The 72,089-nt window shown below is 41.7% G+C and overlaps 1 protein-coding gene and 1 long non-coding RNA gene across 5 annotated transcripts; one reads left to right on the forward strand and one right to left on the reverse strand.

The window, feature by feature from the left end:
• Nucleotides 1–1,465: 1,465 nt before the first annotated feature.
• On the reverse strand, nucleotides 1,466–36,070 carry LOC143722595 (uncharacterized). Of its 4 annotated transcripts, XR_013196937.1 has the most exons (5): nucleotides 2,589–2,679; nucleotides 2,212–2,400; nucleotides 1,979–2,067; nucleotides 1,809–1,874; nucleotides 1,466–1,603 (listed from the first exon to the last, which is right to left on the reverse strand). It is a non-coding gene; the product is annotated as an uncharacterized LOC143722595 (long non-coding RNA). The 4 variants fall into 4 exon arrangements; XR_013196935.1 differs by lacking the exons at nucleotides 2,212–2,400; nucleotides 2,589–2,679 and adding an exon at nucleotides 35,922–36,070; XR_013196936.1 differs by lacking the exon at nucleotides 2,589–2,679 and having other exon boundaries at nucleotides 2,212–2,503.
• LOC143722541 (uncharacterized) lies at nucleotides 31,121–32,955 on the forward strand. The gene is made up of 2 exons (XM_077213923.1): nucleotides 31,121–31,198; nucleotides 31,955–32,955. Exons 1-2 carry the CDS (start codon nucleotides 31,144–31,146, stop codon nucleotides 32,953–32,955), a joined length of 1,056 nt encoding a protein of 351 aa, XP_077070038.1. The 5' UTR covers nucleotides 31,121–31,143.
• Nucleotides 36,071–72,089: the final 36,019 nt, after the last annotated feature.

Genomic DNA, 72,089 nt, shown 5'->3' on the forward strand with positions numbered 1-72,089 from the left:
AGAAGCCAGATTAATGTCCTTACCTTGAATGATATTGGTTCTGACATTAGGAGACACAGTGGCGGCGGCTGGTGAAACAAATCGCCTACCGAATGGTTGAGCTGGTGAAGCCGTAGCGAGATCAAAAACTGGAGTTGCGAGAGGAGCAGGAACATCCAGAAATGGATTTTGGTTCGTTGCAGGAAGGGTTTGCTGATGAGATGAAGGCACGCTCAGAGGATCGCTGGATCCGGCAGAAGAAGGACCGGCCTGAGGAATGGCTGAGAGGTTTATGACGGGGCTCGGGCTGATGAGAGGATTAACGAAAGTATTTTCAAACTTCGCCATCTTTGATTCTAATCCTTTGACGGTTTGTGAGAGGGTTTGTACTGCTTGGATGAGGAGATCGTTTGGGTCCGTACGTTCAGCGGTGTCAACGGGAGAAGAAGCCCGGGCTTGCTGCGAGGATCTTTTTGCTGGAGGGGTTGAGGAAGATTTCGCTGTTCTCTTCCGGCCTGCTTGTTTTGGCTGAGTTGACGGGGTACTAGTAGAAGAAGATTGATCCGTTGGATTAGGAGGATTGCCCAGAGTATTCTGGGGCAAGAGAACCAGATCCTCCCTGGACAAGTCGTGGTTAAAGGGAATACCAGCTGCTTCGAGGGAGTTAGTTATGATGTCCGAAGACAAGAGTGTCCATAGAGAGTCACGGCGCTGAATGCGTGTACTGCGCCGTGCAGAAGTAGACGGTGGCTGAACGAATTCGTCGTCAGATTCGGAATAGTCACATACGATTTGAGTTACCTGAGACATGGCGGTACGCAACTGATCGCGTGCAAGTGAATGGCAGCGTCAGCATCTGCGAACTCAGACAAGTGTAAGTACCAATCTTTTATACTGTGACTGTTAACGCCTGATTGCATGGGAATGAGGAATACATGACGCGTTGATTGAGTCTTCCTGACAGAACTTAAGCTAAAGCTTTCATTTCTTTCTGTGGTTATAGAAATATTTCATTTTTACAACCAAATTAAGAATTCACTTATTAGTTAATGCCTGTTATAGCAAATGACTTTGAAATCAAATAATAGAACAACAGAATGGAATTTATGTAAACCTTAAATTAAAGAACCAATATGGTGAAATTCGAAAAATTAGAATACCGTGCAAAAGTTCATTTATTTCAGTAATTCAACTAAAAGCTGATACTAATATATAATATAGACTCATTACATGCAAAGTGAGATATTTCAAGCCTATATGTGTTATAAATTTGAAGATTATGGCTTACAGCTATGTTGAATTACTGAAATAAATGAATTTTTGCACAATATTCTAATACATAAAAAACAGTTAATCTCTCACTTCCCCTTCTGTACAGGTTTTATGAATTTAAAATATCAAAATATCATCATAGTTCAAAATGGAATGGAATCAGCATATGCAGTCACTAAATGATATGTCCAGATATCAGAAGGCAAAACTCAAGAATGATTCAAGCATGAATTTATTTATATATACACATGTATTTATTTATATTATACGAAAGAACAAAATTATTTGTGCTAGAACAAAAGCACCAAAAAGATCCCCTTTTCCACCAGTTGCTGCAAGAATGGCTTCAACTCTGTGAGAGAGAGAGAGAGAGAGAGAGAGAGAGAGAGAGAGAGAGAGAGAGAGAAATTTGTTTAACATGTTCAACTGAAATATACGTTTCTGATTTAACACTTATGAAATGTTGGAGTTATAGAGAGAGAAAGTCAAATAGAATATTCATGTTACTGACGTATAATTCCAAACTCCAAATGTGTAAATGTAAGAGCAACACCCACCAATTGAATGGTCTCCCTTCTTTCCTCAATTGTTTGTCAATTTGTCGGTTAAAATCTTCCACTTCACTGAAATAGTTATCAGAGAACAGTCACTGTTGTGTTAACAGAAATATCAGTAAAGAAAGGGTGCACTGGGCATTGTGCAAAAATAATTAATAATCTACTCTGACCTGCAATGATAATCCGGACCAGAAAGGAAGACCTCCTCAGCCTCCTGTAAGGAGATATCCCGGAGGACAGCCAGGGCATTTATGATGGCCTATGAAAAACGTTAATATAAATATACAATAATATCACTACTGAACAGCAAGCCATTATATAGCAGTGCTAGCATGCAGTTTATACAGTACATTTTGTAAGCACAGGAGCAGGACACACAAACACATTATATGGTTCGGCATACCTCTGGAAAAAGAACATCACAGATGAACTGCACTTCATCTGTGACGCTCAATTGTGTTGGTATCTTATCCAGCAATCCTCTCAGATATGAGAACAAGATGTCCTGTTATTCCTCGCTGTCGAGGTAGACAGGCACCCGGGAAGAAGTTACCTTATGTAACCACTTAGATGGCTTCCCGTTGAGTACACCCTAGGGTCAAACCATGGTACAAAAACAATTATTTAAGGAATTGATACATTGAAGATAAAGATACAATAATTTGCAGCATAGTTTTAAAAATATGTTAATGTTTTCCCTAATTAAAACATTGGCCCTTGGAGAATCTTTACTATGTGTTAGTCTTTAAAGATGAATAAACGTGAACATTGTTCAAGTACCACCAAATGCTCCTCAGATCCCTGTAACTTTACAATAAAGTCCACCAGTCTCTTTTCTTCAGCTGTGCGGGCATTGACAGCTTCAATGTGGGCTGGGAATTTCTCAGAGATAGCTTTCTGTCTTGGCACTCAGTAGACAGGCTGAAGAGTTCCTTGGACCAAGCTTCTGGCCTCATCAGTCCAGAAGGCAAACCGCTGACCATGCCTTTCAAACATTAAGAAGATTAATCTAAAGCACTGCATAGGCAAAAGCATACACAAATGTCTGATTGAGTGGAAGGTAGCTCCAGTCTGTTTGTACACCAAAATTAATGCAATACCTATAAACAATTGTGACCATGGTACCATATAGTTGCAGCTGCATACAGAGTGAGGAAACTATTGTAAACATTACCTATTTACCTTACCTACATGAAGCTAAATGGATGATAGTCATTATTCATATCTAGTGAACATGGCGATTTTAATAAATAAGCCAAGGCACAAAATTAACAATAGACTGTAAATGAAAACATAACAAATGTAATAAAAAAACAGCACAAGGTATTAAAACCAGCAAAAGTTACAGAAATGAATATACATTGTTTAGTGGTGTCATACACTTCTATTTTGAAGCGCTCCATCAGAAGGAGACACCACCACTTTCGAATGGAAGGCATGTCCATCTGAAAGATGTGTGACAGTGATGAGGAGAATCTTTAGTTTATAATGTATCCATTTTCTTCATGAAGAAGAGTGTGCACTCAGACAACATGTAAAGTGAGAAATTTCCTTTTACATTTTTTTTTTAAATCAACTAACCTCCTCGAAGTCAAACCCCACACCTGTCACAATGCAAAGGGTATACTGAAATATAAAAGACGGAAAAAATTATTCACAATGTTGACAGAAACTTGTACAGACTTGCCAAATAAACTGGCCTTACCATAAGCATGAAAATCCCACAGTCATTTCCACAGATCTGGTGTGGCAATCTCTAAAAGCAACAAAAAAGGTAACATACATGTCAAATCGATGAAAGCATTACCATCTCAGTTACATTATGACATCTATGATATGCAGAATATGGGATATAATAATATTTGTTTGGAGTAGCTAAATATGCATTTATTAATCACCGCAATATCATGCCCAGTCTTTTCAGTCCAGCTCCCAGGATAAATTTTTTGTGCAAGATTTCTACAGAAAAAAAATAAAAGGATAAGAACGTAGCCAAAATATATCAGTACAGGCTATAATAACGTAGCCAAAATATATCAGTACAGGCTATAAGAACATAGCCAAAATATATCAGTTCAGGCTATAAGAACATAGCCGAAATATATCAGTTCAGGCTATAAGAACATATCCGAAATATATCAGTTCAGGCTATAAGAACATAGCCGAAATATATCAGTTCAGGCTATAAGAACGTAGCCGAAATATATCAGTTCAGGCTATTAGAACGTAGGCGAAATATATCAGTTCAGGCTATAAGAACATAGCCGAAATATATCAGTTCAGGCTATAAGAACGTAGCCGAAATATATCAGTTCAGGCTATTAGAACGTAGGCGAAATATATCAGTTCAGGCTATAAAAACGTAGCCGAAATATATCAGTTCAGCTATAAGAACGTAGCCGAAATATATCAGTTCAGCTATAAGAACGTAGCCGAAATATATCAGTTCAGGCTATAAGAACGTAGCCGAAATATATCAGTTCAGGCTATAAGAACATAGCCGAAATATATCAGTTCAGGCTATAAGAACGTAGCCGAAATATATCAGTTCAGGCTATAAGAACGTAGCCGAAATATATCAGTTCAGGCTATAAGAACATAGCCGAAATATATCAGTTCAGGCTATAAGAACGTAGCCGAAATATATCAGTTCAGGCTATAAGAACGTAGCCGAAATATATCAGTTCAGGCTATAAGAACGTAGCTGAAATATATCAGTTCAGGCTATAAGAACATAGCCGAAATATATCAGTTCAGACTATAAGAATGTAGCCGAAATATATCAGTACAGGCTATAAGAACATAGCCAAAGTATAAATTGCTATATGAACATGTCAAACAGTATGCCTCATTTGTGAACCTAAAAATGGCTCTGTAATCAGCATCACCAAATCCAGACTCATGCAATGTGTAATGTGAGTCTAAAAAGAACATCTCTCTCATGAGTGGCTTCATGACCTATAATGTGGTATTTGGTAAAAGATACACAACATTGTACAAGTCGTTAGAAAAAAAAATGGAATTCACAATTTGAATTTACATGATTTAACAATAACCACTACATGTTGTACAATCTAGTATGTTGGAACAGTACCAATCCCTTACACAGAGAACAAAGTGATCTGGCCCAATTGAGTCTGTCCATGCCGGAAACACCAACAAGTCTTTCATGTCAACATCCTCCTAACATTAATCAAATGTCTTGTCATTATGCAGATCTAAATTTTTGGAACCACATACATATTGTTCTTTTTGCATACTTACTGGAGAGTTGACAACCACGTTATTTGGTGTATGCTTCCATGTAGGAACTACGTACATGTTCTCTATATATATGTCTTTTCCCTAAAGTAAAAAAATTAAGTAAATATAAACTTTTTACTTTATAATATATTAATATAACTACTTTGAGAGTAGACAATAATATGAAAGAATATAGTAACTGATAAATATGTTTAATTTAGGCTTTGGTCTTGTGTATATATAATACATATATAGAAGTTACATATGTGTTGCTGAGCTGCTTCATGGATCAATTTAAAGCAGGCAGTCCCAATCTACAAACAAACAACCAAATAAAATATAAAAGACTATCATTAAACATTAAAAAACTAATACAAACAGGGCTTTCCCCCTCCTATTTTGAACAAACTTCCCACTACTCACCTGGGAATCCATGTATCTTTGTAACCCTAGGCTCCAAAACTCTTCACGGGTGAGACATGTGGGCCCTTCTTTTATAATAATTTCTGCTCCAGGCCGTCTCGTGTCCAGAACATAGCTGAGCTGAAAATTACTATTATTAGTACAAGAGCAAAATACATGGCATTCTTTGTTAAAAGCTTCTAAAATTATTCAGTCAAGAGCATTTTTTTCTTTCTTAACATCAATTACAGAGTGGGTAACATGAACAATGTGGGGTGTAACCTGTACAGATCATAGATCAAATATCGGTTACACCCATAACTAACGGTCGGATAATAGCGTGAGACTTGCCAAACATATCACATTTTAATAATTAGCTTACCAATTTGTCCTGGATAGAATTCAATTCTTTTCCCCAGGGTTTACTCAGTCCTGAGAAGTCGAGGGACGCTGGACCGGGCGCAGCAGGGGACGCTGGACTGGGCGCCGAGGGGGACGCTGGACTGGGCGCCGAGGGGGACGATGGCTTGGGGACTGACTCTGCTGAAACTAAAACAGAAAATGACTATAAGTGTTCCTATAAACCCATAAAATAAGCATTCTGTCATACAGAAAAACAAAATGAAGAACTTGACAATAGAAGAGCAGAATAAGTCCCTCATTACTCACCAGTTGCTGCAGTATCAAAAGAGAAGGTTTGAGAATTCACAGCCATGGCTGCACCTAAAACACACATAAACAAACATCCTCACCTTAATAAAAACACACACATATATAAATATATAATATTCACAATCATATCATTACCACTAAGACTTAAGAATGAGGGTGGAATACATACCCAGCACTGTCTGACCATTGGAATTTAACACTATGTCCACTCCCATGCCCAGTCTCCTCTTCATGTTCTCTATGGTTCTGGAGTTTTTGTTGATGTTATTGTGATGCAAGATGTTTCGCATCAGAAAGATGTGTGAGGAGGGAGTCATCATATTGAGAAAGTGGTTATTTTTTCTCATTCCAGAGAAGAGCTGTTCAGCACACTGGCTATTGAGCCAACCACACAACTCCGGGACCAGTTCCACCTTGCGCAAGGTATCCCTGGCGTCCTTAGAATTAGCCTCATGGAAACGATCATATAGGGCATAATGATCAGATGATCCTGTTATAGGGTGGCCAATTACATCTGGCACTGACTTTTCTGTGAGTAGCCACGGTAAGTTCACTTTTATCTGCCCAGAATTTGCAAGCTGAATGTTTTCCTCTGTAGGCTCTAGCAGCCTGCCCCCATGAGGATGGAAGGTTTCAGGTTTTCTAATGTTAGTGTGTGTTGCCAACCCTCTGGCAAAGTCATACAATGAAATATTTGGAAAATGTTTCATTGAAAACAAAAGGTCTGTGAAGTCCCATGGGCTCTCAGCTCTGATGTTAAATTTTACCCCATAGACCACAGCACAAGGACAGGTGACCACAGCCCATCCACCTGTTGAAGGAAAACACAAATCACAGGCCCATTTGAAAGAACCGTAAACAAAGAACTGCTGGTAAAGTTTGAAAAGTTTTTTCTCTGTAATACAACATAACATACCAGATGCTACCCAGATCTGTGAAAACACCTTGTCGTAACTGGCTTTGTTTTTCATTTCTTGCTGCAGTCGTCCAACCAAGTCCATTCGCGAGCCCTTGGGGTCGATGCCACACTCCCTACATAAGGAACGCACTGCCTCTATCTATAATGAACATTAGCATATTTGAATAATTAACGCATAGTATGATTCAGTAATACACATATTAACTGACATAGCTCACAGTAAATGATTTAATGAGTCAAATACCTTGAGTTTTAGAAGCTCATCTGTTAGCCGGTCCTCTGTGAGGGTAAACTCAGATTCCTCCTTCACACTATAAGGAGAACGCACCTTCTGAAATTCTGTATTGAGAAGATGATTCCCGCTTCTTGTGTGAGGACCAATCCATGGAGCCCAGTTATGGTAGCTCGGACGAACCACAAAGGGGTTTGCCTTATTGTCTTTGAATAAGAAATTGTTAATAGAATATTTTATCATAATTCCATAGTAAAGAAAGCAAACACTAATATGTGATACCAGCTGTATCAGGGAATCATACTCACTTGGAACTAAGCCACGACTGATCATTTCCAGAGAAACACGCTCCCAGAAATCTTCAGCATTCACCTTTCCATCAAAATCCTCTGGTGGTTCCTCAATGCTGCTCACTAAAAAACAAGACTTTACTAAACACAAGTCTTACCCAAGTTGGACATGCAATGTACATGACATAACAAACGAGTAAAAAAAAAAAAAAAGAAATGTGTGGACTTACCAGGCATACTAAAAACACCGTTCTTATGAAGGTCCATTACAACGGACACTGGATGGTAACCACACGTTACGCATGCAAAAGTGTAGGTGTGGTTGGACAGTGCCTCAAAACTCAAGTAGGCATGCAGGATCCTTGTTTTTGAAGGACAGGCTTTACCCAAGGTCCTCTCCAAGACCTCAATTGCACTTCCTACAGCCTGGTGAGTCTGCCAAATAGAGGTCATATTATGTAGACTTTACAATACATATTCATGACAAATTCTTTGTTGTTGTTGTTTTATAGGACAAATTCAATACAACATGGTTCTTTACCTGGAGACTGTTGCGCAGAAAATGGCACAAGTGTATCGACAGAAGTATGTGGTCGTCAAAATTATAGATACCATTACACCACTCCTGATATCGATATACCATGCCACATCTGTAGCACTGTTTCCTGTACATTGATATTCCTACCAAAAGCAAGTGCCAGTAAAGAGGTTACCAATTTTTTTTGTCACAGCTTTAACGTACAACCCTAATACATTAAACACTAAAATGAGTGCATGGAGATGTTAATAAGCCTATGTAAGGAACTCAGCTTTTTGGAAATATTAATAATCAGGGGTTAAATTGGGATTTATTATGTGGGGGTGCTCTCCCTAGGGGGGTCCGGGGGCATGCCCCCCCGGGAATTTTTTTTTGAAAAATAAACCATTAAATAGCACTTTCTGGAGAGTTTTGTGCAAAGAAATGGAGAAATTGAGTATTACATGATATGTGAAAAACTGCAAGGTTAAGAGCATTTACTTTGCAACAGGTATTAGGACATTTAGCATTTACATTACTGCTAATCAGTCATCACTTGATTACACGTTGTAATACCTTGTTATGATATAGTGACCCATACAATGTGCCAAACATAATGTGCCACATGGAGAGACAGTGCAGCATATGACAGTAGCAACAGCTGAGAAGATTTGGGTCTGTGGTGACCAGGTCCACCTCATACAAACTTCCTTCTCCCATTCTCTCTCTTTACTACGACAACGCACACACACACACACACACATTAGCAATTCTCTTGGCGGTTTGCTGATAATCCGGTATCTGAAGTAAAATGCTCAAAACATCTCCTGAGAAAAATCACATGGTCAACCTAGTCCTGGTTATTTAATTTTGATTTAGTCTTATTTTTCTTACCTTGTCATTCAAGGCCAGGGCACTTTTTTGACATTTCTGGAACATCCACATCCCGCGCAACCACGGTCTCCCAGGAACATTCATTATTGCTGCGTACATTTATCCGTGTCAGATGCGCATGCGCGAGCGGTGCGCGATCATGGTCGACTGACAACGAGATTAAGCAGCTGAACAAAAATACGGCCGTGTTCCGATTTTTCTCATCTCAGCTCCGCCGAGACAAAATAGACATGCCATTTCAAAAATCTTTCATTTATTGTCAGAAATATGTTTTCAAAAGCATCACTTTCATCAAATTGTATGTGACATAATTTCCAGTAGGCAACTGACTGCAAACGAGCAGGCTTATGTGCCGGGGCTGAGCCCCGGAGAGCCCCGGCCCAATTTAACCACTGTTAATAATCAATAATATCTTGTTATTATTAATTATAAATATTTGGGTCAGTTAATTGGATTGACTTGATGTGGCTGAATTAATATTACAATCAATTAATCAGTTCTTCCAACGAACTCTTTTGATTATTAATTTATTCTAATAAAGGGTATCTTACATGGCCACCGAAGAATAATTATTTCTTGGCTTGTACAGTACTTTGAGCCAGTAGCAAAAACCGTGATCGTAAAGTGACTTGTATTGCAAACAAAACAGAACCAAATACATATTATGTACAAGTTTTATTAACTAAATATAGATATTTATATGAATATAAATAAACTAAACAACATACACAGATGAATACATAAATAGGTTAGTGATAGGATGAAATTGGAAACCGGAAGAGGGTCTATGAGAAGAACCATCAGAATTTCATTTTCACATTTCATTGAATTGAATACTTGCATTTGTAATGGGAACAATTCTTGAAGTTGTTGAAAATTGGAGTCGTTGATGGTTCCGGCAGTGTCAAGTGGAAGTTGGTTGAGCGTTCTCTTTCTCCAGGAACGCATGACTGGTTTGGTGAAGGCCTGGGACTCTGTTGAGGCCACGCCGAGCACCCAGGAGAAGTGAGGAAGTCGGAAGGATGGGTGATTGGAGTCGTTGTTGGTTGGAGTCTTTGTTCCTAAACTCTTGAGATTGTCCTTGGTTCTTTGTGAGAGAGTCATCTCTCTCCTGCCTGAGCCCATATCTGGTTGGAATCGAGGCCTGCTGGGCCCTGGGGCCCCCGTGGAAGGGGAAGGGGGTTCCCCAGTAACACCAGAACAGTGTTCCGGCTGGATGAAAGAACTAAGAGAGGGAGGTCACATGTGGACTGTCTCTAATGGCTCGTTTCCACTGAGCGGTACGGTACGGTACAGTTCGGTACGGTACGCAATTATTTGCGTTTCCACTGTCAAAAGTTGTGAATGGTACCAAAAAGCCGAACCGTACCGTACCACTTTTTGGGTACCCTTCCGTTGGGGTACCTAGCACAGTGGTACGGTACTAAAGGGTGGAGCTAGACTCACTGCAAAACGCTGATTGGTTGACAGAGATCGTCGTCGATTGCGCGAGGGGAATGGCAACATAAGAAGCGCCATTTTTTAATATACAGTTGGAATATAATACTACGGTTATTCTTTCACGAAATGTAGTTTTAAGGGTTTTTGAGGCGAGAATGTAGTTGTTTAAAGCTCAAATCTGCGGTTTATTTATAATGATTTATGATAATTTGATCCATTCTAGGCGATCACCGGGCGCTCGGCGCTCATGTTCCCCACCTGGAACAGCCTTTCCTCGGCTAGTCGTTCTGACGTTTGCCGCTGACTCTGTAGCAGCTAGTGGTAATTCGTCTTGTGTATATCTAACGGGTGATCTTTGGTCTCGTGAATCGATAATTCGTTCCCTGGCCAATCGTTTTGGCTGCGGGCTAAGTGAAGTTTCATATATTTAGGCTATAACTTTTCCGTTGTAAAGTTAACGTTAGACTAGCGCTGAATTTGTATATTTGACTGAATTGTTTGCTTTATTTCTTATTGTATAGCTTCTTGTAACGTTACCTTTTACTTATACTTTTATAATGGCTATTATTGATAGAACTGAAATTTAACAAAAAGAAATAGGGTTGAGTTTTGTCATTTTTTATTACAAGATTATCACTGTAATGTTGTTTATTGCAACATTTGTACAAATGCACATATTGCCTGGAATATGTTTAATATTTTTTTAAATTTAAACGAAAAGATGCAGGGTTGTGTTTTATATTTCGTTTTGTTATAAATAGGCTAACGTTAAACATGTATATAATCAGGTCTATACATTGCCTGAACCACATTTGTGTGCCTATAATGTTTAAAATTTATTTAAATGAAAACGAAAAGAGGCAGAGTGGTGTTTTATAACATATTTCGTTTTATTGTTGCCTAAAATGTACATGCAGAGCGAGCTGAGTGACGCTTTCAAGAACGCGCTGTTCCATGTGGTGAATTACCGGACTCGCGTCCTCGGGAGTCCTTCTGCTGAGAACTTTACATACTTGGTATTGAGAAATGCCTAATGTCGGCGCTTGTCTTCTTGTGACAAACATGACGAGAAGCAAGGACAAGATCTGCTGTATGCCATCCACTGGTGTTTACTTTGTCGCTTTCTTCTTCGCGCGAAAATCACGTTGATCGCTTCTTTCCGGCAAACACCACGCCTATAAAGTAGGGTACTGTTGGCGGTGGAAACGCTAGCTGGATCATGGTTTACTGACCCGACCCGACCCGAACCGTACTGTACCGTACCGTACTGCTCAGTGGAAACGAGCCATAATAAGGCCTGGAGAAGATCCTCCCCTAAGGGTTGAACTCGACCAATCAGAAAGGGGACATGTCTGAGAGGGAAAGTGGCTCTTAGTTGATTTACGGATCTTTGTCCCATAATATGATTATACCTTCATTAATGCTAAAATAGCTATAACACATCCACACTGCATTCTAGAAGAAGGTGATGTACATCAAAGTGTGAGTCATTAAATGAGGATTATTTAGGTAGGAGGCATTATACAGGTGAGGTTACATTGATCGTTAGTTGGTTGTATACCAGGATACATACCATAATATATACCTAATAGTACACGAGACAGTAAACCATTTACACTGTTTCTTTCACAGTTTTATGCATGTTCATTTATAGATCAGTTAGTCTATGATTAACGCAGCAAAGTCTGTTTTAAAGAGGGTTTCTGTTTCATAGTCTCTCTCTTGAGTATGTGGCCACATTCCTCGGAGGTCGTAAAATCTCCTTATCATGCCCTGTAACATGACACTGTTTCTTTCACTTGTGTTTGTTCATTTGGGCTGTGTGAGGAGTTTCATAAACCTTTGTATATAATGAATAAATAGTATGTGTCTGATTGGTCCATACCCTACAGATCCCCCCTCTCGATCGTTGTTGTCCCCCCTCAAGGACAACCACGAGCGAAGTTGGAAGTGCAGAGAGATCGGACACACACTTGTCATAGAAGGCTGGAAGGCCATGGTGGCCTCTGGTTGCTCGTGTCTTCTGGAGCGGTGGTCGTTCCACGGCTGGTGATGTGGACAGTAGCCAAGTCCAGGTCTCTGCAGCAGGTGTTGAGGCAGCAGGTGTTGGGACATTCTGAAGTTCATTAGTTTTGGGGCAGGTGTTTCCTTGTGGTTGCAGGAAGTGGTTAGGCCTCTATGTAGCATAGAGAGGTTTTCAAGCTGACATGGTGCTGGTGGCCGGAGGTCAGAAGGTGGTTGTTAGCCTCTCAGTCACGAGAGGTCTGAAGGATTGAAGTGTTGTTCTGTCCTTATGGTGGTGCCGACGCAAGCTTGCCTAAGCTGGGGTGGGCAAGGAGTCGGAAGCTTGTACCTTACAGGACTCCTCGGGTGAGTCCTGTGCAGGGAGCTATTTTGCGTGTGTCAGCGGCTCCAGTAACTCTGAGGCAGGTGCGTCCAGCTGTCCTTGCGGAGCCTCAGATTGACACCTGTGTGAAGGGTATGGAAGAGGATGCTGTCGTTGACAGCCGTGGTCTTCCTGTGGTGTTTGCAGGTTGAGGGTGCTGTCCTCCATGGCTTCTCCAAAGGGCTTGGCTGGTACCTGGGTTGTTGCCATGGTGACAGTTCTGTGCTGGTCCTGGGCATGCTCAGTCCAGCTGCATTGAATCTGGTTCGAACCTCAGTGTCTAGCTGGTCTGTAAGGCTTTGGGCACAGGTCCGCTCCTTGTGGGACGCTGTGATCTATTATGTGAGGTTGTTTACCTTCTGTTTTATACCCATAAGGTGGGGTAAGGAGATGAGAATCTTGATCACCCCGGTGTGGCTGTAACTCTGGCTTGGGTCATGGGTCGTTTGTCCTCTTCTCTCATGGTGCAGTTCCGTTGGCTCCGGTGCAGTTGGATGTCAGCAGCCATGGGTGGAACAGTGTTCCTCGCGATGGCTTGTCAGTCTTTTCGTTCTCCTAACCGGTTAAGGTCAGGTTAAGCAGAGGATCTGCAACATTTTGGCACACCTGTGGTGAGAGACTAATGCATGACCCTAGAAAGTTCAGAGCCACGGTTTAATGGGTTCGCTAGATATGTAGCATAAAGCTAGGTATTTCATGTGTAGCTAGCTAGTGAAGTGTGTATTGTATCCTTATCATCTTAGCTGTGAATGTTAGGAGGCTAAGACTTGTGTGGTTCCGAGAGTATTTCCTGGAAAGGGCATAGCCGAGATGAAATAAATGACTTAAGATGGTTCTTATGACTAAAATATTTCTCTGGACTTAACTGGTGGTTCACTACGGCTTGACGAAGTGAAGAATAGGAGGAAAAAGGACAGCTTCCCTATTCAAATTATGCTTATTATCAATCCTCAGGACTATAGTTATGTCCTAGTAATCGTTGAAGTTACTTGTGTTGCAGGGTCATAAAAATTAGTGCACTTGTTGAAAATAAACAAAATCACAAATAAAGGTGTCTCTGGTTCCTTTCTGGGCCCTATGGGAAATGGAACCACATTTGAACAAGAGAAGAAATGGAAATAAATCATATACATGACAGTATAGACAAGTGAATAGCTGACTGCTATTATTATCGAAGTAAAATAAAAATAAAAAGGACTTAAGTAAGTGATCAAAACAGCCGGAATGATCTGAAATTGAGAGTAATCAATAGCACTAGTGACTAACCTTTAGATTTGCCTGGACCAACACTCCATAGTGGGTCACAGCTGTTGCGTGTTTAAGACCACACCGTGTGTGTCCCTCCAAAGGTTTAGTCAACATGCTGATGAAAATTCTCATAACTATAAGAATTCTTCTCTAGCTACACAGCTTACATGTAATTAAACTTGGGTTTAATTGACAGGGCATCTGCAAATTTAGCCTACAGCGCTCAGCAAGGACTATGCCTAAACTAGTGAAGGTGAAATTCAGCTGAGAAGAATTGAAAGTAAGGAAAGAGAAAAATTAGAAACCCTAAATGGGGTTAAAGAAAGTATTTTAGAATACTTTGCGCTGTATACATAAAAGCTGTAATTAAGGCTTCAAGTAAATGATGCTAACCGCTAACTGTAGAAGTTATTATGTAGCTTAGCCTAAGCTGGATGGATGCTAGGTTAGCTTAGCTTAGCCTAAGCTGGATGGACGCTAGGTTAAGTTAGCTTAGCCACCTAGGCTGGTTTGTTTACAAGATGACGTCACGAGTTAGCACTTCCTGTGACAAGTCGTTGTCATGGGAACCAGTGCATGTCAGAACAATTCAACAGTCCATGAAAAATGTCCACACATTTTAAATGAGTTATGCATGTTTAAACGGGTTAAAAGGGGGCGCCTATACTTTAAGTCTTTCAAGAACTTGATGTTACATTCAGTAAAATGCAAATGTGGTTTGGCATTTGCAAATTTTACTCATGGAACTCTTCTCTTTACTGTACGCAACTTATTCTATTTGTTTACAGAGTAAGGAAATAGATTTGCTGTAAGTCAAAGCTTGTCTAAGCCTATATAGTTACGTCCATCTCGTGCATAAATACTGACTTTTCAGCGAGTAAACAGTTTTGATCGCTACGTAGCTCTCTGCTTGTAGATGCAGCCAAAATTTAGGTGAATTTACATCAACCTAACAATAATTTGTAAGGTCTTTACTTTGTAGAAAGGGGAGCATCACCCAAGTCTACGTGTATATAACACTGTACTGAGATTCCTTCGTCAGAAACAGATTAAGCAATACTGCAATTTGGATTCCTTCAACCAAAGCAGACTAATAAATACCGGTACAGTTTGCATGCCGCTGAGATGAGATTCCTTTGTCAAACAGACTTACGCTTTAATGCTGAAATTACCGATACCAGTTAAGACCCCTTTTTTTTTTATTATTATTATTATTTTAAGTAGAGATGTCAATTCCAGCTATCGTTTTATCTGCATTTAGACAAGCCAGCAGCTAGTGATCAAAATGTGTATCGCATATCATGTCCCGTTTGGATCGGAATGATCAAATAAGCACTTTTTTAGGATAACAGTAGTTACGAAGGGGCTCTAGGTCATGCTAGTTTTCCCAGCTTAGGTGGTTTGTTTACTATCTTGCATTAGGGTGACGAATGCCCTATTTGGAGTTTGTATTTCCTGTAACAAGTCATTGTCATGGAAACTAATGTGCAGCAGTGTATATTTCAACCAGCGGGTGGCACAATGTCTGTATGTTTCAAAAAGCAGTGCATAGTCTGTTGGCACGTGAGGCTTACACATACATTCAAGATTTTCTTTAAATCAGTAAAATTCAAATTTTACTAATGCGAACTCTTGCTTCCTTTTGAGCACACATTTTCATCTACTTTAAAAGTTTTATGTCCTAAGCTGACTAGGAACTTTGTAGCAGAGTCGTGCATTGTGGTCATGCCGTGTGTCTTCTGGGTTTTGAAGTTCAGAGTCAAAAGGTTCTTGAAGCTGGTGTCTTCTTCCATCACAGGTTTGTTGCACGCTCCGAGGTAGCTCGCTTGATGTCTGTGGTAGTAGCACAGGGACTTTCAGGGTTACCCTGGTTGGTGTCTGGGACCGCGCCCAGTCTACATTCAGACTCTTAAGTCTGAGAATCCTGTTGTGATGGCTTGTTCCAGCTGCTGGTAGTTAGACTGGATGTTTTCTGGCTGCCGAGCCAGAAAGCGTCGCAACTCTGGGCTGGATGTGATCCAGGTCAGATTGAGTCTAGCAAGCTCTGGTGTAAATGCAGGGATATGTCTGGCCGTTCGGTTGAGGTCTTTGAGTGCCATTACACGCGTCGTTTCAAGATTCTTCTGAATCAATCCTTTTCCTTCCACGGCTGCAGAAGCTTTAAGGAAATTGTCTGATGACATGTTAAGCAGAGGGGTTTGTTTCCCCCCCCCCCCCCCCCCTTTTTGTGCAGGGCTGGGGAAGCCTACGCTGCTGATGCGAAGTTCAGCAGGGTACATCTTTCTCGTGGGGTCCATTTGCAGTTGGTTGGACTGTTTCAGTTCTATTTGGACCACATCGAGCTGGACTATAATGTTGCAGCATCGCTGAGTCAGTGTTGGGACTTCAGCTCTGGCTGCAAGCCGATGGCTTCAGCGTCTCTCTCTTTGAGTTCAACCAGTTCCTCTCTCGTCTGTTGGCAGGTGCTCAGCAGCTGTCAGAGCCGCTTGAAAACTGGTGATCTCTTTCAGTTGCTCCACGCTGTCAGGGTCTCTGCATCTGTCCTGTGCCTTCTCCCGTTAAGCAGGGTTCGTTCTCTGTGGAGTCCTGTGGCTGGCAGCATTAGTTCATTTACCTCCTGTTTGAGGCCTGCGGGAGCATGGCCAAGGAGAAGATAATGCTGGTCAGCTCTTGGTGGCTCAGGCTGGGTGTCAGACGTCTGCTTTCGTTGTTGCCTAACTGTTCCTTCCTCTGCCGTGACAGGTCGTTGCCTGCCTCAGGCTGAAGGATGTCCATGACACTGCTCTGCCGGGTCTTCAGGTGGTCCTGGTGGCAGGGCCGGGTGTCTGAGGCCTACTGGCACACTTTTGGGAACACGAGAGAGAAATGGCAAAGGCAAATGCAAGTTTCTACAGAGGTGGTGAGCTATCTGTGTGGGAGAATGGCTATGTGGAGCAGCTACAATTAAGTGTTGGTGAGCACACACAACAACAAAAAAAAAGTTTTGAGTATCTTAGTTGACTGCTTTAAGCAGCATCGACTGATGACTGGGCTCTTACATGTCATAACCTATTACTCAAAATGCTGATGGTTCTTCTCACATGTTGTGCTACGAGAGTAACAGATAGAGAAAAACCAAAATAAAACAATAGGATGAAACCAGAAAAGAAGAGGAAGAAAGGAGTGTTTTACCTATTTAGGTTTAGCTAGGAGACATAGGTAAACAGGAGTCACTTATGGGTTATGCTGCTGTTAGACTAAGCTACCAGGGACACATCAGACATCTCAAGGTCCAAAAGAAGAAGAAGAAACAATGGGAAGTGTTTCCAGTTCTGTCTGGGGCCTACTGTGCGTTTGTGTTTAGCCGTACTTCATGTATTTAGCTTGGTGCTAAGGAGTGAGGATGGGTAAAACACAGACAGGAAGTAGGATATTAATGACCTGTGTAACTCACTATGGAAACAACAGTCGCTAGATATTGTAATCCTATAGAGAGAGAGAAGATGAGGATAGTGACTAGTGATCTAAAATAAGGTAAAGGTAAAGTTAGAACGTCCTTATAGCTCTAAGAAAACTAAAAGGAAAGGGAAGCGTATCAAGTAATTTAATTAAATTTCAAATTTAGTTGAGCCCTTTTTTTTTCTTTAGCTGAATATAAGAATTCAGGCTGAAACCAAAGTAAATAACTAAATTGAAATAAAATCAAAAAAATTATGTAAACATTGTGTGTTCTCATAGCTCTGGTAACTATGGGGGAACTTGAATAAGCAAATTGATTTAATTAAATTCCCAATTTAATTAAATTCAACTTAACTGAATAGGAAATTCAGGCTCAACAGGTGTAAATACACAAAATAAAAGAGGGGTAGATTTAAGTAAAAATAAAAGAAACACAAATAAAAACCCAAAGTACCAGGGTGAATCATTCGTCTCAAATCATTCGGAGTGTGTAATGTGTATCACTGCTAAGGTCACGTGATTTTATTAAACTGGGCTTCGTTACGCGTCATAGCTGTTTCTAAATTGTTTTAAATTTCAACGGTTCGTGAACCAGTGTGTATCTGGTCTCTATGTGATCTCGTATCACTTTATACATTCGTACACATTTAATGACGCATTTGATAAAGGGTCTGATTGCATTTCAAGTCAAGCTTTCATAAAACGAGCCCTACAGTTTACTAAGATATTGTGCCTTGAAAGACACCTCATATTAAACGATATTAGGTAGCTCGCGGATTGCCATTACCTGATTACACCTTTTTATAAAACCTTTGCGATTGGTTTGTAAAAGGTGTTCCGTTGATTTGAGATTCCGCTACACTTCCACTGTTTTGACCAGCAGGGGTCGCCAGCGAGGGCGCTTCAAACAAAGAATCATTTGTGACGCAGTTGACTCCTTTGATTCAAAGCCTCGAAGAGCTTTGACTCTCATTACTCGTGTTCAAATCACTCAGTTCAAATCATGCAAAATCTATAGTCTTTGGTTTAAGGTTACACTTTACGCTCTAAGGTGTCTACGTTTTTAGGCGGTGCTAAAACTATCACTCGAGGTTGAGGGTTTTACTTGTAAGTTAGGATTGAGGGAGCTATTGGCTACAACCGTCGCTTGTTTACACGAGGGTCTGTGAGATTGGTGCTGTTGTCAGAAAAACTAGATAGGAACGCCTGCTCGCGTTCCGGACGCAATGCACACCAACAACACAGATCGTTCGGAGCAGCGATCGAGCTGTGCTGACAGTTTGCACTGAGTCTCTCGCTTAGACACGACGTTGCGTGTGAGTGACTCTTTTTAACAAATCAAAACAGCACCGTTCTTTCACAGACAATGGCAAATTACTAGTTAGCTGATTGTTCTAATACGAATTTGACGCGATTGTTTCATATGAGCGCTTCAGCGGTTTAATATGAATACAATGACGTAACGCATAATAAGGCCTTAATCGTCGATTGAGGAACATCGCTCAGATCACATTCAAAAATGCTGAAAATGGAGATTTCTTCGTCAATATCAGGTTAATTTGTTCTGGTACCATTTATGCGCGCGGCTAATCTGAGATTTCTTCGTCAGAGAAGGCTCATGCTCGATTTATATCTGAAATTAGGCTTTCTTCGCTAATATCAGGAGTTTCTTATCGTACGATTTAAATATGCATTATAGCATTTGTGAACTTTTTGCCATTCGTAGGAAGGCATATTCAAGCTATAGTTTTGCTGATTTACCCAGAAACTTGTACGTGCATGTATGAGATGTTAATAAAAACTTATGGGACAACATATGATTGATTACTGTCTGCTTGCATACAATGTTTAATACGATGCCTGCATTCTCCACCATATATGTAAGGAACTCAGCTTTTTGGAAATATTAATAATCAATAATATCTTGTTATTATTAATTATAAATATTTGGGTCAGTTAATTGGATTAACTTGATGTGGCTGAATTAATATTACAATCAATTAATCAGTTCTTCCAACGAACTCTTTTGATTATTAATTTATTCTAATAAAGGGTATCTTACATGGCCACCGAAGAATAATTATTTCTTCGCCTGTACAGTACTTTGAGCCAGTAGCAAAAACCGTGATCGTAAAGTGACTTGTATTGCAAACAAAACAGAACCAAATACATATTATGTACAAGTTTTATTAACTAAATATAGATATTTATATGAATATAAATAAACTAAACAACATACACACATGAATACATAAATAGGTTAGTGATAGGATGAAATTGGAAACCGGAAGAGGGTCTATGAGAAGAACCATCAGAATTTCATTTTCACATTTCATTGAATTGAATACTTGCATTTGTAATGGGAACAATTCTTGAAGTTGTTGAAAATTGAAGTCGTTGATGGTTCCGGCAGTGTCAAGTGGAAGTTGGTTGAGCGTTCTCTTTCTCCAGGAACGCATGACTGATTTGGTGAAGGCCTGGGACTCTGTTGAGGCCACGCCGAGCACCCAGGAGAAGTGAGGAAGTCGGAAGGATGGGTGATTGGAGTCGTTGTTGGTTGGAGTCTTTGTTCCAAAACTCTTGAGATTGTCCTTGGTTCTTTGTGAGAGAGTCATCTCTCTCCTGCCTGAGCCCATATCTGGTTGGATTGAGGCCTGCTGGGCCCTGGGGCCCCCGTGGAGGGGGAGGGGGTTCCCCAGAATCACCAGAACAGTGTTGCGGCTGGATGAAAGAACTAAGAGAGGGAGGTCACATGTGGACTGTCACTAATAAGGCCTGGAGAAGATCCTCCCCTAAGGGTTGAACTCGACCAATCAGAAAGGGGACATGTCTGAGAGGGAAAGTGGCTCTTAGTTGATTTATGGATCTTTGTCCCTAGGAAGATTATACCTTCATTAATGCTAAAATAGCTATAACACATCCACACTGCATTCTAGAAGAAGGTGATGTACATCAAAGTGTGAGTCATTAAATGAGGATTATTTAGGTAGGAGGCATTATACAGGTGAGGTTACATTGATTGTTAGTTGGTTGTATACCAGGATACATACCATAATATATACCTAATAGTACACGAGACAGTAAACCATTTACACTGTTTCTTTCACAGTTTTATGCATGTTCATTTATAGATCAGTTAGTCTATGATTAACGCAGCAAAGTCTGTTTTAAAGAGGGTTTCTGTTTCATAGTCTCTCTCTTGAGTATGTGGCCACATTCCTCGGAGGTTGTAAAATCTCCTTATCATGCCCTGTAACATGACACTGTTTCTTTCGCTTGTGTTTGTTCATTTGGGCTGTGTGAGGAGTTTCATAAACCTTTGTATATAATGAATAAATAGTATGTGTCTGATTGGTCCATACCCTACACCTACAAGTGGAGAGGAAGACCCTGACAATCATGGTCATCAACACTTAACAGTACATGTAAACAGGAATTAAATGTTGAATTAATGATAAATTTAAAGACAACATAACAAACCTTCTATGAAATTGGTCATCGTCAGGATTTTAGCTTTTGATGTGATGATCAATGGTTCACTTAAGGGAATTACCTCAGAACATTCTGTGCAAAAGGCTTCAGATGGTGTGAAGCTCAGAGGAAAATTACAGTTTTACACATCTGAAGGGATGACTGCAGGTAGTTTCTTTTTATCAAAGATGTACCTAACCATCCGAGACAGATTCTGGCCTTCGGGTGGGTACTGGGCTCCTTCCTCTGCCTCAAAACCTTCCACATTGGTGGGAAAATGTTGTGCAATACTATCCTTTTCCACACTTCTGGTTTTCCGGAAGAGTGCCCTGTCCACTTCAAATAGGTGCCACTTTGCAACATTTTTGTGAAGGCATGACTGCCTTGGTTTAGCACAAGGACAATGCCAAGAAATTGTTTTGGCATCATAGGTAACCATGACTCGACCAAGCCTGCTGTAGTAGGAAATGGTGGGCTCGAACATAGAAATGTATTTTTTATGGCTGGGCCCACAAACGGTCACTAGGCAGGAGAGAGAGACTCCTGCGTCAATTGCCTCTCTCTCTGGCGTGCCAAACATCTCTCCTTCTTATCCTTTCCAAACCACCTATCATCAACCATGGTCTGTAAACCTTGCTCTGTCAGTAAGGAAATCTCCCTTCCGGCTGGTGGGCAGTATGCAAGTGATCGAAGGTGATGGCACTCATAGGAACGGATGTTTGATCTTTCTGCAAATTCTGTATTAATTCTGCAGATATCAAGTTCACATGTTGTTCTTTGTTCTGAGCCCCACGTCTTTCTGATGATATGGATAGGAGTGTTGGGTGCTGAAAATGCTTTGGCTACCGCATAGACACCATTTCTATAATCCACACACTGTGATTTAAGGTGGTTCAGAGCGCTAATGTCCGTTTTTATTGGTGTATGTCGTCTCAGAATGTGTAGCCTTACATTTCGTCTGTTAAGTAACAGTCCACAATGAGGACACATGACTGTGTATGTCTTCTTTTGAATTTTTGGTGGGGGTGGTGCAAAGGAGCCAGGATCAGAGTTAAGTGAGTTAGAAACTAAAGAAATCACTCTCTTTCTTTGTATTTGTGGGGGTGGGAATGGTATAAAGGAGCCAGGATCAGAGGAAAGGGGGGTAGAGACTGGAGCCTTGGTAACTACAGTAGCTGGGGGACAGGGTGTCGGGCATGCAGCTACAGAGAGAGCTGGAGATAGGGTAGGTGCTGCAAGTACTTCTGTCTTAGAGCATTTGGAGACATGGCTTATGCATTGTTCCTTGCGTATTACTGTCTGGCTTCAGTACAGACAGTGAAAATGGGCTGTGGTCCTGCACAGTTTGTTGCATTTTGAGATGAAGTAACCTGCAAAATTATAGCAACTAAGTTATCAACAGTGCAGAGTGAACACAGTAAGTTTAACAAAACACAGAAATAGATAAATAAACGTAACAACATTGTCATCACTTCAGTGTAGGGCTATGTGATTTTTACATTGACTAGTTAAACATTTAAAGAAAACGAAATCGAATCGGTCAATCATTCTGAAAAGGAAAAATCAAGATTTATTTTTTTTGCAATATTAGCCCTGCCCTACTTCAGTGGTTTCTACTTCAAGAAACTACAGCTCATCTGGTTTGTCTTCGTTTTGAGATGCAAGTACATATTTAGTTTATGCAAACATATTTGTGATTTAAAACCACAAAAATGTATCAATATCTAGAGAAATGCTCCCACCATACCTGCATGCTCCACTGCATGACTTATATGGTTCTTAAGATGAATAGAAAATGAGAATTTCTCTTTAGTCATAAAACTGCAGCAGGGACATTCGAACCACCCATCCAGGCAGTATTGATCTGCATCAGGCTTGAACTGAAAATGTGTAGGATGCTGTAAAACATGACAATGACAATTAGGGGTGTCCATGGTTAACCGATTAACCGTTAAAAATTGCGTAACCGAGTGAAACATTTTGCTCGGTTAAGTGGCGTCAATGGCGCGCATTGAATTTAGTTGTAATACATTTTTGCACCACCAGAGACCGCCGGAGCACTCTCAGACATTTGTAATGTCCACAAGAAGAAGTAGTCATGACCAGTTTTCTAATATGATGCGGGCAAAGAAAAGCACAGCGTGGGAGCACTTTAAAATCGAGAATGACGGGGCAAAATGCAAGTATTGCAATGCAGTGCTTAGATATACTTCAAGTACAACCTCGTTGTTGTACCATCTCAACAGCCAACACCCGGGCATCATTAGAGAGGCGGCCGCGGAGCCTGCGAGTACCTTCGCCCAGCCTACCATCCCCACGATGCTAACGCAAAACATGTGCAGTGGTGCTAAAGCCGAATCCATAACACAGGGGATTTGCAGAATGATTGAAAAGGACATGATGCCAATTAGAATGGTGGAGGGCGAAGGCTTTAAAGAACTGATGAATATTGTTCAACCCCGCTACAGCATTCCCTCGCGTTCGGCAATCACACGCCGCATTGAAAAACGATATAAGGCAAAAAGAGATTCGCTCAAAGAAGATCTACAGTCACCTGATGTAGTTGCCATCACTACGGATTGCTGGACTGCTCTAAACACGGAAAGTTACATAACTATTACGAGCCATTACATTGACGAAGATTGGGTTTTAAAATCATTCGTCCTTTTAACTGAAGCCCTGCCCGTTCGCCATACAGCTGATAACCTAGCAGAGAACTTAAGGGAGTCAGTGGAAAAGTGGGCTCTTACGGGACGAGTGATTGCCTGTGTGCACGACAACGCAAAAAACATTGTGGCTGCTAACAGAGGCGTTGATTGGCATTCTGTGTCATGCTTTGCGCATACGCTTCAGCTAGCTATAAATGATGGTTTTTCTCTTTTTTTGAACCGCGTCATCTCCGCTGCAGCAAAGCTTGTGAGCCATTTCAACCACAGCTCAGTGGCAACAAAAGCGCTTGAAAGAAAACAACAACAAATGAAACTGCCACCCCACAAATTAATACAGTCCTGTAAAACCAGGTGGAACAGCGTCTGTGACATGTTTGAGCGCCTATTGGAACAGCGGTGGCCAGTTACTGCGGTGCTGTCAGATCGCACTGTAACGAAAGTTCAAGATGCACGGATTTTGGAGTTAAAGGACGCGCACTGGCAGCTTATTGAAGATGTTGTGCCAACTCTAAAAGCGCTCAAGTGTGCAACTACAGTTATGTCTGCAGAAAGGGAATTGTCCATCTCAAACACCTATCCCATCACCTTTGGACTAATAAATGCACACCTACAAAGCGAAGGCGACGCGCACAGGGTTCTGGTGGAGTTTAAAACTAAAGTCCGAAACTCCCTGTCTGAAAGAATGAAGGTAGGTACCAGACGATTATTGATAATTTCACTAAGTTAAAGTTTGCATGTAGTAAAGTCTAAATACGTGTGTGCAGGTTACTGAGCCAGAGATGTTGTCATCCCCAGCGATGATTGCGTGCATGTTGGACACGCGCCATAAGCATCTCGGGTTCTTCTCTCCAGAAAAAAAGAGCGCTGGCAAATGCAAAACTCTGTAGCCTTGCAGCAAATGCCGTTACGCAAAGTGTAGAACACGGGCAAGAGGAGGCGGCCGCGGCCCCAGTACAAAGTGCCAAAGACAGCGCACCCACGGCGATGGCACTCATACTTGGCGAAAACTACTTTTCATCAGCCCTCACCAGTTGTGAAACAGAAGTCAAAAACTTTCTTAGCGACAGTCCCATTGGCCGAGAAATGAGCCCCGTGGACTGGTGGAAACTAAACGCCAGTCGATTTCCCAGATTGGCCAACCTTGCTAAACAGTATTTGTGCATACCTGGCACATCTGTACCTTCAGAGAGGGTGTTTTCGGCAGCTGGACTTACAGTAAATAGACTGCGCACCAGTCTCACTCCCGATCACGTTGACAGGTTAATATTTCTTAATAAAAACTAAGCAATTCGAATACAAGGATTTCTGTAGAGCAGCCTGATTTAATTTGGTGCCTAATTTGGGTAATTTATTCCCTGAAAATGCAGACAAGCATATTTGGTCATTTTATTTTTTGGGATTTTTATTTAAAAAAAGAAAAATGTGGGTCTATGCTCTTGTGTTTTAATTATTTCCATCAATTTTGTATTTAATTTGCCCTTTGTTGCAGTGTAAGCTATAGGCACAAAACTCACCTTGTTACTGTTAAAAATGGGTGTAGATAAATGTTGTTGTTGTACACATTTATTTGACTGTTTCTTTGCACAAAGTTTCTAAAAAAAGTGTGCTATAATATGACTGCATTAAATTCTAGGGCCTTGTTCACAGGCCGCGAACGCAAAAGTCGCGAACGCTAAAGTCAGTGACCTACTTTAACTGCTCTGTCCTTACCACTGCGTTTTATTTCTATAAATTAATTTCGTTTCATAATAATAATAATAATAATAAAACTTTATTACAGACTCACCGGTCCAAATAAAAACAAACAAGACACAATACAATACAATATAATAAAAACAAATACAACTTCAGAGGAGACAACTATACCAATGCTTCCATAACTTGGACTTATACCGTGTAGTGCTAAACTTGATATTGGTCAATGCCACAATTATATAATTCTCTGAGTTATTCAGCCGACATATAAATTTGTACATAACATTTCTCAATGTGGCTTGCAGAGTATTAATACCTGCAGCCACAAACATCTCACTGGCACTACACCAGCGTGGTCTTCTCAGCAGAATTCTCAGTGCGTCGTTGTAAGCTCCCTGAAGTTTATGCAAGCTAGCTTTGCTAAAACTAGACCACAAGTGGGCATTGTGGATAGGAGTGCAGTAAGCTCTGAACAAAGCAACTTTCACACTATCTGTGCACCCACCAAACTTACGAGCCAAACTATTCGCCTGAGCATATATAGAGCGGCATTGCCTATAGACGTCAAGGTCATCCTTCAACTGGTCTGTAATGAGATGCCCAAGATACTTATATTTGCTCAAAACTATCAAGGTATTACCTGCCAATTTAAAAGGAGGAAACATTTGACATTTATCCTCCTTTGTTCTACAAATCATCACCGCACTCTTGTCTGTATTAAATTTTATGTCATGAACAGTTCCATATTCAGAGCAAACATTAAGAAGCTGTTGCAGACCAGCACTGCTAGGACTGAAGACCACAAGGTCATCTGCATACATAATAGGATTCACTAGGGTGTTACCTATCATACACCCAGTGTTACACAAATTCAAGCAGACAGAGAGCTCATCAACATACAAGTTAAAAAGAATAGGGGAGAGGATTCCACCTTGTCTGACCCCGTTCCTGACCCCAAAAGGGGCAAAAACACAGTGGCCCCATTTTATAAACATAGACTGGTTGGCATTCCAGTAGGACAGAATTCTCACAATACATTTAGATACACCACTCTTACTCATTTTGTCAAATAACTTGTAATGATTGACGCGGTCAAAAGCTTTTGAAGCATCAATAAAACTCATTAAAACTGAGGAGTTCTTATCTCTATACGTATTAACAATTTCCTTTAAGGAATATATGGCCATATCTGTGCCATTTTTTGGTTTAAAACCAAATTGGTTGTCTGTAGAGGGGATAATGTCCACAATTCTGCTCAACAGGATGCTTTCAAAAACTTTAGACAATACACTGGCAAGGGCTATTGGTCTGTAGTTATCAGAGCAACCAACCTTACCAGACTTATCCTTGATCACCGGCACAAGCAAGACAGATATCATTGTATCCGGTAGGAAGCCATGAATTAAAAAAGAATTAAAACAAATACCAAGAAGGGGGGCTAACCTCATGCTGGCATATTTAATGTGCTCAGCAGTGATGTGATCCAACCCACTTGCTTTATTATCTGCTAACTTATTTATTGTGCATGATACCTCGTGAAAAAATTGCCTTAAAATCAACACACTCCATATTGTCAGACATATAAATATCACTTTTAACACAATTAAACAAGGTCCTGTAGTGCTGTCTCCACATCTCAGCAATATTCTCAACACCTGAGATACCATCTACAGTGCACGGGGGTGGTATACTACATTTGTTAAGACCCTTTACCTCCTTCCAAAATTCAATAGTGTGGTTATCCATTACCTTCTCGGCCATAGATTCTGCCCTCATAGCTTGCTCATTTTTATCAATAAATCTAACAGCATATTTATTCGCTGCATTAGCATTTTTCTTTTGTTCAAACAGCGGGCCTTGCCTTGGTCTACCAGCCAACACCCATGATTTAAACGCTAACTTAGCTTCCTCATGATATCCGGCCACATACTTATTCCAGCCAGGCCTCATTTTACCCCTTTTGTTTTTCCGTTTAAAATAGGGTCTACTGCTTTCATACAGGGCTCTCACAACATGATCATATAGTGAGGAGATTTCCTCCCTGTGCTTCCAGACATTACAGGTAGGATCACTACACCTAATTGCATCACTGGGAAGACTGATTTTACTCAGCAATCTATTTGTATCAGCATAATAGCCAGCAATATCCTCCCTTGAAAGGGCAGACCAATCCAAAAATTCAGTATTACAATCAGAACTATCACAAGAGAGCATTGGAATATCCTCAACATTTATCAATATAAGCACAGGCATATGATCATAGGTGGCTGCCCCATACAAAATGTCCATACCCACTATAGATGAGTGTGCATCATCTGTGCTAATACAGTGATCCAACCACGAGGCTGTATGCCAAGCCTCACTTATATAAGTATAAGTTTTTGAGGGTAGAAACTCTTGACTTGATAGCTTTAAACTATTATCCTGACAAAACTGGATCATATGATTAGCAAACAGTGAATTACTGTCCGCAATGTCAGCATTCATATCCCCAATTACATAAATACAAGAAGTATTACTACACTGAATAAAAGAATAGATAAAAGCAAGCCTATTAAGATATTCGGCTTCATTCTGAATACATTCATATGGTGTATAAACATTAAGTATGATGAGCTCCCTGCCACTGTAACTGAGCTGAACACCAATACACCAGTCTACATCAAGCCTAAGGACATTGACAAGTAAGTCAAGTCTCTTATTCCAAAGAATGGCCACACCCCCAGGTATTCTACCCCTGATTATTCTCGAGCTAAGATCAGTTGTTGATTCCCCTGCACCGTGAAAATTGACATCAAGAATATTTAATTTTGCCAAGTCTTGCTTTGCCAGAAACGTCTCTTGTAAGCATAAAATGTCACAATTTTCCAAGAGATTGTCAATAACCAAACGACGAGCCCTGTCACCTGCGCCCTGGCCCAGACGCAGGCCTCGACAATTGTAGGACAAAACACGAAGAGGACCAGTCATATGAGTGAACTAGTAAGTGCTCACAGCACCAGTAGACCCACTTCTCAACTCGGCAGACAAAACAGCGTTAGTCAAGACAGCCGTAACTCCGGTAGCACCCACCCGGCGCGGCTCATAATATCGGCGGACAAATGCCCCGTCCGGCCAGAGCTCCGGATTGTACATTTCTCTGACCTCTTGACACTCCGCAGAAACTTTAAAAGAGCTATATCTGCCGTTGACATTACCGATCCGGTTGCATGACACCACACGTCCAAGCTTTTCACCAAGATAACCGGAGAGAGCTTCCGGATCCAGATCAGGAGCGAACTTAGAAGCAAACACACTCACCAGCTTGGTCTTGGCAGTTCTGATGTTACCTGCAGCTCCAGTCCCAACAACAGACGTGCCTGATTTCTTCTTCTTCGGCCCCGAGATGACTGTACGCACCCCGGGTTTGGCACCAGCGTGCGCTGGGCCATGTTGTCCTCCCTTTTTAACAATCTGGCTCCACTTGGCCGAGCCAGGTAGAGCAGTTAAGCCTGCCGGGATTTCCGTGGATGGAGCCCCTTCCAGGCCATGAACTGGATCACCAGACTCAGCCCCCATTCCATCACGCAACGCCAGTCCATCCGTTGAGACACGTCTGAGTGCCGAGTCGTCCGGGCCGGCAGCACCTCCACCCAAGGCCATAGCCACCTCCTGACCACCCCCAGAAACCAGGTCAGATGCTTCCAAAGCACCCACTCGCCGATTAATATCCTTAGTAACTTCCCGCAGATCCTCAGACAGGTTCACCTGCAGCTGCATTACGCGCTTCAGGGCGCATACCTCAGATGCCAGCTGCTCCACTTTCCCAAGTAGACACGAGACATCCATGTTGGAAAAGGTTACCGGAGGCAGCTCTTCCAAATAGTGGGAGACAAATCTGGGTATATTCTCACCACACTCATTCAACACTTTGAGGCAGCTTTTTATGTTGTTAATGTTCTTCTGCTATCCTTTATGGGCAACGTTGCGCTGCGTGGTAGTGCAGAGATCAAACAAAACTTTCTTGGAAGACTCTATCCACTCTGAGTCAAATGTGTTTGTAGCCAGCAAAACAATCTCATCTTGATTCATTGTCTTCATTTTAACAGCAAGAAAGTTAAGCAACTCATCCTCAACAATGATCTTGCCATCCATAGTTCTATATATATCTGGTTTTAAACGCGGACGGCTGAGAATTCGAGCCGCCGCACTCAGACCCACAGAATCCGCCATTTTTTTAACCTATTAACCACTAAAATTGCCCTGCTGGCAAACAAACTGTTTTCAAACAAACAAATGTGGTCCAACCAGTTATTAAAGGTGTTAAAAATGAACTACCTCTTTCTCGTGTGTCTGTATCTCGGGGTTGCGGCGCGCACACTATGGTTAACCGAGTATTAACCGCTAAGGGCCTCGGTTAACGGTTAATGAAAAACTTGAGAACGTGCAGCCCTAATGACAATAATTATGTGATCTTTCCATTAATCTAGAATAGCTAGAAGGATACATAGATAATTTGCCACATACACAGAGTTATCAAGTAAGATGTAGTGAAATGATTCGGTTGCTCAACCAAGTTACTTTGCAAGGGTTGTAAGTGATAAGTGATCAGACCAAAACGTTTTAACCTAGCTATCGTAAAGTTGTTAATTCCATTTCAGACAAACCTTTGGCCCGACAGTTAACAGTACGCTAACTTGATTAGGATACAAACCAAAGTTTATTTTTACTTACCGACATGGCAAACAATCACTTGCTTTCAAAATTGTAGTACTCCTGTAAAGTAGTATAATATAGTTAGGAAAGACTGATGATGTGATGGCTGGCTTGCCGTCACTGTATTTACTATGAATCAATAATAAAACGTATCCATATTACAACAGTTTATCATCACATTACATTATCTAAACATGTATAACTTCTTTGCATAGCAATGACTGAACAACTTCAAACTTTTTCAATAGGCAGTATTTACAACTGACAGTGTGACAATCAAATCTCATTTTCTTTACAATCAGAATAAGATTTACAGGATGTAATGTCACACATAAGCATTGCAATAATATATTTTTCATATTTACCCTTAATCCAAATAACAGCATGAAATTGGTGATATAATAATGCAGTTAGTATATTATAATAGTAATAGTATACGAAACAAAATTCTCAGTTGAGAATCTAACGTAGTTACTGATACAAAATTCACTCAGCCAAATGTAACACACAACTCAGTTAAGAGACATCACAGGGGAGTTAAATGACCAAATATGTAAGTTGAAGATAATTCATAGCTCTAAAACAACATCATCAAACCTTATTGATTCGAATTACATCGATATTTTGACAATTTATTACATATCGCGGGCTTTCGCGCTAATAGACCTTTTACGCACTTGACCGGATTTTTTGACCGGAAATACGTCAATGAAGTGTATTAGAACTTCCTGTTATCGTAGCGGCAGATACGAAAAATGGCAGAGTCGAAGAGTCGCAGTTTCTGTTGTGTTCCAGGCTATTCGTCTTCCACCCAAAAACAGCCCTACCTTTCATTTCATTCTTTTCCCGTGGATCCAAACCTGAAACCCAAATGGATACAGGCGATCCGAAGAGAGGAAGGGAACAGTTTTGATATAAAAAGAGGTAGCACCTATGTCTGCAGCCGGCACTTCGCTCCGGATGATTACATTGGTGGCTGCGTCGTTCGTCGCCTGAAGAGTGGTGTTGTCCCGAGCCTATTCCCTTGGAACAATTATACTGCTCCTTTGAGAAGGGAGTCAGTATATGACAGAACCTTCAAACGTCAGTCTGTCCAGCTATGCTGTGAAGGTGAAGATAGCACCATGGTGGCTAAGGCAGTAAGGATGGATCACGACTACGTGACACACCCACCTGCAGGTAAGATTGTTCATAATGTGTTTAGTAAGTTAACGCTAGTCAACTATGTGTACCGTTAATGGATAAATGCATTCGTGTGATAAATGCATTAAAACGTTAAAACTTAACCCGTGTGTATCAATTAAAAAAAAGTTACACATGGGTACATAGAGGACAAAAATGTCTGTGTCAAAAAACTACTTGGGAGCACAGACTTATGTTTGGTCTCATTTTAAAGAAGACCCGTGGCAGATTATTGCTGAAATAAAAAAATTTAATAAGTAAATTAAAAAAAAAAGTTATATAGGTTTAAGTTCATGAACATTATTTTATATAAAATATATATTTAATGAAACGAGTATAACCCTAAAACGGCTAGAAAATCAAAGCCATAAATCTAAATAAGTTGTGTTCCAAATGTGAGATTGGTATCTCAAAAAATGAGTGTTAGTATTTTGTTTGGGTGCAGTAACAGATTTTCCCCATTGGATGCCAGCAAAACTCCACTGGTGCACACAGTAATTGGATTTGTTATTTGCAGTTGAGTTTTTCTCTCTTAACATTACAAACACGTATTTTTATTTAACTAATGTTAGTCTACATCTGTAACTGTAACATAGTCTCATGCTGTCTAGCTGTAGGGGGCATGCTCTGAATGACATTATTTCTGCAGTGATGTCATTTAAGAGTTGACATGACATGATTACTGTTCTGTGTTGTGTTGAAAGGTAGCATAAATATGTTAAGACTGTTTTTTAAAATGATTTATCTTTATAGGTGCTCTGGACGAGGCTTTGGATTACATCCATGACTTAGAAGCCATGTTGCAAAACACTGACCTACCACCTCCTACTCTCTTCAGCCGATACTGTTCATCAGACGACCAAATTCGTTTCTACACCAAATTTCCATCCGAGAGGGTTTTTACAATTTTTTGGGAGTCGATTGCACCATCTGCCCTTAGACTGGTGTACTGGACCAAAGCAAAGAGGGCAGGGGAGGAAGGCTGCCAAGATCCCAGCCCACCACGCATCATGCCATTAATAGATGAGTTCTTGATGTATTCCATGCGGGTTGCTGTTGGCATGAAGGAGCAGCTCATTGCTGACATGTTTAATGTGAGCATTGCCAGGGTCAGCAGGGTTACCATCACCTGGGCCAATTATCTTTTTATGATGCTGAGCTCACTTCCCATCTGGATAAGCAGGGAAAAGGTTAAGTCCACTATGCCCCTTAAATTCCAGAGGTACTGTCCCAATGTCAGAGTGATACTGGACTGCACAGAAATTGCCCTGGAGACAGCCTCATCCCTGACCTTCCATTCAGAAACATTTTCGAGCTACAAAAACAGGACGACATTGAAAGGCCTGATTGGAGTTGCTCCCAATGGCTTGGTGACATTTGTCTCACCCCTGTACACCGGGTGCATCTCAGATAAGGAGATCACCAGGATCAGTGGAGTCCTTCCCTTGCTGGAGCCAGGAGATGACATCATGGCGGACAAAGGGTTCCTCATTCAAGACCTCCTTGCTGACGTTGGAGCTAAGCTCATCATTCCACCTTTTAAGCGTTCAGCTCAATTCAGCAAAGAGGAAACAGAACTAACCCAAGCCATTGCCCGCCTCAGAATTATAGTGGAGAGAGTGATCGGTAGGGTAAAGTCCTTTCACATCTGGGACTCTCCTGTGCCGCTCACACTGATTGGCAGTGTGAATCACATCTGGCTTAACTGCTGTGTTTTAGCAAACTATCAAGGACCTTATTGTTTTGAAGAGTGAATGAATTAATGTTTTGTATGTAAATGTATAATGTGTAAATAATTTAGTGTTCCCACATTCTTAAACATCAAATTAAATATAATTGTAATATTCGTAATATTTTTCTGTTGAAATGTGACTGATTTCACTAAAACATTAGATGAACAATTAAAACAATTTTGGTCAAAATGATGCATCCTTTAATTTTTTGGTATGTGTAACATCAACTGATTAATAACAACTTATTTAATAAATAACATCAAACATTTACAATAAAAAAATGACATTAGTTCATCAACAGTAAGACAGAAGGCAAAACTGATTGGTAAAGAACAAGATTAGTGGAAATAACATCAAGTATTTACAATAAAAAAATAACAGTTCATCAACAGTAAGACAGAAGGCAAAAATGATAGGTAAAGACAAGATTAGTGGAATTCAAGGTATGCATTCATGTATGTGCCATAATAATATACATCTAATTTCTCTTTCATTTCCGCTATGAAGGAGTCATCACGCCAAATTCTTTCCACAGTTAAATTTGATAGGGTATCGGTAACAAAGTCACACCATGTCAGTCCTGTGATTGCCAGTTGGCCCTGAACCTGCCAGTAGTATTTATGTGAACGCCTCAAAGTGGCGTGGCCTTCCTGCACCTTGAGGTGAGCAACCGTAGATGGATCATTTTTTGTGCTGCTCTTCACCTCAACCAGGCCAAAAGGAGGCGACTCTGAAGGGTCATACACCCGACCGTCTGGACTGGCCCCGAGATGTGGTGCGTCAGGGTGAATGACGAATCCTGCTGGTAGCACATTAACTCGCATAGTTTCAGCGTAGTTTGCCAGCACTTCATGCTCCACCAGTAGACCACGCTTCATTGCAGCTGTTTGCTTTGTGGAGCCTCTGATCATTTGAATAGCTGCAGACTCCTCCTCTGCACGACACGCCCTACTACAACAAGCTTCCCAAAAACGACTGGCAGTCAGCCTTGGTCGCCGTAGCTGTGTCCACGCAGGACATTTGGACTGCTGCTGAGTTTCTTTGGCTATCTTGCTGGACAGCTGCGGTGACACTTCTAGAGACTGGAGATGCATCAACTGATGTAAGGTCGGGACGAAATGCAACCTGGGAAAAGTGTGCTGCATCAGAGGAAAGGACGGAAATTCTGGAGCCATGTGGTGTAGGATGAGGTCACTGGACTTCTTGGGTGGACAGTGATAGGACATGGGAGATCCACGAGGGACAGACCCAAATCTAGATGGCGTCAGCTCCATCTCAGAAACCCCATCCAATACAACAGCCATGAGAGACTGGGGCTGCACCTGGCTTAATTTACTTCCAGATGCCATCATATATGGATCTGGCAGTGGTCCTAGACAAAAGAGCAAAGAGATACACAAGATTATTGGTCACACAAAAGAAAATTTAGACATGAGTGCTTAACTACATTTACATTTTATTTATTGTATCCGCGGTAACCATAATGATGTTAGTCATAACATTTAAAAAAAAAAATAACTTACTCTCACAAAGCAACAATCAACCAGTTAACAAGTTAATCACCTGTATATGCCTTGTAGAATGTGGACCTCAGACCGTTCTGACCCACTGTTTTGGGCTTTTGCACCACCAGCTCACTAACAGGTTCAGGATGGATTCCCTTAAAAGTAAAAGACAAAAAACAGTTACAGTCTGTACTGTAGTCACTTCTGGTGGTGTTTTTATAATAATTTACAGTTGTTATAGATACGCATCAGTTCTTAAATCATATGACATGTTTATCACAAACCAACCTGTGTTCTTGGTCTGTGCCATCTCTGCAAGCCACTAGTGCAGGCCAAGGGGGGTGGAACAGCCTGCAGACCCAGCTGTGAATAATGTGCGGTCTGGTACAGGATAGCAACTACGTGATTGCAGAATCCTTTACCAGCCGCACAACTGCAGGAGAAAGCTTTCAGGTTGGCAGTGGCACTTTCTGCCTCCAGTGAGATCTAGACACAATAACAAATTAAATAGGTTACACTGAAGTCATACTTACGCAGTCACATCAATGTTCACAATAACATGACACTATAACTTTCAGTAAAGAAATAGTAAGTGAAGAAAGTGCCGCAACCGCAGCAAGAAGAGTGAACGCAAGAACGGGCAACTTTCTGAACTTTTGCCAACCGGCATTCTGTCTATAGTCAAACCTCCAGTTTGTGAGGCTCCTCGCTCTTCCTCATTGACCTGAAGCATCTACCTCTCACTACAACCTGTCCCTGAAGTATATTTGATACTACCGCATGCAACAAGAAAATATTACGTGTTATCTCACATAGAAATACACAACTTTACTTCTTAAGTCAGTAACATTTCACATTTACCTAGTAAGTTACAACTTCACCAAATTACTTCTTGTTATGCCATCTCACTTAAACATACACACAACATATTCACTGCGATGTGTTATACCTTATATTACAAATTCACAACACCTAAGATTTACCATTACTTACTTTACAGTTAACGTTAACAGAGATATAACCGGTGATATGGTTAAAGCTAGCTACAGCAATTTCTTCGTTTCTTACCTTGGTAATTGTGGATAAACTCTTCATGGAATAATTTATATCCCTTGTCCAACTTGTTCCCTTTAGTGGACGAATGTATCTCCACACTCTTCACCACATCGGCGCTGGTGAACTTCGGAAGACTAGTCAGGCTAGTCGAAAACACTCTAACGTTAGCTGCCATTTCTCCGTCAACAAAGCTTACACCGGAAATGGGTTTACGCTTCCTTGACGTATTTCCGTTTTTTGCGTAAAAGGTCTATTGCGGAGCAGGCATGCTAGTCAAGTGATCAGCCGCACCGCACTGACCTCATTACAAACTATTATTAAAGTGATAAGAGCTGCTTTCAACAGGTAACAACTCATTCGTATTATGTTGAACAGTGTTTATGTTAAAACCGCAAGTGTGTTTTGTGCATTTTGTTTCGCAGTTACCTTCGTCTTCTAGTCTTCTCTTATCGATGCTTCTTCCTGTTTTTAAATGTTACCGTTAATGAGAATGTGTCCAATTTGGGCATGGGCGTGGTGGCTTCTGACGTCACACTTGGATGTGGCCGGGTTGGATGTCCACCGCAGGCTCTAGCGAGAGGCTACTCCCGCGAGGGGCTGCTGGCAGTTCCTTTTATGTTTATTTTCGGTAGCCAGCAGTCGTCCGCGAGGGGCTGCTGGCGGTATTTTGGTTTGTTTATTTTATTTTAAATAAAGTATGTTAAATGTTCGCCGGTTCCTGCCTCCTTCTTCCCTGAACATTGCTACAATATTATTAAATTATTTATAAATAAATAAAAACAAGTAAGCCTAATTAAGCGCTCTGATTAATAGAACTACTACAAAGTACACTGATTTTTTGTGGACGTAGTTTGGTACAATTTTGTACAACAAATTTGTTGCATAATTGTTGCAGACAACTTTACAAAATTAAATTCAGAGGAAATGGAGATGTTATATTTGAGAGGGACATTTTTACAATTTGTGAATGCTGATAAAATAAATAAATAGGGAGAACAAGTCAACGACTAGCTGCCACACATGAAAACTGGCCATTGTCACGGTTTATAAATTCACTGTTTCCTTTTTGTCTCGTGTTTCTGTTGTTATATGTGTGGGTGTGTGGGAATGGGCGTTGCCACTCCATTCACTGATCAGCGATCCAGCTGAGCGTACTCAACTCACCAGCTGCAGCCCATTCACTCGCCTACTTAATCTCACCACATTCTCCTCTCATTGTGTGATGTCTCTCGTTCGTGTTGGTCCTGGTCTTGTCGGAGTTTCAGTTCGTGTCCTGTTCCTGTCTTCGTGTTCCTTGGATTACTTCACCACTCGGCACTCATCACCTCACCACTCAACAACCGGACACCTGATCATCACCACTCAACAACCGGACGCCTGATCATCTAGTCCCTGCGTCACCAGTGTTCTTGTGTTTTCTGACCTTTCAATAAATATATATAGAGTTACTTGCATCCTTGCTTCCTCGTTTTTGATCGTGATAGAACAATCTGACCAACTATGGAAGCAGCAGGTGAATCTACTCCACTGGAGGAGTTCGTGCATTCCAGCATTCAACGGATGGATCATCAAGAGAAAAACTTGAATGAGACGGCTCGCGCCGTTCAAGCGCTGGTGACGCAGGTGTCCGAGCTCACCCAGCAAGTACAACTGCTACGAGTTCCCACTGCGCCACCCACACCAGCCGTTCCTCGCATCCCACCTGAAAATGCACCCCAGTCAGAGCCCCGCCTACCAGTTCCTCAGACATATGATGGTGAGCCTAACTTTTGTAGAGCATTTCTCACTCGTTGCTCAATGCACTTTTCTCTACAGCCCCGGACTTTTCTTCAGGAGAGAACCAAAGTGGCTTTTGTGCTAACGCTTCTGACTGGGAGAGCGGCACTCTGGGGAACGGCGGTGTGGGAGAACCAAGATCCATGCTGCGCCTCGTTCCAAACACTCGCCGCCGAAATGAGAAGAGTGTTCGATAGAGCGGTCGCCGGGAGAGAAGCGGCTCGGATGCTTGCGGAACTCAAACAAGGCGAGAAGTCGGTATCGGATTACTCTATTGAGTTCAGAACCCTGGCGGCAGAGTGTCACTGGAACGAGGAGGCGCAGTGGGACATGTTCCTGCATGGGCTGGCTGACCGCGTTCAAAGGGAGATCTACGCCCTGGACCTACCCACCTCTCTAAATGAGCTGATAGATCTAGCCCTTCGAGTGGATGCGAGACTGACCAGGGTGGAACGCAGAACACTGTCTAGCCGGAGCTTGGGAGGGACCGAGAGTCAGCGGTCCAGCGGCGGGGACGCGGTCAGCCCCGTCTACGATCACGAGCCCATGCAGGTCGGGCGAGCTCGGCTTTCCCGGGAGGAGAAGGAAAGGCGGAGATCCCAAGGACTCTGCCTTTACTGCGGGGCAGCAGGACATTTCGCCTACAACTGCCCAGTAAAAGGCCAAGCCCGACAGTAAGTATGAGGCTACTGTCGGGTGGGATCTCCGCTGAAAAGACCTCATCTACATCTACGCTCCTCCCGGTAAGACTAAGATGGTCAGGCCACAATCACGACTGTCATGCACTGGTGGACTCTGGGGCAGAAGGTAACTTCATGGACCATTCATTTTCTCAAAGATTTCATATCCCCCTTTTACCCCTCACCAGTAGGATAGCTGTGCACGCACTCAACGGCCAAGATCTTCCCACCATCGCTCTCATCACCGAACCAGTCACACTCATCACGTCTGGCAACCACGCTGAGACTCTTTCATTTTACATACTGGACTCTCCACTCACACCCATTGTTCTTGGACACCCCTGGCTCATCACACACAACCCCAAAATTGACTGGCAGCAGAGATCAGTGGTGGAGTGGAGTAATAAATGTCATGAGTCTTGTCTTGTCTCTGCCTGTTCGTCTGTTGCTGTCTCTAAGTTTCAGGAGGAGGCAGTGGACTTATCTAACGTGCCCGCGGAGTACCTAGACCTGAAGGAAGTGTTCAGTAAGTCTCGTGCTGCTTCTCTTCCTCCGCATCGTCCCTATGACTGTGCCATAGATTTACTGTCAGGTAAGTCTCCGCCTAAAGGCAAGTTATATTCACTTTCTGTTCCAGAGAGGGAGGCTATGGAGAAATATATTTCTGATTCTCTAGCATCAGGGTTCATCCGCCATTCCTCTTCTCCAGCGGGGGCGGGGTTCTTTTTCGTGGGGAAAAAAGACGGGTCTCTGCGACCTTGTATTGACTACCGAGGGTTGAACAGCATCACGGTAAAGAATACTTATCCTTTGCCGTTGATGTCTTCAGCTTTCGAGAGGTTGCAGGGAGCGTCTATCTTCACTAAATTGGATTTGCGTAACGCTTATCATTTGGTTCGCATTAGGAAGGGGGATGAATGGAAGACTGCGTTTAACACCCCCAGGGGGCACTTTGAATACTTGGTCATGCCTTTCGGGCTGTCCAACTCCCCAGCAGTCTTCCAGGCACTTGTCAACGACGTGCTGCGAGATATGGTTGACCAGTTCATATATGTTTACCTGGATGACATATTGATATTTTCATCTTCTCTCCAGGAACACGTTCAGCACGTCCGACGAGTGCTTCAAAGGTTGCTGGAGAATGGGCTTTTTGTCAAGGCGGAGAAATGCGTTTTTCATGCACAGTCTGTTCCGTTCCTAGGATACATCGTGTCGTCTGAGGGAATTCGCATGGATCCTGAGAAGGTTAAGGCTGTGGTGGATTGGCCAAGTCCAGATTCTCGTAAGGCCCTACAGAGGTTTCTGGGATTTGCCAATTTTTACCGGCGTTTTATTCGCAATTTCAGCCAACTAGCCACACCTCTGACCGCCTTGACCTCCCCCAGAACTACGTTCAGGTGGTCAGACGCTGCTGAAGCAGCGTTTGCCAAACTGAAGGCCCGCTTTGTTTCGGCCCCCATCCTCATTACCCCTGATACATCACGTCAGTTCGTGGTGGAGGTCGACGCGTCAGAGGTGGGGGTAGGTGCAGTGATATCCCAGCGTTCTCCCACAGACGACAGGGTTCATCCGTGCGCGTTTTTGTCTCATCGATTATCCCCTGCCGAACGCAATTATGACATTGGTAACAGAGAGTTGTTGGCAGTCAAGTTAGCGTTGGAGGAATGGCGTCACTGGTTAGAAGGGTCGGGGGTACCTTTTATCGTCTGGACCGACCATAAGAATTTGGAATATATTAGAACCGCTAAAAGATTGAACTCCAGGCAGGCTCGATGGGCACTTTTTTTCGGACGTTTTGATTTTACTCTCTCGTACCGCCCGGGTTCTAAGAACATCAAACCCGATTCTTTGTCACGCATTTTTGACCGTTCCGAACGCCCGTCTACTCCCGAGTGTATTTTGCCTGAGACTCTAGTTGTCTCCACACTTGTATGGGAGGTCGAATCGAAGGTCATAACGGCCTTAGAAGGGGTAACGCCTCCGCCCGGGTGCCCACCGAATCGTTTATTTGTGCCGGAGGGATTACGGTCTGACGTTATTCAGTGGGGTCATTGTTCCAACGTGGCTTGTCATCCAGGAGTTAACCGCACTAGTTTTTTAGTCAAGCAACGGTTCTGGTGGCCTCTTATGGCTCGTGACATTCACAGTTTTGTTTTGGCTTGCTCGGTTTGTGCCACTGGTAAGACCTCCAATCGACCCCCAGATGGGTTACTTCAACCGCTGCCTGTCCCTTCGAGACCCTGGTCCCATATCGCTCTAGATTTTATTACCGCCCTCCCACCCTCCCAGGGTAACACGGTTGTTTTAACTGTGGTGGACCGGTTCTCGAAGGCGGCTCACTTTATTCCCTTACCCAAATTACCCTCAGCTAAGGAGACCGCGTTGACAGTCGTAGATCACGTCTTTCGTATACATGGCCTCCCGACAGACGTGGTCTCCGACAGGGGACCCCAGTTTGTGTCCAAATTTTGGCGAGAGTTTTGTAGGTTACTGGGAGCGACTGTTAGTCTGTCCTCAGGGTTCCATCCCCAGAGCAATGGTCAAACCGAGAGAGCCAACCAGGATTTGGAAAGGGTGTTGCGATGTTTGGTTTCCAAGAATCCTTCCTCATGGAGCCAACAACTGTCCATGGTGGAGTACGCCCACAACACGCTACCAGTGTCATTCACGGGTCTGTCTCCGTTTGAGTGTAGCGTAGGGTACCAGCCACCAATTTTTGCCAGTCTGGAATCCGAGGTCGCGGTTCCCTCCGCTCACGCTTTCGTCCAGAGGTGTCACCGCACTTGGACTAGAGCCCGGGAGACTCTACTCCAGGTGGGGGCGCGCACCAAGGCTAAGGCCGATCGCCACCGGTCAAAGCCTCCCGTATACGTCGTTGGCCAAAAGGTGTGGCTTTCTACCAGGAACATTCCTCTCCGCTCCGTTTCTAATAAACTAGCTCCCAAATTCATTGGCCCGTTTACTGTCGCCAAAATCATTAGTCCGGTGGCAGTCCGCCTCAACTTGCCTCCAGTGTACAGGAGGATTCATTCCGTCTTTCATGTATCCAAAATTAAGCCCGTATTTCATTCTCGCATTAACCCGCCAGTCCCGGTTCCTCCTCCGCCGCGACTCAGAGAAGGGGAACCAACTTATTCGGTAAATCGTATTCTGGACTCTAGGCGAAGGGGACGCGGATTCCAGTACTTGGTGGACTGGGAAGGTTACGGTCCGGAGGAGAGAAGTTGGGTACCTGCTAGAGACATCCTGGATCACTCCATTATTGATGATTACAATCGACAGGTAAGGGAGTCTGGGAACGCCAAGAGGCGTTCCTAGGAGGAGGGGTACTGTCACGGTTTATAAATTCACTGTTTCCTTTTTGTCTCGTGTTTCTGTTGTTATATGTGTGGGTGTGTGGGAATGGGCGTTGCCACTCCATTCACTGATCAGCGATCCAGCTGAGCGTACTCAACTCACCAGCTGCAGCCCATTCACTCGCCTACTTAATCTCACCACATTCTCCTCTCATTGTCAGATCGTTGTGTGATGTCTCTCGTTCGTGTTGGTCCTGGTCTTGTCGGAGTTTCAGTTCGTGTCCTGTTCCTGTCTTCGTGTTCCTTGGATTACTTCACCACTCGGCACTCATCACCTCACCACTCAACAACCGGACACCTGATCATCACCACTCAACAACCGGACGCCTGATCATCTAGTCCCTGCGTCACCAGTGTTCTTGTGTTTTCTGACCTTTCAATAAATATATATAGAGTTACTTGCATCCTTGCTTCCTCGTTTTTGATCGTGATAGCCATATGTTGGCTCATAAAAAAGTCTTTCATATCTTCCTCCTTTTCAACAACCCTTTTCTTACTCTCAACCCAAGGGCGCTCTATCGCTTGCACTGCAATGCTATTCAGCATTAATGTCCTCATTATCCCGTTTGGGGAGTAAAAAGCAGACCACCGCTTGATAGACAAATAAAGAACTAAAGTGCAGCTTCCACTTCTTTAATGTGCACGCCGCAATATTGGCAGCACTGTCAACCTTGTTACTCAGTATATGTCACTCAAACAGTCTGTGAGTAACCACTGTCTCCATGTCTGCATTGATCCTGGAAGCTTGTGAATTCGAGAAAATTAATCACTGGGAATTTCAATCAGATTAACAATGTGTTAGTAATAGATGTGTAAGTAATAGATTGTTCCGCACAAAAAAATATATAAATATTTATAGCGTTATGCAAAAAAAGCTATAGGCAGATGGATTGACATTTCAGCTCTTCATGAATGGACAGCGACTCTTAAGTAGCACTTTAATCTCATAGTCGCACATTCATGTCAAATTCACCTTCTGATAAGTGCATTTTTGGTAAATGCACGATAAAAAAGTTGTGAACGATCACACAATCAAGCTCTTAAAAGCTAAGATACATTGTTATTGGGAATGCGGGCCAGTGCAGATAATTCACACCCCACAGCATTTCCAATCTCTGCCCAAACAGAAAGCCATCATCATATCTTTACTTTTGCAATCGTGCTTAATTACACCGTCTGTAAGGGCAATGAGCTTGTGACTCTTCCAGCTTCATGAAGGGAAAGTGGAAATGAGCATCTTGAAATAAACGGCCAGAGAGATTTGCAGCAAGCAAATCTGGAAATGCTTAAATGAGTTTATATGGGCAACTAATGTGGGCACTGGATGTAAGGTAGGCAATTATAATTTAAGAATAATTTAATGCTAACTTGCTCATAAGCAGTTCAACACAACTTTCTATGTACACTTAATAGGGAAAATTAGATAGGTTGACAAACAAGTTTTCATAAAGATCTCAGTAACTACAGGGTAACTAACTCTGTCCTCCATTTTTTTTAAGCCCCATGTTTTGCGATAGGTGTTTACTAAGAATGTAAGGATAATGCAACCACATGAAGAAGCAAAAGTCTAAAATATAAATTATATTCAATATAATCAAGGCAGAACAAGTTGTCACAATTTCATTTGGGCAAGTTGTCACATGTCATTTATGTGTTACAGTGTTAAATATAAATGTTAAATATAAATCAAAATGGTACTTAATGTATTTTATAATTTTTATGGGAATATATAATATTTATAACATTATATAATATTTATATATTGAATATAATTTAAATAATTTAAATATTTATAATATAAATGTTACCTTTTTAATTTTCGATGTTTTTTTGTTTCATAATTGTTTTATGAATTTTTCAGTAAAACTATAAAATAGTCTACAATAATATATATTTTTAACACAGATATGTTGTTTATTGTGAGATTTTACTCATATTTCCTCCTATATTTAAAATAAATAAATAAAAACATTATTCAGTTTGAAGCTATGAATTAAAGTCACTTTTAGTGATATTAGTAGCCTGCCTCGAGCAATAGATTCGGTTTATGGCAGTTTATGTATTTCAATAAAGTTTGTCAGGTCAGATGTCATTTTGTGCATTTCGAATGTACTGTGTGTGTGTGTGTGTGTGTGTGTGTGTGTGTGTGTGTGTGTGTGTGTGTGTGTGTGTGTGTGTGTGTGTGTGTGTGTGTGTGTGTGTGTGTGTGTGTGTGCTCACTAGACTACTGTACTTCTGTTACACACACTAGTCAAATCAAAATGCACCCTGGCTTTGCTTGAGCACTAATTCCTTTGGGATTGTGATGCTTGGCAGCAAACTCTCCCAGCTGGCATCCCCGAAAGGTTAAAAAGACAGAAAGAGGGGAAAGGATATGACTGAATAAATAACAAATTCTTGACCAAAAGATGACAACCGAAGTGTGTTGCTGTATAAAATTCCATAGGATTTTTATTTCTATTTTGAAAGCTAAAGAGAACTAAGTGAGCATAGGTTACATTTTCCAAAAGATACTGTTGGTGAAGGATGATGATATAAAATTACTTTATCTAGATTTCCCCTGTTCGTTTTCATTACTGACAACTTAGATTAGTTATGAGACATAGGCTCAATATGTACACTGCATTCAGTTATTATTTGGCTAACATTCTAATTAATATTTTAATTGTTTATCATGCCACGTGCACATCTTATTTTATTATTGGAGATTAAATTTGCCATCATGATTTATTGTATAGAATTTTTTTCTGTGGGCAATTTGATTACTTTGGGCAACAACCTGAAAGTGTACGAAAACAACACTAAACACAACATAATGTGACATAATGCCCCCTCCCGGGCACAACCTTGTGACCAGTAGGCGCCGTAACAGAAGTGGTGAGGGAGGGAGGGATGGAGGGGGCATTGGAGGTGGTCGAGACGATGCCGCATGCAAGGAGCCATAAGATGCTGAAGGGATGGCAGAAGCAGGCGACCTAGGCGGCCGCGATGGAGCTGCAGCAACGACCCCCCGAGAAGGAAGCGGGGACCCTGAGGGCTGAGGACGAGCTGGTGTGACCAAGGACGAAGGTGATGACTGAGGGAAGTCCCACAAGTCCACATGATTGACCTACAGGTAAGTTTATGGGGTAAAGGGGATCCATGTCTCCACTCTTTTGAAAAATGTCTGTAGTCTAGCCGGTACTCACTCTCAGTGGCGGGAGGGTTTTTTGGGGCTCGCTTCCATTCCCTCGAACTCCACAAGGACTTCCACGGCGATGGATGGTGTTTGCCGGCTCACACCCCGGGTCAGACTCTCCGAGATGCTCCGGCTCCAGGCTGTCGGCTGTCCTCTTTATCGGGTTCTGGCTCACACGTCGCGGCAGACAGAAGCTTCCAGTCTGCTGGGGGCTCAGGCATAAGATCTGTCAATCGGGTTGATGACGGGTTAGGCTCTGGCGGCTGTATGGATCGGGGATAGAGACTGTCCAGACACCTGATGACAGCCTCCTTCCAGCAAAGTCCTTTGGTGTCTGGAAGGTCTACGGGATGTTGATAGTTAACCCTGATCCAACACAGTGATTTCAGCGTCTCGACGTCGTAAGAGGTACAGACGCGAGATGGCAAAACTCCATGGTGAAGTCCATGATGGTATTGTGGCATTGCTTCTGGCAGAAGCAATGCTTCTTGCAGCAATCCTTGCTGCAAAATCTATTTTTTAAGGTTCGGTCTTCTGTAACGCGTGCGTGTAGACAGCAGAGGTGGAAAGTAACAAATTACATTTACTTGCGTTACGTAATTGAGTCGTTTTTTGTGTACTTCTACTTTAAGTCGTTTTTAAAATCTGTTATTTTACTTTTCCTTAAGTACGTTTTGTTTGAAGTATTGTACTCCGCTACATTTGAAATCATATCCGTTACTGAGTAAGAAATAATACAAGGGAGAAAAAAAAAAAAAATCACACTCCGGATACAGCATTGATTGAAGGGCGGGAGAACAAACACGCAAAAAAGGTGACGCAGTCCCAGCTGAAGCTGAAAGCGAAGCGCCCTCGAATTTTTATGAAGCGAATTATGGCCAGTATGGAAATACTTTGGATGTAGAAAAAAGTGTGGTTGTCCTCGAGGATAGATATCCAATTTGCAAAAAATGTGGACACAAAGTGGCTGCAAAAGGAGGATACATAGACCATCCTTCTTGCAGATAAAGGTATGTCCCGATTATAACGTAAGGCCGAATGATTTACGTGATGCAGAGGGAATCCCGTAATCCAGTCATGAAAATGGAATTTACATAACGCAGAAAATGTCATAAAAAAAATTATGGATGGATGAATACATGGAAAGTAGAACTGTGCAATAAATCCAATCGCGAAATAATCAGTGAATATTTAAGGCAAAAATACTGCTATGTAAATATATAACCTGCTTGTTCTGCCTTTCTGTGAATCTGTGTGAATGAGCTGCTCCACTTTGTCTACTACATAGGCTACTCAAGTACGTGTGGTGTTTTCAGCGTCTCACAAACAATTTGAAAACATGATGAATACATGAACATTTCCAGAGCTGCTCTGAGAGAACGCCTAATGAGCATTTTCATCATTTGAGAAAAAACATTGTCAAATAGGTTACACTTTGAAACAGGTCTTCACTACAACCCATCAAAATAAAAGTTTGGTATAACTAGGAGAAATTATGACAGAAATATATTACTATTGTAGGCTCAAAATAATAATAATAACAACAACAACAATAATAATACAATGTATTTAAACATTAATTAAGGCATATTTTTTTTGTCCATGGTTTAATTTAGTAAATCTGTTTTTTGCAGCTCTTCCCCAAAAAATAAAAGGACACAAGTTTAAATTTTCATTTGATTGCCACCGTTTTTGAAAATATATTTGGAGTAAATCATAAAAATAAACATTAATTTTATGAATAAAATATATTTCATAGGACTATATTATTCTTAAAAAATGTAATAAATTATTAATGTTGAAAATGAGTTGTTAATTTAATTAATTATCAATTATTGAATTTAATAGATTAGACATGTTCTATTGAAATTATAATAAACAAAACAAACAAATGGTTTCAAGTTTGTTATAATAAAAGCATTTGTTCAACCCCCCCAAAAAACTGTTTTCTTTAATTTAACTCATTTTAACCAGAGGTGGAAAGTAACGAATTACATTTACTCGCGTTATGTAATTGAGTCGTTTTTTGTGTACTTCTACTTTAAGTAGGCTAGTTTTTTAAATCTGTTATTTTACTTTTACTTAAGTACGTTTTGTTTGAAGTATTGTACTTCGCTACATTTGAAATCATATCCGTTACTGAGTAAAAAATAATAATACAAGGGATAAAAATAAATAAATCACACTCCGGATACAGCATTGATTGAAGGGCGGGAGAACAAACACGCAAAAAAGGTGACGAAGACCCAGCTGAAGCTGAAAGCGAAGCGCCCTCGAATTTTTATGAAGCGAATTATGGCCAGTAGGCTATGGAAATACTTTGGATGTAAAAAAATGTGGTTGTCCTCGAGGATAGATATCCAATTTGCAAAAAATGTGGACACAAAGTGGCTGCAAAAGGAGGATACATAGGACACCATCCCTCCTGCAGATAAAGGTATGTCCCGATTATAACTCAAGGCCGAATGATTTACGTGATGCAGAGGGAATCCCGGAATCCAGTCATGAAAATGGAATTTACACGCAGAAGACGTCACGTAAAACACGCAAAATGATGGATGGATGAATACATGGAAAGTAGAACTGTGCAATAAATGCAATCGCGACATTGTCTGTGAATATTTAAGCGCAAAAATACTGCTATGTAAATATATAACCTGCTTGCTCTGCGTTTCTGTGAATCGGTGTGAATGAGCTGTGAATGACTATGTCTACTACATAGTCAAGTACGCGTGGTGTTTTCAGCGTCTCACAAACAATTTGAGAGCCATTCCACCGAAAGGGTGACATTTCGGTCCTCAGGACATTAAATGTATAAAATTGCATGAAATTTAACTCTAAAAGTCATTTTATTATTAAGCAAAATGTCCTGCACATTAAGCTAACTACAAATTTAAAATGAATAATTAAAAATTAATAAAAACTTCATAGAACACTAAAAAATAGCATTTTCTGCATGTCCCCACTCTCTATCTCTAAAATTTACCATGAAATATGATGATTAAAATCCTTCAGAAATCTTAATTTGTTTGCATTGTTGTGTGACTTTTTATCCAATCTATGCTTTAAAATGTTTTTTTTTTCATGAGAAAAAAAATATTGTATCTAATATTTTAGATAAAATACCAATTTTAGTCGTGTCCCCGGGTTTTCACTCAGTCCTGTTATCCTAACACATCCCCCCCTCTGAAAAATTTGGAATATTCCACAAGACACATTTTCAACAGGAAGTTGCATCATCTGGATCTTCCGAAGGCAATGGGAAGACCATCGTAAGTCCTCTCATTTTAATTTCTGTATATTTGATGAAATTGTAACTATGACTGAGAAGGTAAATCTCAACATACTGTCCTGTTACCTAAATTATTTCTTAGATTTTATTTGTTTATTTTAAAAATATGAACTTTTGGTAAGTCACTAGAAATTGCTCAGTGTCCTCATGCTGTTAGCACGTATTCTATGTGACCATATGGCATGTATTTGATAACTTTTTGCTTAAAAACTCAATCCTGTTACTTTCAGTCCTGTTGCTTATATGAATAAATAACAGGAGTGAGTTAAAGTAACAGGAGTAGAGTCCTCTGTTTTGTTGATTTAATACTGTAAATATTAGTTTATATAATACTATTCACCTGAATTATGAGTTTTAAGGTTGCAATTACTTATATTGTAGACATTAGCATTAGTTTTATAATGTCAACATCATACTTCCAGGAAGCCAGTCCACCACGAGGTAACTTAAACGTTGTGTCTTTGTCTTATATTTTGTAGAAAATGGAGAAAACCCATACTATGCAGGTGCCAGAAACACCCACCTATGGCATATTGCAATGGAAGGAGCGAAACACACGCGCAACCCTCTCTTTTCCCCCTTTTTTGTCTTAATTTCCCTCTTTCTCCCTCCATCTCTCTTCTCTCTCTCCTTCTTTCTCTTTCCACCTCCTTCTCTGTGAAGTACTTCTAGCACATAGTACATGACTTCAACACAGAAATCTTATGCACAAACAGTTATGTAGACTCTCTCCAATACACACACATATGGACGCTGTTCCTGTTACTGCTCTATGTTCCTGTTACAATGTGTTCATTCCTGTTACAAAGTGTTCATTCCTGTTACTATTTTTTTCTTCTAAAAAAATAAAGTTAAACCAGTGTTTATCAGTTTTGTTTGGTCCATCATTTATACAATAGTTTAATAAATTAAATTATTAAAACAATTATAAACTTGAGGGTTCGGTCTTCTTTAAAATGAAAAAATGGCTTTGTGTTTTTTATTAAAATACACCTTGCCTTAATATATAGTGATTTTTTTTCACAAATATCAATTATTTGAACATATAACCAACAATTTCTTGAAAATAAACACTTTCTTGTGGGGAAAACAAAGGAATTAATTGACATCCTTTTAAACATGCTTTTTAAATGGCACATGAGTTTCGGTAACAGGACTGAGAAAATGAGTCCATCTTCTGCTTAAACCTTGTAAAAAAAAAAAAAAAAAAAAAAAGTTGCCTGAGGTTGACCAATACACATTTTGAATAGTTAAATATGTGTAGTATTAGATTCAGTGTTGAAAGAGATAAAAAAAAAATCAAGTTTAATTTGGAGAGTTACAACAAGCAAATGTCATCCATTCGGTGGAATGGCTCTTAAGTACATGATGAATACATGAACATTTCCAGAGCTGCTCTGAGAGAACGCCTAATGAGCATTTTCATCATTTTATTTGAGAAAAATCATTGTCAAATAGGCTTAGACTTTGAAACAGGTCTTCACTACAACCCGTCAAAATAAAAGTTTGGTTTAACTAGGAGAAATTATGACAGAAATATATTACTGTTGTAGGCGTACAATAGAACGTACTTCTCAAAATAATAATAATAACAACAACAATAATAATACAATTTAAACATGAAGGCATTTGTTGTCCATGGTTTAATTTAGTAAATCTGTTTTTTGCAGCTCTTCCCCAAAAAATAAAAGGACACAAGTTTAAATTTCCATTTGATCGCCACAGTTTTTGATAATATATTTGGATTAAATCATAAAAAGAAACATTTATTTTCTGAATAAAATACATTTCATAGGACTATATTATTCTTAAAAAATGTAATAAATTATTAATGTCAAAAATGAGTTGTTAATCTAATTCATTATCAATTATTGAACTGAATTGATTAGACATGTTCTATTGAAATTTTAATAAACAAAACAAACAAATGGTTTCAAGTTTGTTATAATAAAAGCATTTGTTCAACCCCAAAAAAAACTGTTTTATTTAAATTATCTGTCATTTTAACTGATGATAATAATAAAAACCATAATTTAATAATACCGTTTATTTAATAATTGATTAATACTGTAAACCGTGATATTTTCTGAGACGTTATCATACTGTAAAAATCTCATACCATTAAAACCCTTCACGGAAGAGCCCCCCCACCCCACCCACTGTTCACCCCCACCCCGCTGTTAAAAAAGTAACTCAGTAACTTTTACTTGAGTAAATTTTAAATGAGCTACTTTTTACTTTTACTTGAGTAGATTTTTAGACCGGTAATTTTACTTGTACTTAAGTAAAATTTATTGAAGTAGTAGTACTTTTACTTGAGTAGAATATTTTATTAGTCTTTCCACCTCTGATTTTAACTGATGCTAATAATAATAACCATAATTTAATAATACCCTTTATTTAATAATTGATTAATACTGTAAACCGTGATATTTTCTGAGAAATTATCATACTGTAAAAATCTCATACCATTACAACCCTACACGGGAGAGTCCCCCCACCCCACCCCAGCCACTGTTCACCCAACTCCCACTGTTAAAAAAGTAACTCAGTAACTTTTATTTGAGTAAATTTTAAATGAGCTACTTTTTACTTTTACTTGAGTAGATTTTTAGACCGGTAATTTTACTTGTACTTAAATAAAATTTCATTGAAGTAGTAGTACTTTTACTCGAGTAGAATATTTTATTACTATAGCTCCCCCCAGTAATTTCACGAGCACAAGGATTCTCTGATGACAGGCGATTTATTGACTGGTTCACCATGAGGATAACCATCCAACTCAAGATGCCGTGAGAACTAAATATACAAAATAAAGTTACAATAAAGAATATAAAAGGACATAAATAAATCAAATAAATAAATGTTGTCTTTGTAAACTTTCTGAACAGAGTAAAATTCACTTTAACAGCAAACTATAGTCTTTGTATAGATATCACTCTTTTCCACACAGCAACACAATCCACATTATCACATACAATATAAATGACAAACTTACTTCATTGGCTGCTTATTACCAAAGGAGAACTTAAAGGGGGGGTGACATGCTGTTTCATGCATAGTGAGTTTTTCACACTGTTAAAGAGTTGGATTCCCATGCTAAACATGGACAAAGTTTCAAAAATGAAGTTGTAAGTTTGATGGAGTAATTCTGTTCCAAAAATACTCCTTCCGGTTTGTCACAAGTTTCGGAAAGTTTTTTTTCGAATACGGGCCTGTGTGACGTCAGAGTCGCCGGAATTTCCTTATACGGGTCTTAAGGGCACTTCTCCCGGAAGGGCGCGCGCGCATCTGTAGCCTAGTGCGTGCGAGAGTACGCCTATGCCCATCAGAGCGCTGGGCTCGGCTGCGCTGCAATTAAAAAAATGGCACCAAAAAAGTGTGTTTTTGGTTGCCAGGGCAAAACAACATTGCACAAATTTCCAAAGAACCCAGCGTTAAGGGACCTGTGGATGGATTTTGTTTTTCCAGAGCTGCAACGGAGTTGTGCAAGTGTTTTTGTTTGTTCCCTTCATTTCGACAGTAATAGTTTTATAAACAAGGCCCAGTTCAACGCCGGATTTGCAGATCGCCTAATACTCAAAGATGGAGCAGTCCCAACGATAAAGGTTCACGGTCGTGCGTTGGAACCGCAGGCGGTGAGTAAAACTGCTTCAAATGTCTGAGTTGTTAACTGTGCGTGTAAGCACAGAAAGTAAACAACATGATCACATACAGTTAATGTATCTATGGAGCATGCGATGTATGGTGTGTGTTTAAATACATTTGTTTAGCTGGCCACTGTAGGTGTTAGTTTGTTTATTGTAAAAATAAACCATGTACTCATAAACCAGTCTGTCTGTTTACAACACACAAATGTTGTAAAACTCACGCATGACATGGAGTTCTAAAAACTGCGCTCAAGTTGAAATCATTTCTATTTTTAAAAAAACGCTCGAGACCTTATGTTTTTCACCCATTTCACTGCCCATCTCACGTTTTTGTGAGCAAAAACGCGTTCTGTATGAACGAGCCCTTATATTGTTTAGATCCTTGTTCTGCATGGGATTACTATTTGATTGTAGTCTAGCAAGGTTATTATTCTGAAAGTCATGTTGCCAGTAAAGAACCACATGGTATTTATTTATTTAATTATTTCTTTATATAATGATTGGCTGAATCTGATTGTTAGCCATGGTTTATTTTCGGATGTCACTCACAGCTTCCAGACGCTCTCAACGCAAAAGCTTCGCGCGCTCGTGTCGTGATTATTTAGCTCCGCCCACACAGTACGCCTCCACCCGCTCGGGTTTTTCCGGAAAGACTCGGTACAGCCTATCTTTCTTTTATAAATATAATAAAACTAAAGCCTTTTTGGAGATATGAAGGATGCAATACTACTCTATAGGTACTCAAGATTAACATGAGATTGAGTGAAACTGAGCATTTCACCCCCCCCTTTAATCTTGCATCTTGTGATTATCTTCTGTAACTTCAGATGAGTAAATGAACTTAAATACTCTTTTGAAATGTGAATCACAGCTTCAACTGGCGATGCGGTTTAGACAACTTTCTTCCCGAGTCAATCTGTGCTTTTTATAATAAAAGTCTCCACTCAAACAGCTCTTTACAAGGCAGTTTCAAATTAAGAGTCTTTAACAAATAATTAAATAAACATGAAATATTAACTGTCTTCTCTGTCAGTTACACTCCCACCAAAGCACTTTCTTGAGATTTTTGTAACTTAGTGACAACCTTTAATCACACATATTATGGACTAACCCAAGGAATGGTCGACACAAGGTACGCTTTTAATCTGCTTCAATCAGGGTAACTATTTTCTGGATGGTCCTTTCGAGGTAAGTCGGTTTAGTAACACGTTTGCCCTTTTTATCCAGTGTCTAATCACTGATCAATAACACTGTTCTCACACAGCCATCTGTACCACTGTGCGCTTCTGTTACCTTCGCTAGCTTCCACTGACTGCGTGGAGCTGCGTCATCTTTCAGAATGACAACGTCATTAACCTTTGCATTTCTGCGACGTTTGTGCCATTTCTGCCTGTGTTGCAGGTTTAGAAGATATTCCTTTCTCCATCGTGACCAGAACACATTCACTAAATACTGCACCTTGAGCCATCTCTTACGAAGGTAAAGGTCTTCCTTGACAAACTCTCCATGTGGTGGTAAAATTATTGAAGTCTTCATAGTCAAGATATGGTTAGGTGTAAGAGGCTGCGGACCAGATGGATCATTCAGATGCTCTGTGGTAAAGGGTCTGCTATTCACAATAGCCATGACTTCATAGAGAAATGTTCTTAGTGAGGCACTATCAAGTGTTTGAGCTGATTGATCCAGAATGGATGTCAAAACTCTTCTTATTGTCCGAATTTGCCTCTCCCAAATGCCACCCATGTGACTGGCTGATGGGGAGTTCATGATGAATTCACAGCCAAACTCCTTTAGTCGTTCTTGGTTAATTTCCTTTAGTGCTTCAGCAAATTCTTGTTTTGCACCAACGAAATTAGTCCCCTGGTCAGATCTAAGTTGACGTACAGGTCCACGTATGGCAATGAAAGCACGCAAAGCATTTATGAATGTGTCAGTGGATAAATCATCCAGCATTTCTACATGGACCGCCCTGGAACACATACAAGTAAGTAGAAGCCCAAAGCACTTCAACTCCTTTCTTCCTTCTTTGACGTAGAAAGGACCGAAACAGTCCATCCCACAGTATGTGAAAGGAGGGGTTGTCTCCATACGTTCCAGAGGAAGATTCGCCATCCTTTGCTCTCCGGTGCATCCTCTCAGTTTCCTGCACCTAGTGCATTTGTAGATATATGAAGACATTGAAGACACTGATTGTTGAACCATTTTGATAATGGTAAGCTCAGCATCCTGTCTGTCTTCAATACTGGTGGCTTCATTAACCCTTGAACTTAGACCCTTGAATTCCTTGGAACATCTCAGAAGTCTTGCAATAGCTTTTACCACTCTTGTCCAATTCGAAAACTTGTGAAGTCGATCAAGCAATGATCTTTCCTCTTTTGTTTGAGTTTTATGAACTTGAGCTTTTCGTAGCTCTGGGTCATTGTCTATGATCTCTCCCACCTTAACATCTCTGGGCAGTTCATCTTTCCACAGAAACTTTGGTCCTGTGAACCAGTTGGAGGATATGAGCTCTTCTGTTGTAAGGCCTCTGGACGCATAATCGTCAGGGTTCTCTTCAGACTTCCATTGTTTATTATCTGTACTTTGTTTGATGCGTTTAACGCGGTTTGCTACAAAGACATGAAATCTTTTGACGTCATTATTAATTTATCCAAGGACAACTTTTGAGTCAGTCCAGAAGTACTCTACTAAGTTGTCTATCTCCAGTTCCTTTCTGAGAAAGTCACTTGTTTGTACAGCAACTACTGCCGCTGATAACTCCAGCCTTGGTATGGTTGTAACCTTAGTAGGAGCAACTCTGGCTTTGCCCATAACCAAGGAGCAATGAACATCTCCTGATATGCCAATAGCTCTGAGATATGTGCATTCTCTATATCCCGATGCACTAGCATCAGAGAAATGATGAAGCTCATAACACTGAACTTCCTTAAAGGTCGACGGGAGTTCCCCTTCAGGGACTACCGCTGCGTGTAATCGCAGTGGGAACGCCCCCCAGCGTAATGCGTCGGAAGCATGAATGAAATCAGTCAAAGGAGAAATGTAGTGTCACAGCAAGTGACGTCATTGACCAGGAAGCTATAAATATCCCCTGAATACACAAGCCGCCAGCTTCTGTCACTTCAGCAGCGCTCTGTGTGTGTGAACTGAAATCTCGATTGTGTTTGTCTGTTCTGTCAGGAGTTTATCACTATATATATATATATATATATATATATATATATAAACCAAAGAATATGAGCGAGCAGTATAAGAAGTGTGTTTCCCCCTGTACACGATACATAACGGGTGGGGATTCACACCAGCTATGTGTGGCTTGTTTGGGAGTTCAGCATGCCCAGTCGGCTCTCGAGGGAGTCGATTGTGAGCATTGCGAGCGCTTTCCTCTGAGAACTCTGTGCTCGCGGCGATCGCTCTTCGAGGAGAGCGGTATGCTGCTAGCACCCCGAGCCTCGGGTCCCGCTTCTGTTGAGGCAGAGCGGCGGCGCTTGTCTTGGGGCTCGCAGATGGATCTCACCGGCGACGTTGAGACGGGCCCCGCCCTATCTCAGTTTTCTCCGGCAGGATCCAGTGCCTCTCACCCGGCTCTGGAAGCACCCGCTGCGCCGGTTACTTCTGCCCGGGTGGAGGCACATGATGATGTTGATTTAAGATTGTCCAGTTCTGAGGAGCTAGATGTCGAAAGCTTTGCATCTGAGGAAACTAGTTTGCCACATTATACTGCAAATGATGAAGGTTTGATGGATGTGTTATCTCGGGCTGTTGAAAAGCTTAGTATCGATTGGCCAGCTGATAGACAGCAGTCTAGAAATAAAAGTAAACTAGACGATAGATTTCTGTCTGCATCACCCCAACCTTCTCGCCGGTGCCTACCGTTCTTCCCAGACCTTCGTGCTGAGGTTTCAAAGACCTGGGTTAGACCGGTTTCTAGCAGGATTTACACAAATCAGTCTAATGCTTATGGTAACATTTCTGCTGCTAAATCTGCTGGTTATGTGACGATGCCGAAGGCAGAGGAGACGCTCGCGAGCTATCTCTCGCCTGCTTCGTCGTCTTCACTTAAAGCACCGGCTCTTCCATCGAGACCACTAAAAAATACCTCTGTGCTGGTGGGAAAGGCTTACTCGGCGGCTGGGCAGGCGGCTGCTTGTCTACATACGATGGCTATTATGCAGGCTTATCTGGCCGACCTGCTAAAAGATGTGTGTGAGGGGGGGGGGAATTTCCGCTGATGTGATTAGCGAACTCAGGCAGACTGCCGATCTCACTCTTCGTGCCACCAGAGAGACCGCAAAATCTATCCGTCGGTCTATGGCAGCCATGGTGGCCACAGAAAGGCACTTATGGATGAGTCAGACCTCCATGAAAGAAAAAGACAAGACTCCTTTTAAATGCTCCCGTTTCGCCTGCGGGCCTCTTCAGTGACGCTCTTCTTTCTGTCACGGAGAGGTTCTAGGAAGAGAAAAAACAGGCAGCTGCTTTTCATAAATTCATCCCTCTTAAAGTGCGGTCACTGGGGCTGCTGAACGTGGGCAGTCCCAGCCGTCGAGTTCGTCCTCCAAAAGAGCACAGCAGAAGCGGAGTGTCGCGTTCAGAACGCGTCCACCTCGGTTCAGAGGGGTTCTGCCTACTGTGGTGGGCCCCGAGCAGGCTCTGGTATTAGAACAGGAGGTAAAAACTCTGCTGCAGAAAGAGGCTATAGAACGGATTCCTCCACCCAGCAGGGAGTACAGGAGGATATTACAGCCGGTACTTCATCGTTCCGAAAAAAGATGGAGGGCTGCGTCCCATTCTAGATCTGCGTCTCTTAAATCGCACTGTTGGGAAGCTCAAATTCAAAATGCTCACTCTCAAGCAGATCGTGTCACAAATCAGATCCGAGGACTGGTTTGTCACGATAGATCTAAAGGATGCCTACTTCCATGTTTCTATCCTCCCTCAAAACAGGAAGTTCCTGAGGTTCGCTTTCGGGGGCGAAGCGTACCAATATCGGGTTCTTCCGTTTTGGCCTAGCACTGTCACCCCGCACGTTCACGAAGTGTAGGGATGCAGCTATAGCTCCGCTCAGGCTGCAGGGCATCCGTCTTCTGAACTATATAGACGATTGGTTAATTCTAGCTCAGTCGGAACAGCAGGCGGTTCGGCATCGAGATGCTGTTCTTGCTCACATCAAAAGATTGGGGTTGAGGCTCAACGCCAAGAAGAGTGTTCTTTCTCCATTACAGAGAACCACCTTTCTCGGTGTAGTATGAGATTCGACGACGATGCAGGCACGATTGTCACCTGCTCGTGTTGCTTCGATTCTCGCCGCAGTATATCAGGTCAAGCTAGGCGACTCCTCCACCGTAAAACAGTTCCAGAGACTGTTAGGTCTCATGGCGGCTGCGTCCAACGTGATACCCTTTGGCCTCCTGCACATGAGACCATTACAGTGGTGGCTCAGAACCAAGGGTTTCTCCCCGAGGGGAGATCCTTTTCGCATGATCATGAGTTCGCGACGGTGTCATCGCGCCCTGGTTATGTGGAAAGATCCTTGCTTTCTGTCCCAAGGATCTGTGTTGGGAGCTCCTTGTCGTCGCGTTTTGCTAACGACAGATGCCTCTCTCACGGGTTGGGGAGCGATCATGAGTGGTCGCCCAGCTCGGGGTCTGTGGAAGGACCATCACCGTCTATGGCACATCAATTGTCTAGAGATGTTGGCAGTATTTCAGGCTCTGAAACACTTCCTCCCAGACCTAAGGGGCCACCATGTCCTTGTCCGAACAGACAACACGTCGGTGGTCTCTTATATCAACCATCAGGGGGGTCTGCGTTCTCGCCCGCTGTACAAACTGGCACGTCAGATCCTTCTATGGTCCCAGGGGAAAATTCTTTCTCTGAGAGCTATTTATCTCCCGGGGTATTTAAATCAGGGGGCAGACATCCTGTCGAGGCAGGGGCCGAGGCCCGGGGAATGGAGTCTTCACCCCGAGGTGGTGGAGCTCCTATGGGAGCATTTCGGTCGTGCCGAGGTAGACCTATTTGCTTCCCGAGAGACATCTCACTGTCCACTGTGGTTCTCTCTCAGCCAGCCAGCCCCCCTGGGTTTGGACGCGATGGTACATCCATGGCCGAGGTCACGCTTTTTTTTTCCCCGATCGCTCTGCTCCCGGGAGTTCTGGAGAGGGTTCGCCGGGACGGGCTCAGTCTTCTGTTAATAGCCCCGTTCTGGCCGGCCCGAGTATGGTTTGCGGACCTAGTGTCTCTCCTCGACGGCTCTCCCCTGGAGATACCGATCAGGAGAGATCTACTCTCTCAGGCGAGTGGGTCGATCCTTCACCCCCGCCCAGAACTATGGAGGCTGTGGGCTTGGCCTCTGAGGGGGCCCAGCTCATAGACTCTGGTCTCTCGACTGAGGTCGTTGAGACCATCCTCCAATCCAGAGCTCCCGCCACGAGGAAGTTATATGCCGCGAGTTGGAAACTTTTCACCTCTTGGTGCAGAGAGCGCCAGCAGGACCCAGTTAACTGCCCAGTTGGTACAGTGCTGGATTTCCTGCAGGATCGTCTCTCCACAGGGTTATCCCACTCCACACTGAAGGTGTACGTGGCGGCCATAGCTGCTTACCACGCCCCTTCAAGCAGAGTTTCTCTCGGGAGACACCCACTTGTATCTCGCTTCCTTCGTGGCGCCCTGAGGCTGAGGCCTGCAGTTCGCACGAGGGTACCATCTTGGGATCTGGCCATTGTCTTAGAGGGTCTCTCCCTAGCTCCCTTCGAGCCCATCGAGGAAGTTTCGGAAAAGTTCCTTACACTTAAGACTATCCTTCTCGCTATCTCGTCTCTAAAAAGAATTGGAGATATTCAAGAACTCTCGGTGGCTCCCTCGTGCCTGGAATTTGCTCCTGGTTCGGTTAAGGCTTTTCTCTGTCCTTGACCAGGGTATGTTCCTAAGGTGCCAACCACTTCCGTTAGACCTATAGTACTGCAGGCCTTCTGTCCTCCGCCTTTTTTGATGTCAGACCAGGAGAAATTGAATTTGCTGTGTCCCGTTAGGGCTTTAGATGCTTATGTCCACAGAGCTGCCCTGTGGAGGAAATCGGAACAGTTGTTCGTCTGTTTTGGGTCACCTAAGAAGGGGTGTCCTGCATCTAAGCAAAGGATGAGCAACTGGGTGGTCGAGGCCATCTCACCCGCTTACGTTTCGGCCGGTCAGCCTTCACCTTTGGCTGTAAGGGCCCATACTACCAGGAGTATGGCTGCCTCTACAGCTCTTCTTTCAGGGGCTTCTCTTCAGGACATTTGTGATGCGGCAGGCTGGTCCTCACCGCACGCTTTCGTCAGGTTTTATTCTCTCGATTTTAGCTCCACTCCTGGGGCTCAGGTTCTCTCTTCGGCTTGTGTCTCCTAGTCACACACGACAGGGACCTGTTCGTATGGGGATGTAGGTATTGCGTTCCCACTGCGATTACACGCAGCGGTAGTCCCTGAAGGGGAACGTCCCGGGTTAGGTATGTAACCCTAGTTCCCCGAAGGGACGGACGCTGCGTGTCCTGCCATACTCCCGGCATCCCCTTGGGTCGCTTGCTTCAGTAACATTAGAAGCTGGCGGCTTGTGTATTCAGGGGATATTTATAGCTTCCTGGTCAATGACGTCACTTGCTGTGACGCTCCATTTCTCCTTTGACTGATTTCATTCATGCTTCAGACGCGTTACGCTGGGGGGCGTTCCCACTGCGATTACACGCAGCGTCCGTCCCTTCGGGGAACTAGGGTTACATACGTAACCCGGGACGATAACATCTCTAAATCTTCACATCAGCCAGGTTTCGCAGATCTGTAAGCCAAGCTTCCCACTTCGTCAACAACTCATTGTTAAGTGGTTCATCCCAGCCCACCTTATCTTGACACATCTGCTGCAGTATTTGCCTACCAACAAGAATGAAGGGTGCTGCAAAGCCAAGTGGGTCATATACAGAAGCCACTGTGGACAAAACTCCTCTTCTAGTGAGTGGTTGTTCCTTAACGAATACTCTGAACTTGAAGCTGTCAGATGTGATGCACCATTTCACACCAAGTGACCTTTCCATGTGAAGCTCACCAAATGTCAAGTTATGTTCCACAACACTTTTAGCACATTCTTCCTGAGGAATTGATGCTTTTATTTCTTACCTGCTTGACACAAATTTATGCAAACAAAGCTTCCCTGTGCAACAAAGTTCTCTTGCTTCCTTTATCAGTTTGATAGCTTCATCTACAGTTGAGACACTTGTCAACCCATTATCAACATAGAAATTCCTTTCTATGAATCGAATGGAGGTTTCACTTAAACAACCACGAACTTGAGCAGCAATATGCTTGAGGCCGTAATTGGCACACCCAGGTGATGAGGCTGCAACAAAAAGGTGTACTTTCATCCTATAGACCTGTGGCCTGGCTTCTAGATCGCCATTCTCCCACAAGAGGAACCGTAAGTAGTCTTGATCTTCTTCCTTTACATGAAATTGGTGAAACATGCGCTCTACGTCGCACATGATTGCCACTGGACCCTTGCGGAAGCGACAGAGAACACCTACAAGGGTGTTTGTTAACTCTGGACCAGTTAGTAAATGGCCATTGAGGGATGAACCTTGGAACTTTGCTGAGCAATCAAAGACTACACGGATCTTTCCAGGTTTTTGAGGATGATAAACCCCATGATGTGGAATGTACCAAGCAGGGTTCTTGTCTGTTTCTTCAGCTGGGACCTTCTCAGCATCTCCTCGAGCAATTGTCTCATTCATAAAGTCTACATAGTCTCTATAGTATTTCTCTTCTCTTTTAAGCCTTTTATCTAAGCTTTTGAGACGATGAATAGCACATCCTTTATTATTGGGCAAGTTTGGTCTGTCTTCTTTGAAAGGCAAAGGCATTTCATAATGACCATTTTCTTTGTGTCTGATGCCCGTTTCCATTTTTGTCAGAAAACATAGATCTTCTTGAGAAATACAACTATCCTCTGCTGCTTTCTCATTGAAGTCAGAATCAAGAGCTTTGATGACATTTGGTGGAGTGATTATTACCTTGATCTGTGTTCTACATATGTACTGAACTTCACTTGTAAGATTGAGAGAAGACTGTAGACTTGGCAGCACTTGTTTCACTATAATGCGATGACTCACTCCAATGGCATCCCCATAATCTACAGAGGAATTGCCACAGCCAACAATGCTCCACCCCAGATCCGTTCTTTGAGCAAATGGCTGATTTTCTTTACCAGACACAATTTCTCTAGGAAGAAGAGCTTGAGGGCAGTTGTAGCCAATCAGGAGGCCAATATCACAAACTTGTTTAGGAGCAATCTTCTCAGCAACATGCATTAGATGAGGCCACACTCTTGCAGTTTTGGTTGTAGGAATGTGAGTTCTGTTTGCAGGAATGAACTCTCTAGAATAGGTTACTGGTAAAGATATCTTCTTATATGAATAAAATCCTCTCACCTTTAAATCAATTATCTTCTGGCATGGAACAACTGTACTCTTGGATACCAATCGTTGAGAGCTTCAGCTGCACAGATTCCTTCTTTGTGTCAAGAGCTTGAGCTATCTCTTCCAGGATGAAGGTAGTGTCACTCTGGTTGTCAAGAAGTGCATATACCAGAACTTCATGATTTGGTTCACTGGTTGCTGATACCCATACTGGAACAATTGTAGAGGTGTGAGTATTATTTACATCCTGTATTACTCGGTTAGATGTTGCATCACTTACGGTATCTTTATTCTGTACCAACACTGGGTTTCTTTCCTTTAACCCTCTGAGGTCGGCTATTGCGCGGGCGTGATAGTCTCGCTTTTTTTCTTATCAGTGCAAAAGAAACTCAAAATACTCTGTTGATTTTGATCTTACATATTAAGTGTTGTACATCATTAGATCCTGATAAGTGTCTATTTTTTTGTGGATACTCACAATAAAAATAAAGTGTTGTGCTTGTCGCCAAATAAAGAAAAACAAACATGATGCGCGTTCTGCCTTCTCTCTGTCAGTTAAGTCCATTCTGAAACGCGTCTGAAAATTAACCGTAATTCCGCGAATACTTGTCATACAGGCACGAGTGTTTTTCCATAATGAAGCTTGAACTCTCTTCTTTTAAATGAATTAATTTATATAAAGAAACAAATATTCTCAGTTTATGTAATCTGTATGAAAAGAGAGAGATGTCAGTCTTTTTCTTTCCAGCTCATTATACCTGATTACGTGTTAATGTGCCACGCACACGGAGAACGCGCGGTATTCAAACGTAAATGATCTAAGGCAAGCCATTCAAACATGCCAACGCCCACCAGCTGGATTATAAAATGCATCGTGTTCAGTAAGTATCTTACTAGAGCTGTGTACACAGTGTATCCCTACGCTGTGAGGAATAATACTATATAATAACCCTGGAAAATGTACCAAGTGCTGGTTATTTCATTTCGCGGAGCAACGGATACAGCTGATGTAGTAAGTCATTTATTCTTAAGTGCTTTGTTCTAATAGCGATATTGAATAGTGTCTGACTGTAAACCGCAAAAAGACTGTTTAAATATGAATTGCGTGTCTGTGTGTAGGCTAAATGATGAATGAACGGCACAGGCGCGTGCGCACTTTGTTTACTACAGTTATACAGCGCGTGTCTGTGCCGTTCATTCACTCTCGCACCTACATTAGTAAACGTTATGTTTACATGAACACATCCAAACTATATTGCTATAGCCTACTAAGATGAGTAAAAATAGACTGAAATATGTTGAAATAAAATGTCTGTATAAGCAACAAACTGCAAATTCACATGTATATGCTAATATATCATACACAATTTGTTACAAATATTGTAACAAAGACTAAATATGAATGTTTAGACAATATTTTGTGATTAGTTTTGGATAGATTATAAAGTTTTGACTGTAAAAAAAGACTACTGTCACATTAAATAGGTACGCTTTTGTTCACCAATTTCTGCTCATAGTTAAATATACTATAGTATGATGTTTTTTTAAAAATAAAGTAGGTATATTAAATTATCAACTAAGATGTTATTATAGTGTTTGTTCCAATATTCAAACTAATGAATCCTTACCTTTTTTAATACGTATGATACAATGTATACTTTTTACAAAGAAATACACTTGAAATAATGTTAAAATTGTAATTGTTGTTGTAATTGTAACCTATTTGTAATTGGTTACAATTTCTAATTGTAAAATATAGGGCTGCAACTAACGATTATTTTAATAATCGATTAATCTGTCAATTATTTTTTCGATTAATCGATTAATCGGATTAAAAAAACAGAAGGAAAAAAAGCATTAATTTCCAACCCTTTATTCAAAAACAGAACTGACAGTGCAAATTCACAGTGCGAAAGTGCACAAACAGGTCACTCCTTGAACATCCCTGAGCTGTTAAAGTAATAATAATAATAAAAAAAATGGACTAACACAAAAAACATACACATGTATGCTTTACATCTGCCAAATATATAGGCTTTTTTAAAATAGTGAACAAAAAGATGTATATTTTTGTAAAAAGGGACCTGAGCTGTTAGAACAATAAATAATTTGATTTTAAAATGATTTGTTTGAACGTCAGAACTTGCTCTCTACACTACACTCACAGACGCACACACTCACAAAGTCTCACACTCACAGACGCACACAATCACAAACTCTCACACTTACAGACGCACACATTCACAAACTCTCACACTCACAGACGCACACACTCACAGACTATCACACTCACAGACACACACACTCACAAACTCTAACACTCACAGACGCACACACTTACAAACTCACACTCACAGACGCACACACTCAAACTCTCACACTCACAGACTCTCACACTCACAGACGCACACACTCACAGACTCTCACACTCACAGACGCACACACTCACAGACTCTCACACTCACAGACTCTCACACTCACAGACGCACACACTCAAACTCTCACACTCACAGACTCTCACACTCACAGACGCACACACTCACAGACTCTCACACTCACAGACGCACACACTCACAGACACTCACACTCACAGACTCTCACACTCACAGGCGCACACACTCAAACTCTCACACTCACAGACTCTCACACTCACAGACGCACACACTCACAGACGCACACACTCACAGACTCTCACACTCACAGACTCTCACACTCACAGACTCTCACACTCACAAACTCACACTCACAGACGCACACACTCAAACTCTCACACTCACAGACTCTCACACTCACAGACGCACACACTCACAGACTCTCACACTCACAGACGCACACACTCACAGACTCTCACACTCACAGACTCTCACACTCACAGACGCACACACTCAAACTCTCACACTCACAGACTCTCACACTCACAGACGCACACACTCACAGACTCTCACACTCACAGACTCTCACACTCACAGACTCTCACACTCACAGACACACACACTCACAAACTCTAACACTCACAGACGCACACACTCACAGACTCTCACACTCACAGACTCTCACACTCACAGACTCTCACACTCACAGACTCTCACACTCACAGACACACACACTCACAAACTCTAACACTCACAGACGCACACACTCACAAACTCACACTCACAGACTCTCACACTCACAGACTCTCACACTCACAGACACACACACTTACAAACTCTAACACTCACAGACACACACACTCACAAACTCTAACACTCACAGACGCACACACTCACAAACTCACACTCACAGACGCACACACTCAAACTCTCACACTCACAGACTCTCACACTCACAGATGCACACACTCACAAACTCTCACACTCACAGACGCACACACTCACAAACTCACACTCACAGACGCACACACTCACAAACTTGTGTGTTGTTTTGTTTTTTGTCAAATATGTTGTAATCTAACAAAATGTTTGACATTATTTGACAAACACATGCACACAAAAGACAAGTCTCGTGCAGTCGGATAATAGGTAATAATAATAGCAACAATAATAATTACAACAGAAGATAATATCTCTAGTCTATCCTAATATTAATTATAAATACAATGTATATAAAATATATACAATGGATTGACTACCTCATATGGTGTGTAAGGCCTATTTTGCAGCTCATCCATTCGGAGCATATAGTGAAGTTTCTCGGAGTCATTTAGAATGAAAAATTCAGTGCTGCAAATTGTGGAAAAAATATTCCTCTTGTAGTGGTACTTGGGACAGACAAGAAAGTGTTTTCATCTTCTGTCTATCTGATTGATATCACAGTCTGCTAATTCAGTGGTAAAAATTTAATTGGTTTTATTTATTGTTGTCCATTTATCGAACTTCCATGCCTCTTAATAATTACATTCCTATGTACCAATTTACTAATGCTCGGACACACTCGGTCTCTCTCGCGCGCAGACATACTCGGTATCTTTTGCACACTGCTGCTCGCGCGCTGACACACTCGGTCTCTCTCGCGCGCAAACACACTCGGTATCTTTTGCACACTGTCGCTCGCGCGCTGACACACTCGGTATCTCTCGCGCGCAGACACACTCGGTATCTTTCGCACACTGAGACCGCGCGCTGACACACCCGGTCTCTCTCGCGCGCAGCGTCCAGTCCGGCGCCTCATAGCTCTGCTCCGCGCTGAACACATCTTTTTATACTCAAACATCTCCGCGACTTATTGATAGTCGCGCGACACAACGAATCGATAATGAAATTCGTTGCCAACTATTTTAATAATCGATTTTAATCGATTTAATCGATTCGTTGTTGCAGCCCTAGTAAAATATGTATATATAGATAACTTCTTTTGTCCTTGCATTCTTTGGGACCCTGTGACACACCTGTGTGAAAGGGCTAATTAATATGCAGCTCATTATGTATGTGGCACATTATCCGGCCTTTGTCTTCTCAGGTGTGAGCACGCCTCCATGCATATTGCCTTTCCAAACAAAAGGTGTCTTATAAAATTTTAATCAATGTATTGTTTTGAGTAAATGATTAGGCAGGATGATTTTCAGATCATTTTGAAGCAAAAATTCTAGGCAACAACACCCATTAGTCAAACGTCTTGTGGACACATATTTAGTATGTGTTTTGTGGCCTTATTTCAGACACTTTAAGTTTTAGTTTTTTCAATAACCACGCATAAACATTATTCTCTAAAAAAATACAAACATGCACATACATGTTGCTCACATATTACGGTAGCCCCGTTTGTGCTATATAGAGTGAATTTAAACCTTTGCCATTAACATGTTTATAAATAACTGAAAAAAGCACAAATGTCAGAGCATGTCAGAACACCTCCAGGACCCAGAAAACCCCTCAGACCCCAGAGGGTTAACTGCTCTTTTGACTGACCTGACTGTGGAGTCCTTTTTGCTTCCTTGATACGATCCTCATGTAAACATGATGGGTGCTTCTTCTGACACTTCTCACAGACACTCCTGTCTTTCACAGTTCCTTAAGTGATGACCAGGCTTCAAGCATCCAAAGCATAACTTATTCATTTGGACAAACTTGACTCGCTCTGCAACATTCTTCTCCATGAACTTACGACATTTTTGAATACCATGTCCTGGTCTCTCACAGCAGGTACATTTTGCAGCATCTGCTTTTTTTCTGGACTGTACTGTTAACGCCTTTGCTCTAGTGTCTTGATTTCTTGATACCTTTACCTTTCCAATCTCATTAGACTTCAGTCCATGAAGTGATGTCACTGGGTTACAAGCTATCTTAGCTTCTCGTGTTAGAAACTTTACAAATCGACTGAAGGTAGGAAATGTCTTAGTCTCTTCTTCAATTTCTATGACCTGACGAATCCACATTGAGGCCAACCAATCAGGAAGCTTGGAAAGGATTTTCTGGTTCTCAATACAATCATTGAGGACTTCAAGACCCTTAATCTGAGACATTGCTGCTTCACAGCCTCTGAGGAAGTCAGTAAATTCTCTCAGCTCAACACTGTCCTTGGAACCAATGTTTGGCCATGAATTAAGCTTGTCTCGAAAGGCTTTAGCAATGACGAATGGGTTTCCATACCTTTCTTCTAGTATGCCCCATGCTGCTTGATATGCCGACTCCGTGCCTAGCAGGAAGTAACTTTCAATGGCCTTCTTAGCTGGTCCTTCCACATACTTGCGTAAGTAGTAAAGCTTCTCATTCACTGGTATGTTTTTTCTGTCGATCAGAGTTTGAAATGACATTTTCCAATCGCTAAATCTGAGAGAGTCTCCATAGAATGTTGCAGGTTCAGGTATAGGAAGACGACTTGAGCTGATATATTCTGCTAACATCTTAACAAGGTTTGCAGTGCTGGCTTCTTGATATGATTTTGTTAGACTGTCCTGTGGAGGTATGCTCTGTAACACGGAGCTGCTTAACTTTGGTACATGCTTCCTTTTTACAGATGTGCAGTCACGAAGTAGCTCTCTTGTTTCTTCCTTTGAGTCTTCGTTCTGCTCGTAGACTTGCATTCGTGCTTTTGCAGCATTCAACCTTTTTAGTGTCTCCAAGCGCTCAAGCTCTCTGCGCTTGTCTTCTAACGCCATCCGTCTAGCAGCATTTTCAGCTTCAATTTTAACACGTAGCCTAGCTTCTTCTTCTCTTTCTAGTCGTCGCTTCAATTCTTCAGCTTCTTGTTCTGCTATTCTCCTTTTATCTTCAGCCTCAAGTCTATGTTGTTCTTCCAGTTCATGCTCTTGTTGCTGTAATATTTCTAATGTTGCTTCAGTTGAAGCAATTTCTGCAGCAGCCTCTTGTTTCTTAGCGGAGGAAAAACTTGAACCTCTGGAGCTCAAACTTGCATTGTTCATAGACTGAGAAGACCTGGAATGTCCATAACTTGATTTGGAGGCTATGGATGAGAACACCGAACCTGTATCAATACAGCATGCTTCTGGTCTAAGAGGATCTTGACCCTCAACTCCCTTACCTAGACGACTCCATGCAGACTCAACTATCATTTTTGTGACTGCTCCACAAGTGTCTACTCTGCGGCGAGTATCACTGTCTGGACTCACATTTTGTCGCAACCTTTCGTCCTTTGAAGAACCACTGATTGTATCTATGAGGCTGTTCAACATGTCATTGGAGAACGCCCCATTAGTCTTTGTCTAGCATCTCTAGCCAGAGTCTTCCATTTCTCATAAGAACGTTGAAAACAATTTTTAAGTTTAGTCAGCCTTACATCATGTAAATCTTTACCTTTCTCAGTAAATTTGCGTGCTCTTTGACTTCTTCGTGGCTCTTGCTCTGTTGTGTCATCAACAACTACTAATGCTTGTGTGTCTACACATTCTTGGGATTCTAGCTGCTGCTGTGATTGCACAGTATCTGTTATATTTTCTTTTCCACTCTTAGCACACTGACCACCTTCTGCCATTTTCTGTATCTCTTAGTTACACTGACTACACTAATTGAATAATTGTACATGTAACGTGAACTGTACTGAACTTATGTAAAGAGATGTTTTCTCTCTTAGATTATTAACTCTGGTTAAAGTAGTATTTTAACAGTTCAGTTCAATCACCTATTTATTAAACCTGTAACCGAAATTCAGTAACACTTAGATCAGGTTATTTTAGGCGTTGCACTTTTCTATTCTTCACAATTATTTTCTTACTTGAAGCTTGAAACCTGCAAAAAAAAAAGACTTAAACTTGAAAAGGTAAGTACATAACACCAGCACTTATTTAAACACTGTACTGAAAACTTAAAGAGTCATTTTTTAGCAAATGGCAAGAATAAGTCCAATTCAAGCACCTTAACTTGAACTTGTTTGTGCTTATCTTCTTGTCGGCCTTAACTTGACAATGCCTTTAAACTCTGTGCATGTGCATGTCACTAGCTTCTTGGTTACCAATGTATACCATGCTTGTAGAATTCATAATAGTGGAACTTGGTGTTAACTTGACGCTCACTTGACTGCTGTTTGGAAACGTTCCTTCTCCTACCCGTGAAGAGCAGACGATTTCTCACTATAGCTCCCCCCATTAATTTCACGAGCACAAGGATTCTCTGATGACAGGTGATTTATTGACTGGTTCACCATGAGGATAACCATCCAACTCAAGATGCCGTGAGAACTAAATATACAAAATAAAGTTACAATAAAGAATATAAAAGGACATGAATCAAATAAATAAATGTTGTCTTTGTAAACTTTCTGAACAGAGTAAAATTCACTTTAACAGCAAACTATAGTCTTTGTATAGATATCAATCTTTTCCACACAGCAACACAATCCACATTATCACACTCTTTGCACCTCTGGTAGACAGGCAGATGAAGACAAGGATGAATAAAGTTCCAATACACGGTTTAATAGAATAATCCGAACAGATATAAGTCTAAACAGGCAGCAGGGTATATACACACACAACTTGAAACATAGACCGAACCGGGAATGAATGTGAGGGATGAACTTATAAAGTAAACACAAATGAGGATAATTAACAGAACAAAGCTGACACTGATGAAGTAATAATGACTGCAACCAAGGAGATAGATGAGTGGCGGGAATCTGAACAAAGACATGTGACAAATGACATCAACCTGAAAGTTCAGGAAAACAACACTAAACAGAACATAATGTGACACTTCCGTTATATTTTGTGTGTGTGTGTGTGTGTGTGTGTGTGTGTGTGTGTGTGTGTGTGTGTGTGTGTGTGTGTGTGTGTGTGTGTGTGTGTGTGTGTGTGTGTGTGTGTGTGTGTGTGCGTTTGCACTCCTCTCCTTAAGGGTGATAGGATGCAACAATGTGTCTCAAAGAAGCAATCTGCCAGCTCGGATCAATATTTGCTCTTAGCTTCCCACCTGCATCACAATGGTTCTGTCAAAGCCCTTCAACAAGAAGACCGACACACATTCTTAATTTACTGTAATACTATAGCAAAGAAAAGGATTTATCTCATATCCCACTGGAATTTTTTGCATTAACTCAGAATTGATTAAACCATTTTTAATTTGAAAGAACAGCAGTTAATTCAATTTCAATAGCAGATCTCATCATTTGTTTACTGATGTAAGGGCCACCCATTGGCCCAACGTTGGAATCCAATGGTGTGGGCGAAGGTATAATGCGTGTATCTTTTTTAGCGCTCCAGTGAAGTTCACCTTATTTATTAGAATTTAGTTTCAATGTTACTTTAGTTTTACACTTAATGATAATGATTAATGATAATCAGATTTAGACTGTGTTTCTTATTAGAAAATAATTATATTGATTTTTGAATTTAGATCTTTGATTATCCTGGGTATCCCATACTTTCAATTATTCGTTAATTATTAAGGGACACGGTATCGCTTTGAGACGTTACTCCACGAAAATGTGCGCTCACGATCACAAACTAGCCAGTTCTAAAATAGTCAGAGGATCCAGTCTGAGCTATTTTACCCTTAAAATGCCGCTCAATGCTGACTCATTACAAAAGGTGTCATTTTTTTAATAGTTGTAAGATGCAACGTGCTAAGTCAATGATAGACGGAAATCAGAAGGTCTCCTTAATGATGTGCTTCATGCTCCATTCATTAGTGCCTTCGTTTTGATATATCCTGAACAGAGATTTGCGGAAACACCAGACTACACATTAATCATACTAGAAAAGGGATTTTAGAATAATGCAGAATAAACCAAATATAACATTTTATTTGTCAGGTAAAAATGCATCATGCCAATTACACTAGTAAATGATTAAAAGCCAAATTCAGAAATAATAAATACATAACATCAATTGCTCAAGGTTGACTGTAAGAGTAAGAAATGCATTCCTAACAGAGACACACAGGAAAACAGGAAAACACTGACACAGCACTGCATGGTTTCATAATCTGCCAGTTAAAGACAGTAATAGCCTGAACAACATTGTAAAAATCTGTTCTAAAATCATCGGTGTGAAACAGACAGACCTTAATGTCTTCTGCAACCAACAAATAGTTCGGAAGGCAGCGAGTATCTTAGCCTCTCCGGGACATGCTTTGGCAGGTGAATTTTCTCTGTTGCCTTCTGGGCGTCGTTATGCACTTCCTGTGTGTAAGACGAACCGCCACTCCAAATCTTTCATCCCTTCTGCGATCAAACTCTTAGGGCCCTATCTTGCTCATGTATCATTCGTATTTTGCACCCGCGCAAAGCGGACTTTTCCCTCCACAGACTCACGCCGGAAAACTTGGACTCCCTGGGCGGTTCAGTACAAAAAAGTAGGCGTGTTCCGGCGCAAACAATCCCTGGTGCTATTTTGCAGTTTCAGAAAACAATTGCGCCACTGATCAGAAAAAACCTAGTCTAAAGTCAGTGGCGCGTTGCGCGTACATTCAGATGCTATTTTAAGCGTGCATGCTTTCCATAATACAGAGTGTGAACAACGCGCATACACTGTAGATGATTCTCTCATCTACACAGATGCATTTTCCTTTTTGCAAATTATACATTATCATAAGGAAAAATATTAAAAAACGAGGGAAATCATTGTTATGTCCATGACGATGGGAAAAATAGGCATAAAGCTTACACATTTACCCAAATTATTACATGCATGTTTAACTGAAGCTAATTTGGTTGGGTTTGTCCCATCCCCAATGTCACTTCTCTTTCTTTTACGGCCCTGACGAGAACATTGATCTCCTCGGCTGAGAACCGATTCTGAAGCCCGCCTGGTATAATGCGCCGTTATAATAGTATTGTGCATTGGAACAAGCGCACCTCGTTCATCATGCTCTTAAAGGGAATGTGATATAAAGCTCTTATTGGTTTGTTTCCCGTTACGCCCAAACCACACCTATGAATAATGAAGCTACTTCAGACCAACCCCTTTTAGATTTGCGGCGAGTGCAAGAGTCATTTATCCCACCAAATTAAATAGCAACAGCGCCGAGATCCGCCCACAAAGTTACTTGTGCTTTGCGCTTGAGACTTGCGTTTTAGATCGTTAAAATAGGGCCCTTAAACTCTGTGTAGGGTTTTTTGGGTTTTTTAAATGCGCACATACTGACTGCTTGTATGTTGTGAATAATGTGTGTTATTTGTGTTATGTACTGTTGCAAACATGCTGCTCTTAACTAATTGCCCCTTGTGGGATTAATAAAGTTGATTGAATTGAATTGAACACCCTTGACGGAGGAGCGGTGAAGGGTTAGGAGGCTATCCCTCCAGTGGAGTGGTCTGTTGTGGCACACTTGTGTCCGGCAGCCGCTGCCTCTTGGAAGGGGGATCCTCGTCTCCCCTCTCAGGTCTGTGAGTTCTCATCAGTTCTTACGGGCAGAGCTTACAAAGCTTGTGGGCAAGCTGCTTCCTCTTTGCATGCCATGGCATTGCTACAGGTCTATCAGGCCAAGGCACTCATGGACATGCACGAGGGTAGCCTAGACCGTGCGCTCTTGAGTGAGCTCCGCACTGCAACAGACTTGGCCCTCGGGGGCACAAGCGTTGCGGCCGCATGATCGGTCTAGCGATTTCCATTGTTGGCACAGCCTGGTTGATATGGTGGATGCGGACAAGGTTCGGTTCCTGGACTCCCCAATTTCCCAGGTTGGGCTGTTCGGCGACGCGGTGGAGAACTGTGCCCAACAGTTCTCTGTTGCCCAAGCGCAGACAGAGGCCACCCGGCATATCCTGCCCCGGCGGCCCGCTGCTGCCTCCACCCCACCGGTTCCGCTCAGCCTCCGCAGCAGCCTC

This window comes from Siphateles boraxobius, unplaced genomic scaffold (assembly GCF_051911475.1).
Source record: "Siphateles boraxobius isolate OS27281-9 unplaced genomic scaffold, OSU_SipBor_1 68, whole genome shotgun sequence".
In the NCBI taxonomy this organism is placed as follows: Eukaryota; Metazoa; Chordata; class Actinopteri; order Cypriniformes; family Leuciscidae; genus Siphateles; species Siphateles boraxobius.

Bases quoted from the DNA above. Each gene is read 5' to 3' on its own strand.
- LOC143722541 (XM_077213923.1), top strand. From the start codon at position 31,144: ATGGTGGCTAAGGCAGTAAGGATGGATCACGACTACGTGACACACCCA. The intron at 31,199-31,954 runs GTAAGATTGTTC...TTATCTTTATAG, and splicing joins CGTGACACACCCACCTGCAG to GTGCTCTGGACGAGGCTTTG.